General features: G+C 39.1%; 3 protein-coding genes across 9 annotated transcripts in view; all 3 read left to right on the top strand.

Moving 5' to 3' along the window:
- The first annotated feature begins 1,031 nt into the window (after nucleotides 1–1,031).
- Nucleotides 1,032–29,260, top strand: DYRK4 (dual specificity tyrosine phosphorylation regulated kinase 4). Of its 3 annotated transcripts, XM_068654077.1 has the most exons (15): nucleotides 1,032–1,233; nucleotides 1,540–1,635; nucleotides 4,451–4,534; nucleotides 5,886–6,035; nucleotides 10,282–10,417; nucleotides 12,117–12,280; nucleotides 12,634–12,770; nucleotides 15,901–16,041; nucleotides 17,869–18,007; nucleotides 20,321–20,402; nucleotides 21,980–22,152; nucleotides 23,305–23,365; nucleotides 23,906–24,035; nucleotides 28,155–28,309; nucleotides 28,764–29,260. In XM_068654077.1, the coding sequence occupies exons 2-15, from the start codon at nucleotides 1,615–1,617 to the stop codon at nucleotides 29,000–29,002; spliced, it is 1,812 nt and encodes a 603-aa protein (XP_068510178.1). In that variant the 5' UTR covers nucleotides 1,032–1,233; nucleotides 1,540–1,614; the 3' UTR covers nucleotides 29,003–29,260. The 3 variants fall into 3 exon arrangements, with proteins under 3 accessions (XP_068510178.1, XP_068510170.1, XP_068510161.1); XM_068654069.1 differs by lacking the exon at nucleotides 1,540–1,635 and having other exon boundaries at nucleotides 1,033–1,233; XM_068654060.1 differs by lacking the exons at nucleotides 1,032–1,233; nucleotides 1,540–1,635 and adding an exon at nucleotides 1,725–1,920.
- Nucleotides 29,261–36,999: 7,739 nt separating this feature from the next.
- On the top strand, nucleotides 37,000–52,699 carry LOC137841292 (putative DBH-like monooxygenase protein 2). 3 transcript variants are annotated; one of them, XM_068654034.1, is made up of 13 exons: nucleotides 37,000–37,314; nucleotides 39,726–39,872; nucleotides 40,819–40,980; nucleotides 41,488–41,571; nucleotides 42,765–42,932; nucleotides 43,900–44,002; nucleotides 44,335–44,501; nucleotides 46,181–46,272; nucleotides 48,615–48,711; nucleotides 48,905–48,964; nucleotides 49,821–49,951; nucleotides 50,201–50,315; nucleotides 51,038–52,699. In XM_068654034.1, the coding sequence occupies exons 1-13, from the start codon at nucleotides 37,030–37,032 to the stop codon at nucleotides 51,275–51,277; spliced, it is 1,851 nt and encodes a 616-aa protein (XP_068510135.1). In that variant the 5' UTR covers nucleotides 37,000–37,029; the 3' UTR covers nucleotides 51,278–52,699. The 3 variants fall into 3 exon arrangements, with proteins under 3 accessions (XP_068510135.1, XP_068510146.1, XP_068510152.1); XM_068654051.1 differs by lacking the exon at nucleotides 37,000–37,314 and adding an exon at nucleotides 37,571–37,742; XM_068654045.1 differs by lacking the exon at nucleotides 40,819–40,980.
- Nucleotides 52,700–56,220: 3,521 nt separating this feature from the next.
- LOC137841250 (C-type lectin domain family 5 member A-like) overlaps nucleotides 56,221–60,948 on the top strand; it is an 11,430-nt gene continuing 6,702 nt past the window's right edge. For 2 of the 3 annotated variants that reach the window (XM_068653988.1, XM_068653978.1), the window contains exons 1-2: nucleotides 56,221–56,428; nucleotides 58,386–58,454. In XM_068653988.1, coding sequence (XP_068510089.1) covers nucleotides 56,347–56,428; nucleotides 58,386–58,454 — 151 coding nt within the window. In that variant the 5' untranslated portion in view covers nucleotides 56,221–56,346. The remainder of the gene's footprint in view (nucleotides 56,429–58,385; nucleotides 58,455–60,948) is intronic. The other variant, XM_068653995.1, reaches the window with a different exon arrangement.

The raw sequence follows: 60,948 nt of genomic DNA, 5'->3' as shown, positions 1-60,948 counted from the left end.
GCACTGTTGGCATGACAGTCTGTGATGTTATTTGGCTAGACAATGAGAAGTTGTTTTTCTTGTATGTGAGGTGTAATTCTGGGGAGGATTTGTTGACTGGAGAGCTCCAATTTGGGGAGAATGGAGAAGTGGAAGTGATAGAAATTAGAGTGATTTGCCTTTTAGGATGGTGCACCACAACAATAGTATTATGCAAGGGCATTGCTTGGACCTCCATGACTGCAAAAGAATAGCTGCTTGTCCTTTGACAGCTCTGTGGAAAAACTCATCCAGAAGCATCAGCAAAGGTGGCTGTCTTCTAGAATAGCTTCTGTGGGTGAGCATGTATCTCTTCTTTGTAAAGCCTGATTTCTGAGTGAAAATAGAGCTATTCTGGGTTGTCGACAGATTTAGAACCGGCAGGGAACATGCCATTCCTTGACTGTATGAAGGAGGAGAGCACATGGTATTTTTCTGTCTTAGCTATTCCCATAAGATGTTGGGGAGATAGGATCACTTCCACCAGTGCTCCCCGTCAAATGCACTACACCCAAATGAGGTAAGGGAAAGACAGGATGGCAGCTAAGCTCTATCTCACTATTTATACCAAAATGAGAACCTCGTTATCTCACAGGTCAGAGAAGCTCTGTACTGATGCTAACAAGAACCCCAGACAAAGGTGCCACAGTTTGGTCTTCAGTAAATGAAACGTCATGACAATGAGAAATGAGTCCTTGAGGTATTAATCTATTTTCATTTTCCAAGCTGACAGTCTCAGTGACTAGATTTAACTCAATGTATAGCAAGGTCTCTGCGACAAGCTTTGAAAAAATATGATTTCAAGTGGTTTTTGGTTTCGCAAGCACACGATCTCAGTAAGAAAGAACAGACTGAGACAGCAAGGAGAACAGCCAATCCTGTTATATTTGTCTTTCTTATTACTGACTTGCCATGATAAATATGGAAAATTATATTTGGCTAGAAGGAGGTTGAGAAAGGGAACAGATGGCCACCAAAAGAATACTAGAGCAGCTAATAGTCACTGGCATATTTCCGGGATAAAAATTTAAATTTAAATCTGAAGCCAAGCAGAAGGGTTTTTTTCTGATCAGGGTACTGTGTATGAAATTGAGCCTGCTCTGCTCTAACTAGATGAAGGTGGGCTTCCTGAAATGTGTTTTGCAAATGGAATAAACAGCCTCTGTCCTGCAATTAATGGCTCTTGCAGTTATGCTGACAGAAATAGTTGACAAGGTAAGGAAAATGTTTATTTTCCTGCTGTATTTTGAGTGAGCAAATATGTATTTGCTATGGCTTTTGAATATGCTGCATGATTTAACATTATGTTGCATTCTGTGTATGTATTCTACAAGCTTAATTCGATTTTGATAGTGGGCAGGTGTCCATTTAATCAAGGAAACTATGGAGTCTATGTTTTATATAGTTATGTGTTTTATCATTTCTAAAATTCTAATACATTTCTGGTCAATTGAATACTGAAAAAAAAAAAGCTGACATTTTGGGTATTCTAAAAAAGCGTCACACTTTCTGATTTTGCAGAATGGTGGATGCTCAGTGCCTCCTGTGATTGCAAATTAATTACGTAGCGAATGGGGACACTGCTCTGTTTCTTGAATGACAATTGGAGTTAGCAAGGTAATAGCCAGTAATACATGATTTGAAGGGCTGGAATAGCAGGAGATTGTAGTTCGGGATTGCAGTGCACTACATGTATCTTAGTTGTAGGACAGGCCAAGTGCTATATGAGTACAACAGCCAGGAGTGAAGTGGAATGGAATAGTAACAGTTGCTGCAGTTTTTCTTTAGAGTGCATCTGCCAGATTAAACCATGCACAACAGCTCAGCTGTAGTTCCCATTACTAAATGTACAGGATTTCGCTAGAGCAGCAGCTGATGGGTCATTTGGATCAAGACTATCAAGTAAGTCACTGTGCGGACTTAAATCCATCTGCTCCCTTGTCAGGTACTGGCAGGACTGTTGTAGGCACAGATCAGTTTTTCCAGTGGTAAATGTATATCACAGAATCACAGAATTTTCTAGGTTGGAAGAGACCTCAAGATCATCGAGTCCAACCTCTGAAATGCTATCTATATGCTATCTAACTGTTTATTTTATGAGGGTTGGTCAGCTATTGATTTTAAGGTGTTTTGAGTAAATTTCCCAAAGAGTACTGAAGAGCTCTACATCCTTAATAAGAAGGTTTAGAAAAAGAGAGGCAAAGAGAATCACAATTTTCTGCAATTAAAAAAAGGCACAGCCATGGGCTAATGGACTGATTTTGCTTTTGCAGTATTAAAGGAGAACGATCTATCTCAAAATCGTGCTAATCTTTTCTGTAGTAAATAGAAATTAAATAGATTCGGAATTCTGGCAGCATCATGACCTGGAGTTCACTCACTTGCTTCCTTAGCTCTTGCTGAGTTTTAATGTCATTTTGTGAGTTGATTATGCTATGTTAGTAAATACAGTATATTTTGAAATTTATATTTAATAATATAGGCATCACTGCATAGCATTTTTAAATCACTGCTAAGAAATAAAATGCCATTTTAGAGTGAAGACTCTGCAGTCTGTACAGGTATGTGAAGTCAACTCTATCTTTATTTGCTTCTCAGTGATGACTTTCTCTTTAAAAGCCTAACATTGTATTGACTTGTAGTCAGAAAAGCACACAGCATTTAAGAAACTCTTTCTAAATGGAATGTAATGTTTTCATCAGGTCCATAAACTGAAAAATAAAACTATCTGGGAATAAAGTATGGATGAGGTGTGAGAAGAAATCTAATATGTCCTGAAATCAATAGTTAAATGTATTAAGTTCTGGGTCGATACATCTGGTATAGTTACGAGTGTGGATTCCAGACTCATCTTCTTAATAAATCTGGTTCTGCACTGAAGTGCACGATATGTAGTTTACATGCAAAGTGTTTGTATGTGAAAATGTTCTGGCAAATATTCATCTATTCAAATTCACACTGGAAAATAGTGATCACAAGGACATTTGGAGCACCAGGAGAAGTATATTGTGCTCTAGGTAATGCATATGTAGGATGCAGTAATCCAGTGTTTCTCTTTGGGACAATTATTGTGTTTTGTTGTTGGGAAGTTTTGAACTTACAGTGTATGATTCTTCAGACAGTGAGTCTAAAGGAAAGTGGCATGGAGTCCCTTTCACTGTGGCTAGGCTGCATCATGGCAGGTGATTTATGGCCCATACAAAACACTAGCAATACTCCTCTCATATGCAGACTTATTTTCATGTGGACTTACTGAAGCCCACTACAAAGGCCTTTAAATAACAATCCTCTGGCACTGATCCTGGAACTGGATAGAATAAATGTAATTGCAAAGAGCAGTGACTTCTCTTCATCAGGTGCTCTGCACATTTAAGACTGTGTGACAGGTACAGGCCATGGAAGCCCTGGCTACAAAACAGGTAAGGAAGAATACCATGCTTTGTTGAAGTATGTTTAATCTTCAGCTTACATCCATATGACAATTTTGGCTGCAAATTATTTTTTTTTTTGAGACACTAAACTAAAGTTCCCTCCCATGCCTCCAAGTTCCTCTGCTTTTAGAGAAAATACTGCTTTTCTACTACTTCAAGAATCCTATAGTGGAATTGTTGTGCCTACTTGGTTAAAGATTATTTTCTTGATTATGAATGGAATGAAGTTATGCCTTACAGAGCCCAGAGACAAGAAAGCATATTTGACCAAAGCTGGTGAGGTTCACTTGAGTCTATAGAGCAGAGCTCCAAGCTGCTATTGTGTTTCAATATCCAAATTATCTTACAGTTTCCTTCGATTCACTGCAGTCTCATATTGGACAGGAATGTACAGTGCAATGCAATTTATGTTTGTAAGAAAACTGCATAAAGCACCAGCAGAATCTTAAAAATGACAAGCTACTTAGCACTTTCCCCATGTTTCTTTTTCTATTATTGTAAAATTCTCTCTCCTTTGGAACCAATTGGATTTTTTTTCTTTATCTCAGTAAATTTAAACATTGATATGTGTTTTCTTTACCACAAGTTGAATTAGTATAATTCTGCTATTAACAATGGATGGGTTTACAATCTACCTTATGAGGCATTGTAAAGTTGTCCTTCCAAGCAGGCTCACTCACTATATACTTTCAAGCACATATTTTTAAGGACGGCAAAGGCCCCCCTTCCCCTCTGTTGACCACATGGGCACATCAAGCATGCTGAGAAGCACAATAGGCAAAGCAAGCTGTCTCTGCACCTGCCCACAAAACAGCTGTTCGACTGGGAGGGGAATTGCCAGAGAGTAGTGTGTTTTCAGCAGCTTTTGTGGTCCTCTCTCAAACACTATTTTGGCACAGATATTGCCACAGAGGAAAGAAAAAGAAAAAAAAAAAAAAAAAAGCATTTTTTCCCAGAGTAATTATTATTATTATTAAAAAAGCATCATCTCATGTTTACAGTCTTCTCATGTGGATACATTTTCTCAGCCTCAGCTGACTGTTCAAGAGAGTGATCATCCGGGATCTAACAGAGTCTTCCATCAGGTAGGTAGCTCTTCAGCTGACTTTAAAGAATACCTAAATGCTTGTTTCCTAAAAGATTCCACATAATAAATAAATCTGAGCATAGAAAAGTCCTGTATTCCCTGCCCTCTTCCATTTTCCCTGTAGCTGTATGACTTTGTCCCAAGTGCCTGAGAGTATTTTGTTTTCTGATAGCTGTTCAATAACATGTGAGGCATTTCTCCTGCCCACAGCCACTTTTGTCTCCTGAAGATGTAATGAAAAGTTCCCTGGAATCTCAGTTCTAAGGCTTTAAAGACTCTTCTATAGTATTGGAAAAAAATCTTACTTGTTCAAGATGGTTTGATAGAGAGCTTGCTTCTTTGCTTTTTGAGAAAAATATCAAACCTCTCTGTTGCTGTCAAAAGTTTGAAAAATATATGCTTTTCCCAGTACAAAAATTTCACAGGCTCATATGGGTTGTAGCCTTAACTCAATAGACCCAGTCATTTATTTTATAGGGCATAGATGATCAGATCTATGTTGCAGATCTATTTCAAATCTTTTTTTTTTTTTTTTTAATGTTTGCCAAAGAAAACAGTCTACCTTGAATTTTTTCTTTGTTGATAAGAGGGTGACTTCTCTCATTCTAGATATCCAAGATATTAGAGGTCCTAACATTCATAGAACCACATACTTAAAAGACTGATTCTAGAAAACGAGTGTTATAGACATATTTTACAATAAGAAAAGGGACAAGTCTAAAGGAAAGACTAATCATACTGGAACTTTCAAATGATTATAAACATCTAATTTTCAATACAGTTTGCACAAAACACGCCTTCTCATTAACAAATCAAATGTTAACAACGGTGCCTAGACAAAGAGAACTGTATAGAAAATGAGGGGGGAAGGAAATGCTGAGAAAACAGGACAGGGAAGACCCTCTCAGTGACTCCTTTTCAGTCCCAATTTCTCTTCTGCCACCTGGGACAGCTAATGAAGTTTTTTACCATTTACATTTCGTGTCTATCCTACATACACTTTATTTTCCCCACTCCTGCGGCCTGGAGCGGCTGTTCAGTTTCCCAGCCCAACCACCTTTTCCACCTGAGGCAGTCACTCCTCTGTTGCTGGGTGCAGGTGTTGCTGTGGGGAAACTCGAATGCCCCAGAAGGTGCCAGGCGGCCGGATTGCCTAGACAACCTCCTCCTGCGTGTTAGTGCAAGTGGGAGCTGCTGGAGAGTATCTGCCCTTTTTGCTTTCACCGTTAGGTGTCAGAAGTGAACCATACACACCATTTCAAGGCTTTAAATACTTCTGTTTTTCGAAGCTGTTACACAGAATTGCCTGCTAGGATGTTATGTAATATTTACTTATGCTTTCTATTTAGAAAGTCAGTCACAGTGCTATTTCTTTCCCACATCTGGAAGGCCAAGCAAAGCATGGTTTGGTTGCAGACTCTGCAAACCCTCCCCCTCTTGAAAGCAGCCTGTGTCAGATAACAAATACCAGCTTGCAGAATGTGCTCCCCCCTCTTCAGGTGAGTTATAAAGTTATTAAACATCTTGATTTTCATTAGCTAATCAGCTTCTCTCTAGTATTGATAAGAAAGTGTCAGTGGAAAAATGTCGTAAATGTATTTCTGGGGAAAAGAGATAAATAATTTAAAGCCTACATTTGCATCAGTTTCTGTTTTCAGTTACAGAAAAGAAAAAAAAAGAAAAAGGAAGAACTATAAATAGTCAAACAGATAAATTGCTTATCAGCATGATTGTGTAAAGCTCCTGTGATTTTAGTGGACACCTACACCTAACCTCACAGGAGCTGCCTGGGCTGTCTTCACTTTTGGTATTCCTTCTTCCATCTTCCCCCCGTCCTTGAACTGTTGTGCTCCTCATACCTGGCAGCTCTGCTTTTGTAGAAGTCAATATTGAAAAAGAAAGAAAAAAAAAAAAAAAAAGGAAAAAAAAAAAGGTTGGGGGGGGGGAGAAAAAAAAAGCAGCAAGGCTAGATGCAAATACTGGAAGATGATTTTAAAATAAAACTTTTCACTCACACTAACACGTTCTTAATCCAAAACTCACAAGCATCAAGATGCATGTATCCCATCAGGACTTTTTGCAGTGACGTGATGGACAAGGACTGCCCACGGTTTGGTCTCTATCACATCTACTGGGTTGTTCTTGTGCTGGCAGCCATGTGCTGGTTTTGGGATATGGCTTTTGTATCATTATGGCACCCAGACAGACTGATCTTCTGTGTCTCTATCCTGGTCCTCTTGTATGAGTTGTCAGGACTTTCTCAAAGGCTGAAGAATTATAAATATATTTATTTATATATAAAGAATAATAGCATAACTTAGGTTGGAAATGTCTTCTGGAAAACATCTAGCACAACCTCCCACTCCAACTAGATCAAGCTTGGAACTGGTTGTTCAGGGCCTTGCCCAGCTGTGTTCAGAGTATCTTCAAGGATAGATAGTCCACAGCTTTTTGGGGCAACCTCTTGCAATAGCAAACCACCAGTACAGTAAAAATGTTTTTCCTAATATCTAATGAACATTTCCCAAGTTGTGATTTGTATCCATTATCCATCTTGTCCTAAGACCACACACCCCTGAGAAGAGACTGGCTTTGCTTTCCCTATATCATCCTGGCAGGTAACTGTAGATAGCAATATAGCCAGTCCTGAAGCATCCTCTTCTGCAGACTGAACAAATGCATTTCCATCAGCCTCTCTTTGTACATCATGTGGTCCAAGCTCCTAAACATTTCCTGGCCTCTCCCCTGAATTCACCCCAGTTGGTTGATGTCTTTCTTGTACTGGGGATCCCCAGCCTAGACTCAGCACTCTGTGTTGTTATGAATGCTGAAGAGAGGGGGAGAATGACTTCCCTGCTGGCTATCCATTTGCTAATTCAACCCAGGATGTGTTTGGCCTCCTTTGCTGGAAGGGGCAGGGCATACTGCCGCCCCAAGTTCAGTTTGTTCCCAGGACCTTCGCTGCAAAACTCTATCCTTTCCGTTGTCTCCTAGCCTGTTCTATTACTAGGGAATATTCTGTTCTAGGTGCAGAACTTCACATTTCATAGAATCCCAGAATCACAGAATTTCTAGGTTGGAAGAGACCTCAAGATCATGGAGTCCAGCCTCTGGCCTAACACTAACAGTCCATTTGTCTTCATTCAACTTCAGGAGATGCCCATTAACCAATTTTTCCAGCCTGCTGGCCTTTCTTTGGATAGCATCCCTGATATGGCCTGCAGATTTCAGAGGGTGAACTCATCTATTGTCCACGTAATTGATGAACACATTAAGACTGCTAGCTTTAGTATCAGTCCCTGAGGGTGGCTGCTGGTAAGCAATTACCACTGATCACAGTCCTTGAAACCTGACCATCCATCCAATTCAGTTACAGACAGTTACACAGGCTTTGCTGAAGTCAAAGTATACAGCATCCATTGCTTTCCCCCCATTTACCAAGACAGTCACTTCATCAGAGAAGGAAATCAGGTTGTTCAGACACAAATTCTTCACAATTTATTCTGCCAAATCCATATTGGCTGTTTCAAACAAGCTTTTTGTGTTTTACTTGGTTGGAAATGGCTTCCAGGAGGAATTGCTCCATAGCAGTCCCTGGGGTGAGGTAAGGCTGATCAACCTGTAGTTTTCTGAATCCTTCTTCTTGCCCTTTTTGAAGATGTGTGATGTTTGACTTTTCCACATTATCAGGAACTGCCATGGCCTTCAAATATAATAGAGGGCAGCCTTTCAATGACGTTGAGCTCTTTTTGCACATTCTCAAGTCCATCCCATCTGGTCCTGTAGACTTAGGTACATCCAGCTACTTATGTAATTCTTAAATATCTTGAAATATCTTGATGTACTGCAGGTAGATGAGATTTTTCCACAAACTCTGCTCCTTGACTCAGGGACATAGCAGGCCTGAGGGCATAACTTACCAATGGAAAGCATCTAGTACTTTAGTCTCTTCCATGTCCTTAGTCACTTGGTCTCAAACACCACTGAGCAGTGCATTCATATTTCCTTTAGCCTTCCTTTTTGCTGATGGTGTACTTAGAGAAACATTCCTTGCTAATTGCAAATTCAACTGAGGTTTTGCTTTCCTAAACATCACTGTGTGCTTGTGTAGTGCCGCTTATATATGTTCCCAGATAACCCATCCTTGTTTACACTTTTTTTGTACTCCTTACTGTGTTTGTGCCTGATCAAATGCTCCATTTCCATCCATTCTGGCCTTCAACCATGCTTGCTTAACTTTCTGCATGTCAGAATGGACTGTTCTTGTACTTCAAAGAGATCTACTCTGAAGATTTATGAACCCTTCTGGTTTCCTTTGCCCTCCAGGGCAGTCTTCCATAGGATTATAAGAAGATCCATGAACAATTGAAAAGGTACTTTTCTGAACATCAAGGTTTGTAGTTCTGCTGTTTGTCTCACTCATGTCTCTCAGGATTTTGAACTCCACAATCATACGGTCACTGCAGCCAAACTACCCTTTCTTTGACCTTTATATAATCAGTCAGTTGAAATGAGCAATACTGCTTGAGAACAGCAGGTCCAGCAGAGCATCTCAGATCATCTACATTAAATCCACAGTCCATAAATCTCCTGGATAGCTATTGCTATCTCAACAAATGTTTAGGTGAGTGAACTTGCCCATGAGTATCAGAGCCTTTTAAGTTATGAAAACTCTTCCTTGATGTACCTAATTAAAAGCCCTGCTAAGCATGGTTAGCAAAGCTATTTGCAAAGGTAATCTTGCCCTGCTTTATCAGTTGGATTCTGTTTCTTCTCAGCAGTCCTTGTTCCTCATCCTGTGTACATAGAAGACAAATCACTCCCTGTAGCTTCAGCCAGGTATTTATGCACTGAATGTATCCTCTCTAGCTGAGTCTTTTCCGTTCATTGAAGGGATTGAGAACATAGGTTGGGACCCCACACCTTCTATTCTTATCCCAGAGCACACTATTTTCTGTCTTTATCTGTCTTCCTTTTATATCCAACCCTCCATCATGTCCTTCTGACTTGATTCTGTAGGCTGTCCTGTTCTGGAAGGCCTGTGAACTGCATGTGCTGGAATCTTGAAGACCTGATGATATAGATAGCATCTTTATATCATTTCTTACACCACTTGTTCCTTCTAGTGCTTCCACACCCCTACGAGCCCATTCATTCCTCATTCCTACCAATCTGGATATTTGTATTGCAATCGTGTAGGTGTGCAGACCCACACTGCTGTCTCTGCAATGCTGCAGGCTGCACAAGCAGTCTGATGGATTCTAGCACAACTCTACTCAATGTGTCCATACAGAAATCAGAGATAGAAAATGCCTATTTGACTATCTTTGCTGCATTTCATACCAGGAAGACCGTACTCAGATCTATCCTAGCTCATAAAAGATAGGCAGCGTAATCAAGCCATGGTGGTTTCTAGCATTTATACAATGTAAGTACCCATATATTGAATGAACATGGAAAATGAACTTTATTCTTTTATTTAGAAATGTATCCTTCTGTGGTCCAACAGTGCTACAGGCAGAATTTTGGGGTATTCGGTGAGTTCTTGTTTCCAAGCATACGTGTTCTATCTCAGCACAAAATTGACAAAGATCACTCAAGAAATCCAGCTCTTGTAGTCCTGTCTTTAGGAATGTAGTAGGTTGGGGTTTTGTTGTTGCTGTTTTGTTTTTGTTTTTTTCACAATTGTAGAAAAAATGAAAATATTTGAAAATAAATTTACTTTTTTTTTTCTTTGCTTGTCAGGAAAATGGAATTATAAGTAAGTTTCCACAATTTAACCTTCTAAATAGTCGTTCTGAAAATGATACCAGAGCTCAGAGAAAATCATCAGAACTGGAAAACACCAGCACCAGTGTCAAGCTGCCTATGACTGCTTCAGGTAGACTATAAGAAAGCATGCTAAAAAGACTAGAGTGACAGGTTGTGTGTATAGATAGTGAGTGTATGCAACCAGGATACTCACTGATGAGAGGTTCTTTGCTAAATGTTCCATGAAATATTTAATAAACAATTTGAAGGGCAGGAATATGGATGGGCTTGTTGATTCCTAACAATTCTACTTGCAATGTGAGAATGCAATAAATGGAATATGAAAATGAATAGACTAACACAAATACATAAATGAGAAATTTATATATTATAAAACTGAACTTACATTTGTCAAAGATTTATGACAGATCATGAAGCAGTATTCTATTATGGTGATAAAACACTTTTCCCACTTGCTTGTAACTGTGTCACATTTTATTTATGTGGGCTAAATTGCATTTTGGGATTCCTCAGATGTAGAAGGTTTCTGGATGAGTAGACCTATTTTTACGAACAGTGCTTGGAAAAAAAAATGTAGTGGCCTCTTGTCTTCAAATGATTTAGCATCACTGCATTAATGGATGGAAATCTGCTAGTGTTTAACAAAACACCCATGTGCATGCCTAGAGAACACATTGATTTACAATCTCTGTTTACTTGTCTAGATTTAAATGATATAAAAGGGGGTGTAGGTAGAAATTTTTCTGTACAGGTAGAATCAGGATTAGTAGAACAGCAGATTTGGGTCCCACTTAATTCCCAACCTCATGCATTTGAACTTGATATTTTTTGTTAGAAAAACAAGTACTTAAAAGCTTTGGTTAACTAAAGCTTACTGCCATTTCATAAATATGTCAATCCAATCAATAAAAAGCATACAGTTCTTCATGTAATCTGTGAAGCTTACTGAAACAGATAGACAACAGATGGGATTTCCAAAAACATCTGAGTATGTGACTTTGCTCAAAATCAAATGATTTTTACCTCAGCTCTCAAAATCTTGCTGAGAGATGATGAATGTTTTGTTGAACATAGAACAGTAGGTCAGAAAAGAGAGAAAAAGAAACATAATTTTGTACAAAATGTCAACATAGAATCATAGAAATTATGGTTGGAAGGAACCTCTAGCAGCCATCTACTCAACCTCATTTTCAAACAGATATGCTTTACTCTAAAATGTTCCACTGTTAAAGCAATTTGCCATTGACAATGTATTTAGCCACAGCTTGAGTACTGTATTCAGCTCTGGGGCCACCAGTATAAGAAGGACATGGACCAATAGCAAGTCATGAGCAGGTCCAGAGGAGGGCCACAAGGATGATCAAGGGGCTGGAGCACCTGTCCCATGAGGGAGTTGTGATTGTTCAGCATGGAGAAGAGAATGCTCTGGGGAGACCTTATAGCAGCTTTCCAATACCTACGGGAATACTGGAGAGGAACTCTTCATCAAGGGCTGTAGTGATAGAACTAGGAATAATGGTTTTAAACGGATAGAGGGTAGGTTTAGGTTAGACATTAGAAATAAGTTATTTATTCAGAGGGTGGTGAGGCACTGGCATAGGTTGCCCAGGGAAGTTTTGGATGCCCCACCCCTGGAAGTGTTCAACGCCAGGCTGGACAGGGCTTTGAGCAATTTGATCTGGTGGGAGGTGCCCCTGCCCATGGCAGGGGTTTGGAATTGTGTGATTTTTAAGGTCCTTTCCAGCCCAAACTATTTTGTGATTTTGCGATTCTGATTTTTGTTCTTATTTTCTTGTTTTCTAATTTAGAAGCCTTGAAAAATTTTAGAAACCAGTTAACAGTCTATGAACAAAAAGAAATTTTCAATTATCCAGAGCTATGGTTTCTTGGGCTGGAAGCTAAAAAGATCGAAGGTTTACCTGAAGCCCAGAATAATAGTTGTTATGATGATGAGAATGGTTCTTACCTGAAGGTAAGTGGAAACATTATGGTATTCACTTTCAGATCAATAAGTTTGTAGTGACTGTCGACTCTTAAGGGATCAATGTGAGATAAATGTTGTTTCCTGAAGGTAAATATTCCCATAGCAAAAACATCAGTAATAATCATGGTAAAGCTTAGAAGAGAATCCTAAAGAGATAACCGCTTTTCCTCAGGCTTGATGCAAGGTGGGTGGATTAATGAACCATGCACTTGTTATTTTTCTCTCTTACAGTTGCTTAATGTAGACATCACTTGCAACAAATCCAGCCTCTTTCATGAACTACTTTAAAACATGATCTTTGCCTTGCTGTTTGAATCTGAACTATTTGTTTTCTTTTGAAGGTTTTACATGACCATATTGCATATCGATATGAAGTGTTGGAGGTCATTGGAAAAGGGTCATTTGGGCAGGTGGCTAAATGCCTGGATCATAAAACCAATGAATTAGTGGCACTGAAAATAATAAGGAATAAGAAAAGGTGAGACATCCATTGAATTTAAACCAATACAATCAGCTCTTTATTATATAGGCAGTGACAAACTGAGATAATGTGAACAAAGCAAAACCAAGCCTCCAGTACCATAGGTTTTCATTAAACACACTCAGAACAGAGTGAAGAAAGGTTAAGTCAGGGTCTCAGAACTAGCCTGAACCCAGTGGAGACACAGTCTATGAAAGCAGCCACAGTTTTTCCATACTTACAGAGAGGTCTCTTATCTGTGGCACAGTTAATACACAGCACAGGTAACCAGCCCAGTACAACTGTTTGCTGAGAGCCTACTTTCCTACAAGACCTCAAAACACCAAGAATAGTCTGGGGGGCTCCAGTCGCTCATTTTAGTGTGGAAAATTCTGTGCTATGTTCCTAAGAAACATCTTCTCATTTATGTGACAGATTATAGTTTTGTCAGTTGAGTTTAGTGCTAACTGAAGTCAAAGGAGCAGATGAGAAACAGAATCATAGAATCATTCAGGTTGGAAAAGACCTCTAAGATCATCAAGTCCAATGGTTAGCCTAGCACTGCCAAATCTACCACTAAACCATGTAACTAAGCACCACATCTACGTGTATTTCGAATACCTCTATGGCTGGTAACTCAACTAGTTCACTGGGCAACCTGTTCCAATGTCGCACAACCTTTTCAGTGCAGATTTTTTTTCTAATATCCAACTTAAATCTCCCCTAGCACAACTTGAGGCCATTTCCTCTTGTCCTATCACTTGTTGCTTGGGAGGAGAGACTGACCCCTACCTTGCTACAATCTCCTTACAGGTAGTTGTAGAGAGAGAGAAGGTCTCCCCTGAGCCTCCTTTTCCCTAGGCTGAATAACTCCAGTTCTCTCAGCCACTCCTCCTAAGGCTTGTTCTCTAGATCCTTCACCAGCTTTGTTGTCCTACTTTGGATACACTCCAGCACCTTAATGTCCTTCCTGTAGTGAGGGGCCCAAAACTAAACACAGTAATTCAGGTGCAGTCTCACCAGTGCTGAGCACAGAGGGACAATCCCTTCCTCAGCCATGCTGGCCACGCTGTTTCTGATAGAAGCCAGGATGGCATTGGTCTTCTGGGCTACCTGGGCACAATGCTGGCTCATGTTCAGCCTCCTGTCAGCCAGCACCCTCGATCCTTTTCTGCTGGGCAGTCTTCTAGCCACTCTTCCTCCAGCCTGTAGCACTGCTTGGGGTAGTTGTACCCCAAGTGCAGGACCCATCATGTGGCCTTGTTGAACTTCATACAGCTGTCTCAGTGCATCAGTCCAGTCTATCCAGATCCCTCTGTAGAGCCTTCATACCCTCAGGCAGATCAATACTCATGCCCAACTTGTTGTCATCTGCAAACTTACTGAGGGTGCACTCGATCCCCTCATCCAGATCATTGATAAAGATATTGAAGAGAACTGGCCCCAGTGCTGAGCCCTGGGGGACACCACTAATGACCAGCCTCCAGCTGGATTTAACTCCATTCATCACGACTCTTTGGGCCTTGCCACCCAGACAGATTTTTACCCAGCAAAGCCTATGCCCATCCAAGCCATGAGCAGTCAGTTTCTCCAGAAGAAAGCTGTGAGCAAGTGTCAAAAGCTTTGCTAAACTCTAGGTAGAAAACATCCACAGCAATTTCCTCATCCACTTAGCACATCACCTTGTCATAGAAGGAGATCAGGTTCATCAAGCAGAACCTGCCTTTCATAAACCCATGCTAACTGGGCCTGATCACCTGTTAGTCTTGTGTGTGCTGCATGCTGGCACTCAAGATGATCTGCTCTATGAGCTTCACCAGCACCTAACAGGCCTGTATTTCCCTGAGTCCTCTTTCCAGCCCATCTTGTAGATGGGCATCACATTTGCTAGCCACCAGTCTGCTGAGACCTCCTCTGAAAGACAGGACTGCTGATAAATGATGGAAAGTGGCTTGGTGAGCACTTCTGCCAACTCCTTCATTACCCATGGGTAGATGCCATTTGGCCCCATAGAACTGGGTACATCTAAGTGGTGTTGCAGGTCACTAACCATTTCCTCTTGGATTATGAGGGCTTTATTCTGCTCCCCATCCCTATGTACCACTTCAGGGGATTGGATACCCAGAGAAAAAATGGTCCTACTACTAAAGACTGAGGCAAAGAAGCCATTAAGTACCTCAACCTTTTCCTCATCTTTTGTTACTGTTTCCCCCTACGTCCAGTAAAGGATGGAGATTCCCCTTAGTCCTCCTTTTTTTGTTTATGTTTTTAAAAACATTTTTTATTTTCCTTTATGGCAGAAGGCAGATTGAGCTTAGGTTGAGGTTTAGCCCTTCTAATTTTCTTCCTGCACAACCTCACAACATCATGATAGTCTTCCTGAGTGGCTTGCCCCTTCTTCCAAATGTCATAAACACTCTTTCTCTTCCTGAGCTCTAGCCAAAGGTTTCTGTTCAGCCATGCTGTCTTTCTTCCTCGTGGGCTTGTCCTCTGGTACATGGGGACAGTCTGTTCCTGTGCCTTTAGGATTTCTCTCTTGGAGAGTGTCCAGCCTTCCTGGACTCCTTTGCCCTTCAAGACTGCCTCACAAGGGACTCCACCAACCAGTCTCCTAAAGAGTTTACCCTCTCGAAGTCCAAGCTGGCAGTTCTTCTAACCTCCTCCTTGCTTTTCCAAGAACCAAAAAGTCCATTAAATTATGCTGTTGACTCCAGGAAGAGCTGTATTCAGAGCTTCAACTGTTAAGTTTTTTTCCCTCAGTGAACACCGAGTGTAAAGACGTTCTTCAAAACTGACAGTCTCACTGTGCTATGTGTGAAATATTGCTCTGTTTGAGTAAATGTAAACATTCCTATGGATTTTGAAAGCATCAGGTTTTTACTCTGGATGTTTATTTGAAACTGTTTTTCTTTATTTATTTTTTTCAGACAATTCAAAATATCTGCTCTTAAGTGCTATCTAAGACTGGTATATTTAGACTAGGAAACAACAGTGAATCAAATTTAAAGTAATTAACAGTGAATGGTGAATTTTTAATTGTCTCACACATTGAGTTTATAGTAAAATTGTGGTGTTTGCAGTGTTTGTATTGCAATAAACTTAGATTGAGTTAATGATTCATCCATTTGGATGCCATATGATATTGCAGATTTCACAGCCAGGCTATGGTGGAAGTTAAGATCCTTGATGCTCTTCTGAAGAAGGACAAAGATGATACTCACAATATTATCCACATGAAGGAATACTTCTACTTTCGCAATCACTTCTGTATTTCATTTGAACTGCTGGGGTAAAGTGTATTTTCCTTTACATAAATCTTAAGGGGCATTGTAGATCTTGTGCCTTACAAGCTTCCATTTTAATGCCTTCTTCGGAAGAATTTGTATCTCTCAATGTTCCAAGAAAGGAATACTGTCTAAATTCAAACTGCATAGCTGAGTCTTTGATCAGCAAAGATGAAATGAAAAAGGCCCCCTCAGACCTTATATAGACAATGACATGATCTATTCCTTATCTTCTGTGCTATGTATTGAAGTGTTTTTCTCTGAGATACCTATAAGTAAAATTGTGAGTTCAGAACTGGTAAACTTCAGGGTGTAGAAGCATGAATTATGTTAAATTATTATAAAATATTGCTTTATGTGAATGTATGCTGCAGGACACACCTCAGGTGGAATTTTGGATAAACTTTAAGGAAGTCAGACCATTTTATTCACCATCCTCCTTATAATCAGGGCATCAAATTATAATTATGTTTACCTATAATTTCCCATTTCTTCAAGTAACAGCCCAGTTGCTGCATGTATCATAGCACTTGCTGAATTTTCATCATCATATGGAAGTCTTGATCTCAAATACACCTAAATTAATTGTAATTAATTGCTGCTTGTAAGTCTGTCAGTCAGACACACAGGAAAAGAGTTGACTACTTGTCTCCAGGGAAGACATAGATGAGTCTTTTCAGAAAGCTGCTATGGAAAATTCACAGGAAAACATTCATGGTATAGTCAACATATGCAGCTTTTTACAGAAGAGTAGCAGACTCTGGCTGTCATAAAAAATATTTGCCTGATAAATTCTTGAATGCTTCTAAAATGCAACGAAAAACCCTTAATTTGTGAACTTTGTGCTCCATCAAGTCCTGGTAACTTTATTTACTTCCAAAGGAATGAGCCTTGTCTGAACTAGTAGACATGCAAGTGGGGAAGGCAGAAAGCTACAGTTGGTGTATGCCCTTGACGTGGCATGGGAGCTGGGGTCTCCCAGGGCTGTGGAGGCTCCTGAAAGGATTCTGTGAGCATCAGAGGCTCCCCATGTCCATCATGACAGGGCCTGGTGCCTACCTGGTGCAGTAGGTACCAGAAACACCAGAAACAGTCCAGGCATTGGGTACCTTTCTGGGGATGGGCCAAAGCTGTTCTGGGCCATGGGTCCATAGGCTGGGCCTTGGGGAGCTGGAGCCCGGCCCTGTTGTTGGCCTCACTGGGGCAGTGGTCGGCAGCTATGGTGCTGACATGGGGTCCCAGGCTTGGTGCTTGTGGCACCCTCAAGCTCTCAGGGCACTGTTCACATGAGCAAACGCTAGTCACATCATTTAATGCAGTACTGGAAGGCACTAAGATACGATGATGACAAGAGGGATTTAAGAACCTAACAAGACCTGAATTTATGGGTTATTTATCTAGAATAATTTAATACTAATTTAAGGCTTTTTAGACAAAATGGATTTATACAAGGTGCCAAAACAAAGATAAATGAGAGAGAAAAGAGACAATGTTTTTTTTCCTTTCAATTCCTAAATGATTGTTTTATTTGGTGTAAATCAGCACAGTTGCATAACAGCATGGAGTTTAGTAAGCAAGCATGTCTATGGACATTATGTCCTCATTAGATCTGAAGATTCAAGGAGATGTTTATGCATATTATATGCAGAACATCATTCTCAAGGAGGAAATTACTTAGGTCATTTTATTCTTCATGAGTCTCCTCCCTCAGGTAGGAAGACAGACAAAATACTTTCTTAATGCACTCGAAATTATTTATGCTGTTAAAAATAAGTTCTCTAATCTTTTTTTCTGCTTTCTGCCTTCTTCTTCCAACCCCACAATCCTCACAGAATAAATTTGTATGAGTTGATCAAAAAGAACAATTTCCAAGGTTTCAGTCTGTCTTTAATTCGACACTTCACTCAGTGTGTGCTGAGATGTTTACAAGTGCTCTACCAGGAAAGAATCATTCACTGTGATCTGAAACCTGTAAGTACTGTCATTTCCTAATGTGTTATTCTGCACAGAATCTTATTTTTTTATTGATTGAGAGGAACACTCAGTAGAATCATTAACATTTAGTAGGATATTTGTCCAGAAGCTAAAATTTCTGTCAGATGTTATTAGTACTAGGGTTAAGTGATTCTTTCTGTTGATTCAGTTTCTTTACTACAGTTTATACCTGGTTTTGTGGCTGCCAAAATATGTGCAAAAATGGATCAAATGCAGGTAATGGCTTTTTGCTTAGAGACAGAAAAAGGTATTTGTGAAATTAAATAATTCAATATGAGGAGCATTATAATATAAGTTACTCTCAAAGTAACCTGTTTCCGGTTAATCCTGTTGCATATTTAATTTCATCTGTGTAACTATAAAATTAAGTATTCTAGTAAGTAACAAAACAATTCTATAATACACTATTCAGGATGCTTACGTATTTCTGGAGGAATATCTGCGATCCAATTCTTGCTGTTATATCTGCTAAGCATTCAAGCTAGATGAAACATTTCCATTCTCCTTAAGCCCCGGTCTTAACTCTCTCTCTCTCTCTTTTTTTTTTCTTTTTAATTCTTAAGAATTTTTTATTCTGTTCTTAAGAAAATTCTTTAGTATTTTTAATCTTTTAATTTCAGGTAAACCATTCTCTTGATTTTTTTTTCCGATCATCAAATGAACCAATAAATAAATAAATCATCTCTCAAGTGAAAATGCTTAGGATGGAATTTTGCTCTCACTATGCGTAATGTAATCTAACTCAGAACTCCAAAAAGTCAAGTACTGTCTTTACCCGCTGTCGTGCCAACATCTTTAGCAGACCACTTTACAGTGAGAAGTGAGGCTTGCAAGATAGTCAAAATATTGTAATCTGAAACAATTGCCCTAACAGGAAATCTCTTCCCAGGCAGCCACTGCCATGAAATAAGGTTACCAATATCAATGAGTATAGTCTGCATTTAAATAGAGTGACATTAGTGAATACTTAATGGTTTAACTGAAAGAGAATTTTGTTCTCATTCTTTAAGTATGGTTTCATGACTTGAATTTTTGTTACCTGAAGCTCACATGTATTATTACATCTGCCTCCTATGGTATTTCTCAATGTAAGTTAGGGCACAGAATTGCTGTGGACTTCATGCTAGGTAAGTAATGGCCCCAGAACCTGGTTTTGCCATTAATCAGTTTCTTTGCATTGTAAGGGATTCAGTATTAGAGAATGAATGCTACCATGAGCATGGAAGCATAGCTAGCTGCAGAGAGAGGTTACATCCCATAACAGGACCAAGACCATCTGGGTTGGGGAAGTGAGTCCTTGTCTTGACTTTCATCAGTATCAGCATCTTCCTCCTATCTCCTATTTTTATGAATCTAATAGCACAAGAAACTATTTTGTCACTAGTTGACAACAATCTGGGAACTGTTCAGTCCGTCAAAACTTTGACGCAAAATAGGTATAAAACTTGTTGATAAACGTAGCTATCTCTCTGCTGAGAAGTGGAAAAGACCGTATGATCAGAAAGAAAATCAAAGGAAATTCTTGATCTCAAGAGATTTTTAACAAGGGTAGAATTCAACTATCCAGCAGAGAGCTAATAGGCTATGTTTCCTCATTGATGCAGATATTCCTGAGCTAGTTGTATAGGAATCACTTTTCAAGTTAGAACTGTAGGCACACAGTACTACTCTATCAGCACCCAGCTAATATGTCGGTAGGACTGTAACATTGTAATTCATTGCTACTTTGATATCTCCGCACCACACTATTGTGAGGTGGAAAGAGATAGGCTCACAGAGTCTGGTGAAGGTTGAAAGAAATAGAGGGAAGATATGTGAATTACAACTTGTTCATGGGGCAAAGGCTTTCTGTGTTTACAAAAATAATGGTTCTGGTTAGATCATCATGTGACCAGATACAGTTTGCCTTTTACTAAGTTAATAACAATGGGTTTGCAGGGGCTCATTCTGCTCACACAGCAAGTAGTCTCTCTGGCTGGTGCCTTGATAGCACCACACACTGTGCAGTGCAGTGGCTTGGAATGTATGTCAAGGACCAGTGTGCCTGCCTAGCTAACCTTCAAACTGTCCGTTTACAAATCTCCCCTCTGCTTTTGCACACATTCCTGAATGTGGTTGCCTACTCATGTTAGCAAATGCGTTCTCAGGGAAGATGAAATTTTAAGCTTTTGTTATGCAGATAAATGTAGACCTGATATATGTTGTTTCTTTACCCAAGTGTTCACTAACCTAATGGGGTGTTAACCTTTTTTTTTTTTTTTTTTTTCCCTGTGATTTTTCCCCCTTTAGGAGAACATATTATTATACCACAAAGGCCAAGGTTCAGTTAAAGTTATTGATTTTGGATCAAGCTGCTATGAACACCAAAGAGGTTTGCAGAAAAGTCAAGTTGATGTAATTTTCTTAATAAGTTTTCTTAATTTTTAATAATGTGGGAAAAGCTAATTCTTTGATTGATCTAATATGGTGGCCTATGTCCCTAATCAAAATCTGACAAGCTGTTCAGCCATTGGTGGTGGAACATATACTTGTAGGAAATAAATAAGCTATTACCATGTTTCTTCTTTGTCCCAAGCCTAATCAACCCTCTACTGCTGTTGAACTTAGAATTGCCTTTGCAAAAATGGTTAGCTGAAATGGGCCTATCCAGATAATCCCAGTTACATGATTTAACAAATAGTTTGTAGGATCAGGATAGGTCCAGAGATCCTTTCCCAGTGGAATGGTTAAAAAATGGGCACTTTTTGGATGAATACAATGAGGTAGGAAACAGAAAAGAAAAACAGAAAGAAATCTAGACTACATTTTAAAACCAAAACTAGTCTTGAATTACTCCTTTATTTTCCTATGAAAGTTTGATATATAAACTGAACCAAACATTTTCATTTATATTTTGGGATTCAGCCCGTTAGATTTGCATCACAGTTTTGTAGGAGCAGGTCATCATTTTAGGTTTTCCCATATTTGAGTAAAATATAATCTGAAGACACAGCCTAAAATATTTGCAGATAGTAACAAACTGAAACATAAACATCAGTAGAAAGAAAGAAGGATTATGACTGAGACTCTGTCAGCTGAAGCAAGACTCAGTGCAACCCTCAATTTGGTACAGTATTAAAGAGTATAAAACAAAAAAATCAGTTATTTATTTGTGATAAAATTACAGAAAAACAGCCAACAATTATACAGTTGGCCAAATGCACAGATTACCACCATGGTGCTCTTTATCTGTGCAGATTTGGTGAAATCGCATGCTGTGCAGAACTAACTTTTCAGGGCACTTTCCTTCCAGAAAGATATCAAATATATGGGAATATAAAGAACTGCAAAAATATAAATAAAGTGACAATCAGGTTGATAAGAATAAGGAAATAACAGTGCTTGTATACTGTAATAGTTTTCATTTGTTTGAACTGACAAGAGGCAAAAGGATAAATCTACTCATTAGGAGTCCAAACTTGGAATGTGATTTTTGATAGTTGCTGTGAGGCTATAGCTCAGACAATAATGCATGAACAGGGGAATAAGAAGGCAACAGGAGATATTCCCTAGATATCAGTAGAAAAAAGTATTTCCTATAGTGTAAGATAGTGATAATGAAGAACTGTTGATTCATTCAAAGGGAAGACCTGCAAGTATGAAAGTGAACAGAGTAAGCTGAATCACAGCATTAGAAGAAGAGTTTCTTTCAGTAAAACCTATTGAAGTATGATTTCAAATAAAATAGTGCTAAACATATTGCTCATTGATTTTAGAATGGGATAAGGGAAGGTTTTCAGAGCCTGTGTGAGCAGTCCATTAATGGGAGCTAGTAGTTAGAGTAGATATATGGTGCTTGAACATAGATATCAATTTTACTGTGGAATCTGGAATCCACATTTCTGTCTCAATTACAATATTTTGCTTCTTGTCAATTTTTTTTTTTTTTTTAACATTTTTTTGTTGCAGTGTACACGTATGTTCAGAGCCGGTTTTATCGCTCACCTGAAGTGATTCTTGGTCATCCTTATGCCATGGCTGTTGATATGTGGAGCTTAGGCTGTATCATGGCTGAACTTTACACAGGCTACCCACTGTTTCCAGGGGAAAATGAGGTTGACCAACTTGCTTGCATCATGGAGGTAACTTCTGGGATTGTATTTTGAATTACATACTCACTTGATAAACTGTGCTGCCAGCAACAAAAAGAAATTTCAAGAAATGAAGAAGTATAATTGATGAAGATACAGCCTTTTAGAGAGAGGTTTATTGCAGCCACAAGACACTTTGAAAGGATAGGTTCTAACGAGAAATTGTTATTTCTATTTCTTGTGCTAAACGCTTCTTTGTACATTCACTGTCTTGCTTCTGAAGGAAACACATTTTAATCTGCTCAGAATTTGTACAGAGAAGCTACCACAGAAGAAGTATATCTAGGGGGAAGGAAAAGCAATACAAATTATATAACAGGCTCCTCTTCTCTCAGAGATCACAGAACTGACAGTCAAGTGAAATCTGTCAAGGTCTTTAGTCCAAGCTCCTTCTGAGAGTGAGATTTTTGCTGATCAGTCAGCTGGGGCTTTGTCTAGCAAATCTTGAAAACCTCAAAGTCTGGAGTTTCTACCACCTGTCTGCATGAGCTGTTAAAATGCTGCTCTATTCTCCTGGTGAAAAAGTTTTTCTTCATCGTCACCCTGAACTTCTCAAGCCACAGTTTGTGGATGTTGCCCCTTCTTATACTGGCTGCCTACCAAAGAGTTTGACTCTGTCATCTTTGTAACTGTTTCAGGAATGTAGTGTGATACACGTATATCCTACCTCAGATCATCTACCAAATGTTAGAGTAGGTGCAAAGCTGACCCATGAAAGCGGCTGCATACCAACCACTACACTGCAATCTGATGTTGAACTCAGCCCCAAACTCTCATCCTTCTAGTGCCATGTTAGTTTGTACAAGATTTTTCAACAGCAGCATCTCTCTCTTTGGCTTCCTACGATGTATTTTATTAACAGAAATGCTAGTTCTTAGAGCCCTCTGTGGATGAAGATCCTGATGTCAACTTTTATGAGAAGACATTTTCTATGTGCAGACAACTTTAAGGGAATCCATTAATTCCTTCCAAAATAAAATATATAAAAGCAAATGGCTTTTAGACATTTCATAGTCAGTTGCTACATTCAGCTTCTTTTCAAATGGTGTTAGGTGAAATATCACATCTCTCCTGATGGCTGTTGTGTATGTTTATGAAATGAGCAGTAACTCCATGTATTTTTTATTTTTTTTTGTATTGAAGGTTTTGGGTCTTCCACCAGCTGATTTTATCCAGGCTGCATCAAGGAAGCGAACATTCTTTGGTAACTGATTCTGTTTGTTTTTCCTTGCTGGACTCCTCTGCTCGTTAATCACTGATAGAGCACTGGTAGAAAGTAGGGTTAGAAGAACTTAAGCTGCTTCTTAGCTGACAACACTTCCTTCAGAAAGAGGTATTGAGGTAAAGCAAATTGATAACATTAGGCCTACAAATGAATGTGTTCCTCTGTTCTTCATCTTTTACGGGCCTCATATTGCCAAGCTGAGAGAGAAGAAATTGGGAAATCCATTCCATTGTTACGTCTTAAAAGATGTTATTTCAGAAAGGAACACAGGCTTGGGGAAACTAGTTTAGACTAAGTTAACTTCTCTGGATATCATGTGGTTTAGGAAAAAATTAACACTTAGTGTAAGATGCCATCTCTAGGATGTAACCAGTATTGTTTGCCACAATGCTGACAGATAATCAGTTGAACAGGACAAAACTGGAATTAGCGGTATGGATGCGTACTGTTTTTGCAACTCTTAAAGTTTTGGTCAAGATTTTTAATGTGATTTTTTTTATCACGTTTTTATTTTTTAAGATTCCAAAGGTTTTCCTAAATCCATAACCAACAGCAAGGGAAAAAAGAGATGCCCAGACTCAAAGGATTTAAGCACAGTGTTGAAAACTCATGATGCTGGTTTCTTGGACTTTCTGAAAGGATGTCTAATGTGAGTTCATAGTTCTGATTTACATGCAGCAGACTGGTTTTGAACTTGCTTTCAATGTCTTGTGCCTTTAAAATCTTTGTATCTGTTTTTGGCTTTTGTGTGTGTGTTTTTGTTTGTTTATTTTGCCCTTCATGGTATTATTAGGGTAGCTATTACAGATACTCACAGCTTATTGCAGTGAAAAATAATTGCACAAAAAGACTCAGTGTAAGGGACTAGTTCAAGCTACGTTTAAAAAAAAATGTCATGTCTAAAAACATCTCTCCTTCCTCTGATGTTGCAGACTAAACTTTAAAAGCAACATTTTTCGTCTCTTTAGACCTTTTGTATTTCATCCTTTCTGTTTTATCTAAAATAAAGGTTCGTTCTTCTATGGAGATAGGCTGAGGGTGTTGGGGTCATTCAGCTTGGAGAAGAAAAGACTCTGGGGAGACTTTATAGCAGTCTTCCAGCACATAAATGGGACCTACAGGAAAGCTGGGAATGGACTTTTTATCAGGAAGTACATTGATAGGACAAGGAATAGTGGTTTTAAACTAAAAAGTTAGTTTTTGATTAGATATTTGGAATAAATTCTTTCCTATGAGGGTGATGAGGCACTGCAACAAGTTGCCCAGAGAAGCTGTGGATGCCCCATCCATGAAAGGGTTCAAGGCCAGATTGGATGGAGCTTTGGACAACCTGGTCTTATGAAAGGTGTCCCTGACCATGGCAGGTGGGTTGGAACTGGATGGTCTTGAGGTCCCTTCCAACCCAACCCATTTTATGGCTGTGATTCTATGATTCTGATTAACACAAATAATGATAATGCACTGTCCCAAGGCAGTGCATATTTGCAAATCAAAGTTTGGTTTTGTACTTAAATCAGCCTCCTACTCTGGTGGGAATAAAGTCTTCCAAAATTTCCTCCAGTGGGAGATATATTGGGAGCTAACTTAGCTGACCTGAATTTCTTGATCATATTTTCTGTGCTAGGTCTTGGAAATGGCAATCAGATGGTATGTTATGGTATATGTATGAAAATAGTTCTGCTTCTTTGAATATCTGCTTGCAACGATCTCACTGTCAGTATGTATGTTCCGAGGGTGAGATTAGACTCTTTTTGGTTATAATATGCTATAGAAATTCCCCGTTGCACAGGATAAAAGGGCAAAGTATATTCAAGCATGTCTCCATTCCAGAATCAATAGTATTGTTTGCTTGTTCACTTCTTTCTTGACTGTGGTAGTTAGTGTGGAGAATTGCTTAGCATATTTACTGGAGTGTTACCTTGTATTCTGCATGCTGATTTTTTTTTCATTACCATAGTTATACTTACTTCTCGTTGACGGCAACACAATGTACGTTTCAAGAATGATCTGATCTGAAGTATCAGATAGACCATATTTTTTCCATTCTTAAGATTGAAATAAAGTTTTATAAATCAGTCAATCTCAGAATGCAAGAAGAGCCTAATATGTCTCAGGTCCTGTCATTTCTAAGATAATATGTTGACTTCACTCCAGTCAATAATTTTGTTACTGTAGGGCAAGTAGTATACAAATGTTTTCTTAAAGGAAATTGATGACTGGCACAATTTTCTAAAATGCTAGACACAAATAACATGGAAATGTTTACGGTCTTCACAGAAGGTAGGAATCAGACAGATTCTCTATGCCATGAACTTTTTACATAGTACCACAGAATAATTTAGGTAGGAAGAGACCTCTGGAAGTCCCTGGAAGTAGCAGGAAGAGACCTCTGGAAGTCCCTGGAAGTAGCAGGGCAAGTCCAAGCAGGGCAAACTTGGATCAGATTGCTCAGAACCTCATCCTGTTAGGTTCTGAGTATCTCCAGAGAGGAAGAATCCACAGACTGTGGCAACCTGTTCCAAATACAAAGCACTCTCATGTTGAGAGCATTAATGGCAAGGTGTCTTTGTGTTTGTGTGGGGGAAGGGAGAAATATTTCAGTGTCAGCAGCATATCATCTGTCTTCACAAAGTCATTGGGACTTTTTTTATAAAAGAATTATTGTTGGGAAGGCAAGCTATTTCATGGCTCAAGTACGATCATGGCTTTTCCAAAGAGGTCAGGTTACAAAGCATTTTACATGGTGAGACTCCATGGTATGAGGTGTCATTTTACTAATAGTTAAAATGAAATCTGTTGGGAGGTGGTTACTAATGAAGTTTTACTCATCCACTGAATGAGAAAACTGAGCATAGAGGAACAAACTTGTGTCTGGTTGCCTTAAATATTTACCTCTTATTATAGGTAGAGTAAGCTTTTGTTCTAATTTTTACTGAACTGTAATGGCAGCAGAAGCTGGTTCCACGCCTTTTGCAGTGCTACCTCTGCCTTATGCAAGGCTAGTATTTTGTGCCTTGTTTAACATTGTAAAATTCTTTCTAGCAGTTATGGGTTATTTTCCTAGAGAAATCCAACCTAGTTTGCAGTTACCTCTTCTCGTGTGTCTTGCACAAGAAGATTGCTTTTAATGTTCTCTGTTTGCTAAAGCTGTATGAATCATTGAATCATTTTGGTTTGCTGGTTGAATCATAAAATTTAGAAACAATTTCAGTGAAGCAAAGACACCTGTAAGCAAGTAATTTCAGGTCACAAAAAACATTTATGCTGCAGTTTTTGTTGTTATTGTTGTTTGTTCGTTTGTTTTAATTTTCATAGGTTTGAAATGAAAGCTCATTTGGTGACAGAAAGAATTGATCTATTTGGTGTTTTGAAGTTGTCAATCTGTGTTTTTCCAAAGCAGCTTTGTACATTTGCCATGACCTCACAGATATTTTTGTTCAACATATATATACCCATTTTGCAGATGAAAACTTGAGACTGAAAAAGAATTCAGTCAGCTCTTGTGATGGCAAGAGCATCTTTTTTTTTTTCTACTTCATTTCTGTACAGTTCTAAACAGCATTGATATTGGGCAAATCAGAATGAAACACCCTGCAACTAATGTAGAGATTTGTGACATAAATATTAGGATTGTTATGAATGCAGTGTGAATGGAAATGTATGGTTGCTTAAGCACTGGAGTAAACAGCACAATGAGGGCCCAAAGAATTGTGCATATTGATAACAAATGATACCGTTCCCAGGACACTGGTCTCCCTTGTAAAGCTGGGAAGTGCAGTGTTTGTGTTACAGCCAGGACAGTCAGGAAGCCTGCATTCTGGTGATACCACAGCACAGGTGACCAGCAGTGAAAAATCTGAAAGGTTGCAGAATATCACCCACACCATTAACTTTCCTGTTAGTCAAAAGCAAACAAAACAGATACACATTACAAATCTACAAGTGAAAACAGACGATGAGTAGTTACCTTGCACAACATTCCAACACTTATGGAGATCAAAGTTGGAAAGGTTCTTATGTGGAGGACAACGCCTAAACGCCAGGTGACTTCTAAAGGATACGAAAGGTCTGTCCAAGGACTATTTCACTGTCACTAGTCAAGAACAACCCCAGAGGTGTGGTGAAGACTCGGTAGATGTCATCTCTTGTCATCTGTGTGACACACAAGTGATCTCGGCCAGAACACTTGGTATTTGTGAATGTGTAGATGTGAAAACTGCGTGAATTAAACCTGTGAGAGAATGAATGTGAGAAGGTAAAATAAAATTAGGAATTTTGTAAAAATATCACCTTCCATTTCCATAATAAGATCTCTCATGAATTTGTTAAACTAATTCTCCATATTAGTTTCAGATGCAGCTAAATTAAGGAAGATTTATCTTTTAATGAATTACCCTATGTCTGATTTGTGTTCGCATTCTTGGAGCTTGCATTGACAGAATGTGAAAACTTTGAAACAAATATTCAGTTGGGTCCCTACCCTAATAACACTATAAACTGCACATTTGTGTATTTAAAAATATCTAGATGCTACAGATCAAAGCAAAGATGAGATCAGCAAAGCACATAGTGCTGAAGTAAGTAAAAAGTTTTTAGCAAGTAGAAAGATGGAGAAGATCAAGTAAGATTTTTCTTTATTTTCCATTAAAATTCTTTTGTTTCAAAAAATGGCCTCATGGCATGGCTTTCAAATACTGAACCTCTTGGCTTAAACTAACTTTCAGTTATAGCTACTGTTGAATAACTTTTTGCCTACTGTGGATTTAAGGTGGGAACCTGCTCAGCGCATGACTCCAGATGAAGCAATGAAACATGCATGGATCCAGGAACCAAAAATATGCAGAGCAAAACAGAAAATGCAGGTTTCAAGGAAGCTGAGTGATGGCTCTTTCTCTACACCAGGAAAGAAAAAAGAGAATATCCGTAAGCATGTCTACCTGGAAAACTAACTGCATTTATATTGGTGTTTGGTATTTCTTTATATTTCATAGCATCTGACCGATGTAAGGTGAGGTGATAGTACACACTATGCAGATTATGAACAGTCTCTGGAATCTAGTGAATAGAGCAACTATTTCTTACCTCTACAGAAATAGATCTGCCCATTACTTATTTTTGTAGTGGCTCCCAGCAAGAAGACAGGTAGCACTAAAGGTTCACAGAGAAAGCTTTTCCCTGTTCACAGCAAAATAGTTATGGTATCTGACACCATACCATAGTGCACTTCACTTTCAGAGCAAAGAATGCAGCAGTGGTTGTTGTGAGATCACAACAGAAATTTTCAACTGATTTTTTCCGAGTTTGTAGTGATCGTGTGTTTAGCTGCTGCTGATAATCCACAGTCTCACCCTATCATTTTATTTATTTATTATTACAGAAAATATCTGGAAAGATACAGCTGACAATGTGAAAAGTGAACTGGGTGAAAGACTGACTCTCACTGTGCCCTCCACAGGAACAACAGAAAATGATGTACAGAATCCCACAATGAAACATGCTATTCCAGAGAAACTTTTGGATACTGAAATAGAAAAGCCAATCAAAAACGATCAAGCAGAACACAGTGGTGAAACAGCTCTTCCAAAAAATTCTTTCTTTTTCCCACCAATTAAGTAATGCAGAGTACAAGTAATGATTGGTTCAGTTGCATACCTGGTGTATTTTGTAGGTACTTGTACTCAGGAATATAAGCTGTATCTGTCTGAACATGGACTGTGCATATTGTAGGTTTATTTAATGTTCATTTTACTTTGAAATAGTCCAGGAAAAAAAAAAAAAAAGAATTTGAACAACATTCATTTTCCTCACCTCCATCCTTGCTATGTTCAGAGATACTTTACAACTAGCAGCAATAAAATGGAGACTGTAGAGACAGAGTGGCTTGTTCGTGATGTTATAACAGATTTCTGAATTTTAGGTTTTCCTGAAGCTAAAAGAACAAATGTATTGACTAAAGGATCTGAATCCTTTCACTTACAGCATAAATAAGGAATAATTCACAGATAGGCTTGCTGGATTTACTTCTGTATAAAACATAGAAATCAAACACAGCATCTCCACTTTCCTCCTTCTCTAGCTCATCTTTTTTTTTTGTGTGAAGCACTAGATGGAAGCCATTGTCGCACTTTCTTAGCAGACTTAGGAACGTAAATTATGTTCTTTTGCTCTTCCACAATTACAGAGGGTGGTATTTCATGCCCATTTCTTCAGGGACTTCACTCAATACTCATATCAACAAGAAAAAGGAATTAAAGCAAGCTGTTTAGATTCATGGGAATTGTTCTCCATAGGAACTTAATAGTCCGGGAAAAAAAAACAAACAAACAAAAAAAAAAAAACAGAAACAAACAAAACCCACAAGATTTCTAGGAACCCTGTGATTTCTATGCTCAATTTAAACATTAATCTCTGTGGCACACACCTCGTTATGACTCATTTACCTTACTGTGGCTTATGGATAGTACTGCAAAATATGAAAGCACATAGTGAGGAAATTGTCATACAAAATGCAGCTGCTGCTGTAACAGTGCAAAATAGTAGTCCCAAGAGAGCTAGGTGATTGTCGGTGTTAAGAGTTACCATAACAGCAAACTCCCGCAGGCCCTATGTGCAAAAGAAAAACCCAGAGAACAGGAAAGTGCTCCCTACACAGTTCTAATACAACAATGAATAAACAAGGCGTCTGATAGGGTGCAGAGGCGACTGCATTACAAGAGTCCTACTGTAGGTGTGCTGCCAAATATAAAGTTAATGGAAACAGTCATCTCAGAGAAAATGGGCTGCACAATACAAAGTGACCATTCATGTGGGTTTCAGGCAAGTCCTGGGACTCAGGACTGCACAGCTGGAAGATAAGTGACCCAACAGGGCAACAGCCCATTATTGGGTGTAATTGAGTGATTAAGCGTCTTGGTATTCTGGCAGTAAAATGTCATTCTGCTGTGATTCAGATGTTACTGACAAGCAGGCCAACTTGCAGTGCCAGAATTGTCTGTATCTCTGGCTTCAGAGAGACTCCTGTTCAGCTGAACTCTCCTGAAGACTATAAAAAGCTTCTGTTCTTCCATGGAAGGATATGCCAGAAAAAGTGAATTCTCTTGTGCACTGCATTTATTTCTGTGATTACACAATACCTAAAGAGGGTGAGTATCAAGTGGGAGGTACACAGAGTCCTTACCATGTTTCACGGAGAAGGAATCCCGGCCCTGATGGGAATGGAGCTAGACTCATCAGCAGTGTTAGGGAATATTCAGATAGGTTTTTGCAGATGTTTGGAAAATATTTTGGATATTTCTTGAAAGTAACACAGAAGATGAGAAGCAAAAGGTTTCCATTTAAGTGCAAGGGTTCTTTGTGGACTAAGAACAGCAAGAGTACTTATCCTGATAGCATGTAACATAAAAGGTCAGATTCTTATCTCCTTGGAAAAAGAAATTGTACAGTTTCTATTCAGTTGCTGTTCCTTCTCCAGCTTTGTTGTGGTATGTTCACTTGATGACTGTTTAGGCTGCTCCAAGTTAAAATATCTGTTTTCTCACAATTTTGCACTTGTGTATTTGTCTGCTGTACCTTAGAGACAAGGTTTTGGGGTCGTTTATACCAACCTTTTTTTGATAGTATTGTTTAGTGATAATGAAGCCCCAAACTCAGTCTAATGTACGGGTTCATGTTCTGGAGCTGCAGTTTCTTCCATTAATTCACAATTAATACATTTCAATAGCTTTTTGTAGTAAGCAGCATCATATTGCTTCTCTTGGCATATGTTTGTGTTTTTTCAAGACATCCGGAGCATATAGAAACAAAGCCACCAGAGACTGAAATTCAGTGTGATTATCCTATTCACAGTAGGCAGCTAGATGGCATTTTACTGTAGCTAACTGGCTCTTCTGTATTTTGTCTTCCCTTCTTTGCTGACCTGCTGTTATTTTTTAATTCTTTCAGCCTCCACAGTGATTTCCACTGTCCAAGTATTTCTTAATAAGGCCTCTTTTAGATAACTGTTGGATTATTTATTTATTTATTTATTTTTCAGATATGACAGAAATAGATAGAAATGCCTTGGTAGAAAGATCTAGTCCCAGATATAGGTAGCATCCAGTTCTTTGAGCTGTAAAGGGAAAGTCAAAATACTGAGAACATTCCTCTGACTCCTGCTCTGTTTGAGCTACCTGCAGACTGATACCACTGAGTTTAAGAGAAGTTGCAGGAACCAGCACTGTTGCAGAAGTTGGTATTTACAGGATGCAGGACACAAATCTGTAGGAAATCAAGCTGTGAAAATATAGGTGCTCGTTGAACAAGTGAGGTGTATTCCTTCTCTCCCTGAAACCTCATTTAGAAAACGTCTGTGAAAACTAATGATAATACATGCACCTTGGCTCTGCTGCTTTTCTGGAATTTAATGCATTTTGGGAAAAAAAAAAAAAAAAAAAAAAAAAACATTGCCCCTCCTAGGAGGCTAAGTGTAATTGCTGTAAGTCAAACAGTCACTGCCAGAGCCAAGATCAGACAAGACCAAACCGTGCGGATCCTCACTTCCGTGCGCTTCTCTTACTCGTGTGGGATCCTGAAGTTGGTTCCTTTATTCAGGGTTGATAGAGTTGTCATCGGTGGCAATGCTGGAACACTGCAGCCCCAGCTGGAGTAACGCAGAAGTGCAGCTGTTCACGAGGTGATGCCTGTCTGCTCGTTTGGGGTCGTTCGCTAATGTTCTGATGCCATCTAGCGTTACAAAAGGCTGCGTGTATTCTGTTTCGACTGCATTGCTAATGGCTCTTTAATGCCCAATAAAAAAGTAATAAGCTCATCAAGAACAAATCTCATAGAACAAAGGGTGACAGTGATAAGATCTCTCTTTAGATCTAGAATGTTGTAGCCTAACCTGGGCACAGAGCCACACCTCAACTCAAATAACAAGAAAAAACATATTATTTTATATACAGGTAGGGCTGAGCTATGTGGAACATTACCTCAAAGTAAGGGAAAAAAAAAAAAGAAAAAAAAAAGGCTTAAGTTTAGTAATTGTTTTACTGAATCAATGCAGCCAGGACAGGATATGCAGGAACAGCAATTTGATTTCCTGACTGTGCACACCATGCTAAGACCTACTGACATTACCTTTGGAGATGACCAGAGGGGACAAGATGGCTACCAACAATGTGAAGCAATCGCTTTTCCTGAGCATCTCAGCAGTAACACAATACCTACTTTACAAGCTGTAGTAAGTTTATCCACACTCAGAGAACTGAGCCACTGCCTGTCAGTCAGGATCTTCCTTATTCTTCCACACCCACTACCCATCCCAGCTCTGTTTCCCCACAGGTCATGGGACTAGAGGAACCCTGCACAACCTCTGCAGCTGCAAAAGCCATCCAGAGAAAAAAAAAGTCTACTACACATAGTCCTAATGTTCTCTAAAGGAAACCTAATAGTGGATCCTCAATGATGGCTTGCTTAATTGTATTGTAAATTAAGCAACCTATCTGTCTTCCCATAGTTATGTTCTCTCCTCTATACCATTGGGAAAAATCAAGAACCTGAGTGTAGGGTGGGACGTGTCAGGCATTTTCCTCTACAAACAACCAGAGGAGAGGTCAACTGCAATCTGTGTACTGGCAGGGGAGAGGGAAGACTCAGCAGTTGGGTCAAGGGGAAAGCTTGAGGGAGAAATCATTGGGTGGGAACAACAGCAAGGTGACCCCTCACCCTGTCTCCCTGAGAAGCAGCAGTCCAATTCTTCCAGAGCCAAGGACAGGAGAAGAATGGCAGGTCCCTTTTCTGAGGCATTTAGTGCTCAGCTCGTTTATCACCTAGGTCATCGTATATCTTATTTGTCCCAAGAATGAGTCACTGGAAAAGTCTGAACCCAAGGAGAACAGCCCAAGATGTTTTGTTTGCTTGCTTGCTTTTAATACTGTTACTTTTGGTGCTCCCATTACTGAATTCTTTCTCAGACTCCATCTTGACACCTCTTAGTTGTCAAGATGTTACTAATTTCTAGATGTTACTAAACATGTTACTAATTTTTGGCTGTCCACCCACGTGGGAAGCCTGTACTAGTAAACTATTGTGTGAATTTTCCACCTGGGTCTGCCCAGAGTCATGGATTGCCAGTCTCTGATGACTGTAGTGTGTGACTGTTTGGGGGTTCATGCTGGAAGGGACAGGAAACAAAGTGGCAGGGGCTGAAATGGCTCTAGGGAGAGATGAGAAAATGTACTTAAAAGCTGGGAGGGATTGGGATGAGATGAGGTGGTCCTAAGTTCTGGAGGCCACATTCATCTGCGTTGATGAAAGACAAACAGAAGAAGCAACTGAGTCTTTGTTCTGCTGAGAAACATTTTATACATATGTATACATAGGAATCAATCAACTACCACTACAGTAGATGTGTCTACCTCCAAATGGGGAAAGGTCTCCCTCCCCACCTCTCCCATCAGAAGCTTTGGGGAATGGAGCAACATACACAGCTTAGCATGAGGCTTGGGCAGAGACACTGGAAATAAAGCAGCCACTCAGGAACATGGGGATTTCACTGACCCAAGATGTCAAGGCAATCATGAGGAACCTGAGAGGAACCATTGGGAAAAAGCCCTTTCCTCTAAGGACCTGCCCATTGCAGTCAATATTCTTATTGTACACTGAGTTTGATGTATATCAAATAGAAAATGCAGTGCAACATCACTTACTTCCTCCTCTTTCTGTGTGTCTCCATCTGCCACATAAGACAGATCCTCAGAAGTACTGTTGTGCCCTGTGGTTCTGACCCTCCTCATTCTTTTCACACTTGGCTCCTGCATGAGCACTTAGTTTTTCTAAAGGAAGGGTTATCTTCTTTCCTCTGTCATTTTATAATCATCTTTGGCATGTGGCTCACTGCTAATCTGTGGTATCTTACTGTTCCTGAATCTCTCTCCCATGCCCCTTAGTAGTGGTGTGCAAACACCACATCCTGTTTCATCAAAGAAACCATGCAATTCTAATCCTTGTCACACAGCTAAGCCACCCCTCTTTGTAATCCTGGGATAACCATGTCTTCCAGCAGTGTATCAGTTCCATTCCCTAATACCTTACTCCTCTCAGTGTAAAAAAGGGATTTTCTGCTTAGAAGAATAGAGAACTAGCAATGATGAAAATTTCTCACACCAGCAGGTCTGCAGAGCATCCTCATTGTAGCTGTGTATATTCCCTTCCCTTTTTCCCTCCCTCTACTTCATTAACTCTTGTCTTGGGTTCTCCCCACATGAGGGCTGAAGTCCCTCAGTTTTGACACCCTGTGATATCCTAGCCTTTTGTCCTACTATATTATCACAGCCCTCAGTCCTGGCTGGTGTCCCTAGAACAGTGTGCTGGGCCTCTCTGGAGCAGAGAAGCTTTAAAATGTTGGCATTGTACTACATAATTCATAAAAGAAACCGCAAATGTACTTGCTGCCTACAGCAAGACTGTCAACAATGTAAGTGGGGATCCAAGAAATCTGTATGCAATGTGATCTGTTTAAACCCTATCCCTGAAGATCAGATTAGATATCTCTCCTTCTCTGTTACTCATTTGTCCTACAAGCACTTGTCTCAGCAGAATAATACAAACGGGCTTTTCTAGGCTTTCTTAGCACATAAGTCAGAATGAACTACAACCTTCAAAATCCATAGACCCGGGCTATGTTTTGTAGTGCATTATGCAACTAGACAAATTGTAAATGAGATTCACAAGGCAATTCCTGGCAGAACTTGTTGGAAGCCTGCTGAGGCATTTGTTTTTCTTATCAGTACTCTGAATCCTCCTGGAAACCATGTTAAGATAGATGAAAGACAGGGAGGTGAATGGAGATAGCCAACATGGCTTCACAAAGGGCTGGTCAGGTTTGACTGATTTGGTGGCCTTCTAAGACAAAATGACAAGATTGGTGGACAAGAGCAATGGCTGTCATCTACATTAACTTGTGTGAAGTTTTTGATATGGTCCCACTGAACACCCTTGACTGTAAATTGGAGAGAAAAGGATTTGATGGATGGACTATTCAGCGGATAAAGAATTGGCTGGAGGGTTATACTCAAGGAGCTGCAGTCAATGGTTCAATATGCAGGTGAAGACCTCTGAGAAGTGGTATTCCTCAGGTGTCTGTACTAGGACCGGTACTGTTTAATGTCTCCATCAGTGACATGGACAGTGGGATTTAGTGCATTTTAGCAAGTTTTCAGATGACACCAAGCTGAACGCTGCAGATGATACTCCAAAGGGAAGGGATGCCATCCAGAGGGACCTTGATAGGCTTGAAAAGTGGGCCCATGTGAATCTCATGAAGTTCAACAAGGCCAAATACAATGTCCTGCACCTGGGTCAGGGCAATCCCAATCATCAGTACAGACTGGGTGATGAATGGGTAGAAGTCCTGTAGAGAAGGACTTGGGAGTTCTGGTGGGTGAAAAACTCTGTGTGAGCCAACAATGTGCTCTTGCAGTCCTGAAGACCAATTTATCCTAGGTTGCATCAAAATAAACATTCTCAGCAGGCTGAGGGATGTGATTCTCCCCTTCTAGTCTACTCTCATGAGACCCCACCTGGAGTACTGCATTCAGCTCTGGGTGTCCCAGCACAAGAAGGACATGGACCTGTTGGACCGAGTCAAGAGGAGGGCCACGAGGATGATAAAAGGGCTGGAGCACCTCTCCTGTGAAGAGAGGCTGAGAGAATTTGGGTTGTTTAACCTAGAGAAGAGAAGTCTCTGGGGATACCTTAATGTGGCCTTCCAGTACTTAAAAGGGGCCTCACAAGAAAGGTAGGGAGGGACTCTCTACCAAAGGAGTGTAGTGATAGGACAAGTGACCAGTAATGTCTTTAAACTGGAGTAGATTTAGATTAAATATAAGGAAGAAATTCCTCACTATGAGGGTGACGAGGAACTGGGACAGGTTGCCCAGAGAAGTTGTGTAAGTCTTCACCCTGGAAGTGTTCAGTTTAGATGGGGCTTTGAGGAGCCTGATCCAGTGGAAGATGTCTCTACTAATGGCAGGGGGGCTAGAACTGGATGATCTTTAAGGGACCTTAGTTTGCTTTTAACCCATACAATTTTATGATTCTATGATAGGGCCTTTTGTCCATATAGCCCCAGTCCAGACTGCTACTGCAGGATAGCTTCTTTATATAGCTTCACCATAGCTGATAAACCAGGAGCTAAAGCTTCACCAGCCTTTTCCCCACAAACTTTCGAATAATTATTGCACCAGGCAATAAGGTAGCACAGTCAGGGTTCATTTCAGCATTTGCAAGGAAAGACACATAGTCAGAAGAGTCCTTTTTCCTTCGTGAAAAGAGGCATCGTTCACCTATTCTAAGGAGTACTGGGTAAAACAAAAAAATTTTTTTTTTTTTTTTTGGCTGTGTGGTACAAACCAGCTCTTTAAAATGTTGTAATATGTACATGGAATGGACTAGTATAGTTTCACAGAGGCAGGGTGCCAAGACTATTATGTAAGATGTTGATCTTTCTTAAATGTTAAATTGGATATAAAACAGCCAGTTTCCACTTCCTCTTTCTGGCAACAGGCCAGCCTCATGTAATTCCATATAAGATGGGCCCCTCACAGCAGAATAGCTGCTCAGGGTATCAACAGAACACAGAAATTGCAGCAGTCCTGTGGATAATGTCTGTTCTCTTCTCAAGAATAAGGGGCATGTTCTTCCTCTTGTTCCTCACATGGTTTTGTTCTGGTCAGCCTGCACCTCCACTCTTACGTTTCTCTGTCTACCTGGATCCTTTAAACATGGTATACCTTCGTTGGGACCATGATGAACAGGAGATGATGACTTTTGAGCTGCAGGTTCACACAACAGGCTGGGTGGCATTTGGATTCAGCCCTCATGGAGAGTTGCCTGGATCTGACATTGTGATTGGAGGTGTCTTCTCTAATGGCAGCATCTACTTCTCTGTAAGTTGAAAAGCCTTCTGAAAAGTCTTCTTCTGCAGCCCTCTTTGCCAAGGGCCATGTTATCAGTGTGTTGTCTTGAGAGCATATGGGCTTAACCATCTAAAGCTATCTGGGACCATTTTAGATGCTATAGTAGCCTCTGCCTGAAAGAGTCCAAAAGGTCCCAGGTCTTCTGCAGGTCCTGTATCATGGCTGCTATCCCCATGCAGCTACCTCACATACACTATGATATCCTAGATGGCACTAGATGTTGTTGTTAGGCAAATAAACTGACCCCATCTGTGAGTCAAAACCACAGCTATAACCAATTAGATTTGATCAAAGCAGTCACCTACCATGAAACTAGAAAAGGCTGCTGGGAGAGTTACTTCAGACAGGATTCTGATGTGAAATTCCTCTGTTTTTTCTCACTTTCATCCTCTTCAAAGGTTAAATAAAATACAAGAAAATTATAGTTTGCCTACTACAGATGTTGAGCGGATGGGGAGAACAGCTTTTCACATCTCTCTGCCATTTATGCATTCAGCTGTCTTGATTTTGTGTAGGAGCTCATAGCCTATCAGAATTGTGGTCTAGCTTTGCAAAGTGGAAGAGACCTCCTTGGAGCCTAGCTTTGACCTGAGTACTGTGAATGGGAGTCCTCCTACCAAAGTAAAGTTGTTAGAGAGGCAGTCATCTAGATTGAACTAGCTTTCTGAGTTTCTTCTGGAGTAAGTGGAGAGATGTGTTCACCTCCACAGGTGGCTTCTTCCTGGCAGTGTTGAATGCTCTAGTAGGAATAGGATGGAACACCCTTGGGGCTTGATGATTTTTTCCATTGACTGTAAAGGCAATAACTAAGATTAGATGCCTGATGTTAAGACAGCTGAACTGCAGATGAAGAAAATACCCATTAGGGTGCTAAACACAAAAATGGTGTGTTTGTTTGTTTGAAAGAGAAATAGTTTAGTATTATCCAGACACAGGAAAAGAAGAAGGTACACTGATTAAATATTTGCAATTCAAAGTGGTTTTAGTTTGCTCAGACATTTTATTTTACCTATTCACATAACAGCAAAATGTGTTTTGCATGAAATGTGTCTACATTTTCTAAAGTCAGTGAACTTTGGAGGAGGTGAGGTAGCTAGCTTCACTTATAGTCTAGTTGTTTGCAAAACTGCTCTTGTAATACTGAGTTTTAAATCTTCTTTTGATTGTGATGCAATGAATTATGGGGGTAAATGAAACTACAGGAGGGAAATAATATGGACAACTTAGAAGAAACTGTTGCTTGTACTTTATTTAAGAGTAATTACAATAATAATAATAATTTAGGGTAAAATGAAAGCATTTAACAACTCCTAAAAGGTACATCCTAAAATAAGAAATTGAAGTATTCAGTTTCAAAATTATTAATATTAAACTTTCCATAATATTCAGATTAAATATTTAACATTTTCATAGTTTCTCTGCCTTGGTAGCTGGAGTTCTTCACTTAAATTAGAAAATCACTTCAGTCCCACAGACATCCTAGTTTTTATCAGCTTTACTACATATAAGAAAATATGTCCCAATGACTTAAATCTGGAGACATTATAGTAAGCAAGCACATTACTGAACACAAAAATCTACATGTGTTGTAGGATGTGTGTCATTTCTCCTGAACCCATGAAACAGACTATGGAAAAATTTGCTAGTTAACATAAATGGCATTTATGTGGAGCTTTCTGTTTGTGTTCTTCCCTTAATCCTTTTTCTTGCATCCTTGGTTTTTGTTTTAATCCTCTTTTTTACTTCAACCATGCCAAACTCATTATCTGAATAATGACCAATGGGTGGGAAAACTACCAAAAAAAATGTTGGATTTCTGTTTATTGTTGCTACAGCTGTTCACTGCTTTTCTCTTTTTTTATGATATATTTAATTTTACATATTTTTTCAAAGTACTTAACTTGCAAAATACTTATCTTTAAATTGTGATCTTAGAAGCTTTGGTATGCCCCAAATATTTCATATCTAAACTACCCCTGTTTTTCATCAGGGCTTGCTTTACCTCACAGTTCCTGTGTAACTTAGCCAAATGTGCTAGAATACCCTGGTATGCAGGAGGAGATACCCTCTGTCAGGGAGTGGGGAAGATCCTCTAGGACCCATCCTATCCAGGCCATCCTCTGGGCAATGGGACACCAGGGGCTTCTCTTCCCTTGAGAAGCTGGATGTAGCAGGACTGGATGGGAGTTATCTTTGATTTATTTTTGGAAATCGGCGGTGAAAATGGGGGAGGTTTTTTGGTGAAAGAAATACTTAGATTATTCAGGTACCACCAACAGTAATTAGAAACATGACTTCCTGGAGTGTAGGAAGTTTTTTTCTCCTCTCTATGGCTTCTTTTTCTCTCCTCTCTATGGCTTCTACCACTCTTCCTTTTCCAGGATTTTCATGTGGTAGATGATGCAACCCTTGAGGAAGATGATAGCCAGGACTACCAACTGCTGTCAGTGACAGAGAATGAAACCTCCACCACCATGCTGTTCAAGCGCCACCTCCGGACATGTGACTCAAATGACCTGGATATCACAGTAAGGAAGGGGACTGGTCAAACAACAAACCAAACCAAACTGCTCTCATGTCCCACTGTAGTCCAAGTTTCTCTGGATAAGATCTGAGAATAACAAGATTTTCTCACAACAGTAAAGTTACAGGAATATGAAGAAAAATATGGTATCATATGGCCACATTTATAATGCCCATTTCACCCATTGATGTGTTTTATATTTTCTTACAATGTTTTCCATCAAATAATTGTGATGATGTAAGTCTCAGTGTTTTCTTAAGCTTGAATACAGGTTTAGTCTACACAAAAATGTTTGTCCAGAGGTAAGTGTATATTCAACATTTTTCCAGAGTTCAAATACACGCTCAAAAAAATAGTTACATTCCTTTGAAGTGACAGACCTTCCTAATTACCTTCACTAATTGGAAGAAATATAATCCCATTCTAAATGGTAAGAATGTTCAGACTTCCAAAGCTACTGCTGTTCTTGCATGGTGGGGCAGATCCAGGCAGGAATGTATGGTCAGTGTTAGCTGCTAATGGAGAATCATGGTACTACAGTCTTGTTAGCATTTTTTAAGTCTTGTAGCAATTCTTAGTAAAAGTTTCTGAAGCCAGCACCTTTTATTTGTAAGGAAAAAAAAGTGTGTGTGTATATATATAGATACATATACACACACAAATATAGAAATATATGTATATATTGTTTTTGGGCCTGGACAAGGCAAATTTTATGTGTTATAATGATTAGTTTCTGTTGTGTGTTCTGATATATTGCCTGATTGCCCATGTGTAACGTACATACCAAACATTCACGTTTATAATACAGGTGACTTTTAACTGCAGATGGTTAGTATTGTATTGGATTTTAATATGTGTGCAGCAGTATAATGCAGATGGTGTGGGTGAATTACATGTTTATCGTTGATGGGAATGAATTAAGATTTTCCAATGAAACACTCTTATTACAGATGGACACAGCACGTCTCATTACTGCATTTGGCACTGATGACACAGTACAACTCTTTAAGGGCCAAAAATTTTCTAAGTCTCTTTTCTTGATGAGATACAGAAGTCCATCCAACTTAACTGACCCTAAAATATTCTTCACCTATGACCTGAGGCTGGACAACGTAAGTATTGGACAAAAAAGTTAGCTCCCAGGCTCAATGTCTAAGCTGTGCTTGCTCAGAGTTGTGGATAGGTGAACTGGAATGCTGGAGCAGGCTACCTGGGATGTGTTAGGGGAGGAGGACAGACTTATTCAGAAAAGAAATGATATATGTATGTGCTGTGCTTGAGACTCTAGACATACAGGAATTAAAAATTGTTGATTGAACAGGTTAGTTGTTAAGACTTGGTGGTGCTGACCACTGTATTTTCTCTTCACCAGAATGGAGTCTTATCTTCTTGAACCTTCATTCAAGAATCATTTCACTGATTGCTACCAGAACCCCATTAGTCTCTTGCTAACTGCATCACCTTTCTCTCCATCCTGACTGGAGGAACAGGGTCCAGTTCTGTTTTTTTTTTTTTTGTTCTTTTTGCACAGCCTTCTTTTGGCTTCTCCACTTTCCTGCACATGTTATTGTGTTGCCAGAGGAATCTTCAGGTGACTTATGTGTCTGCTTCTTTTACAGTTTGCTGTTCCCGTTGAAGAAACCAAATATGCCTGTACCTTTCTTCCACTGCCCAGGGTTAAGCAGAAACACCACATCTACAAGGTAAACTGGGGAAAAAACAGGACAGAACAGACTTGTTCCTTCAATTATGCCTGCAAGTCTGTCCCTTACAGCATTTTTAGCATAAATCTGGGAGCATTCCACGTGTCCTTCACTGCCATTGGGATGAGCCAGTTAATTTGTCTGGATTGCGTAAAAATATTCTCTGCCTCATTTCTAACCTTGAAATTATCTTTGTCTTTATGTACATCACGCCTGAAGAAATCTTCCTACAAGTCTGATTCTCTCAGTGTAATGAACTCAGGCCAAGTTACCTATCAGTATCTTTGAGAGCAAAGGGAGCCTGCAGAATTTTCTGTATTTGAAATGAATTCAAGGACTTTTCCTTCTGTTCTTGGAAATTTCTAAGCATATCTATACAAAAGGCAAAATTAACACTTGAAGCAGTTTCAAGATTGAATATGAAAAGAAAAGAAAAGATCATGAATTTACCAAACCTAGATTAATTCTCAAATTAAGATAATTTTTCTTTAATGTCACGCAACCCTTCTTAATCTTGTAGGTTTTGAAGGTTTAAAAAAGAGATGTTCCAATGAATTTATGTAGAATTTCAGAATGAAGAAGTTACATGGACTGGAAAAGTGAGAATTTAAAGGACAAAAAGACAAGCCGACAAAACAAACTCATGAGTTTTAGTCAGTTCTGGTGGTAACATCAGGATTTTGAGGCCTGATCTCACTGGTACTAATAAAACTTCAATGATTCATAAACAGATCCAGGTTATTTGCAGGTTTATTTTAAACTATCTTGATTATAGTTGTGTTGGCACAACTGAGGGGTCAGCAAGTTACAGTGAACCTAGATTAAGCATCCAAGGTCAAGGTTCTTTATCTTGCTATTCAGACAGTAAAGTGGTTCATGAGGTAAACTAGTTATATTTCCAGTCTGGAATCCCACTGCCCAAAATAGTAGGGCAAATAGACATCCCTATAATTCTGATTAAAGAAACATGCTTTAGAGGAAAATGCAATTAAATTCTGAAAAACATGGACTCTGCTGGATGCATATGAAAATTAGTAGATAAACCATCATCCAGTTTGCCATTCATCTTGTGAATCTGATTTTCTGTTCACCCAAGCTGTGGTTAGCTGTTCTTCCTTGTTGCTTGAGAAATAAATATTTTAGGAATGAAAATAACTTTTTTTTTTTTTTCTGTCTCTTTATCTTGCTTACAGTTTGAGCCTGTAATAACTCCCCACAACATAACTTTAGTTCATCATATTCTGGTTTACGCCTGTGGCAATGCCAGCGTGTTACCAAGTGGCATAGATGACTGCTATGGAGCCAATCCAGATTTTGCCCTGTGCTCTCAGGTGGTTGTGGGCTGGGCTGTTGGAGGAGAGGTAAGTCTGTGGGGCCCATTCTCTTCCTTATTTCTTGTGAATAGTGGTAACCCTTTTTGTCATCTTATCCAGTAACACCTCACTGTCCTGCAGAGCCAGTCAAATTGAAGGTCTCTCATTTTATTCTCACTCAAGTCATCTGTGGCATCAGTTGAAGATGTTGATTTCTACATAGCTGTTGATACATGGAGTGTATGTGCATGTTATTATCATACAGGCATTGAACAGTTATTATATGTCAAATAGTAAGGCTTTAATTCTGACCTTTTAATAATGTTGACATGAATGTAACAAAACTCTCCTTGGCTAATCTTGCATAAGAGAAAGGAGTGTAACTACTCGCTGCCTTCATTCCTACTGGCTCCACTTGTTTTTCAGCATAATAAAATTAAAAGTTCAGTGAAATTGGTGCAATGGGTGAATGGTTTAGTTAATACTCAGGGTTACACAAATTATAGCATCTATATTGTGATGGTTACTTCACTTCTCAGAGCAAAATGTATTCTGTGGTTCTATGGTATGGATGTACATGGGGAGGAAAAGATGTAGGAGATGAATTTTAGACAAAACACATTCATTTTATTTAGATTTAGAATTATGCAGTGCCAATGCTGATGTGAAATTCAATGCAAGAATTTATACTTTATATAAATATCCTATAGAATACAGTAACAAATAAAAATGAAACCAAGCAAAAGAATAATGGAAAAATAAATTTTGAAAAGTCTTCCTTATTGCAGTTCAGAAGAAAAAAATAATTAGAACAGGAACAATTTTTGACAACATTTTGGTTTTTAATAAAGTCTAAAAAAAATTCAATATTCACAGATGCAAGAAAATCAAAACTTTATTTTTCTAAGTTTCCATATTTTGACTCTGTCCAAAAACAGAAAAAAAAATAAAAAATAAAAAGGGAGAGAAGAGTTAAAATTACTCATTACTTCATGTAACTTTATTTCTCCACAAGTCTTATCAATTTCCAGATGATGCTGCATATTCCATCGGAACACCTTGGGACCCTCAGTATGTCCGACTGGAAATCCATTACAGCAATTTTGACTTGGTATCAGGTGGGTAATGTTGGGTAGTTGCCTGACAAAGAACAGCAGCAGGATGGTAGTCTCAGACCTCACCTACATACCAATTAAGAACCAGTTACTGAGTGAAATTCTTCCGTGTATTGATCAGTACAACTTTCAGACAGTAAGAGGAAACTGAGAGGTGCTGAGAGTCAAGTAGTGACTATCTGGGTATTGAGGGGACTGGGGATGTGGACCTGGGAGCTGAGAAAGGTGAGGATTCAGACATGCACAGAATGAATGGAAAACTATGGAAATGGGTCATGTAAACCAGAGATGTTTCTAGAGTCATTGCTGAAGGAGTGGTTATTTTTATTTTAAAGGTTTGATCGACAGCTCAGGGGTACGAATCTACTATACACCAGAGGTACGAAAGTATGATGTGGGGATACTGCAAACAGGCATCTTCACCTTCCCTGTGCATTTCATTCCTCCTGGAGCAGAATCCTACAGATCTTATGGCCTTTGCAATTCAAGCCAGTTTGATGAAGTGAGTGTGGGGGAAAGGCATGAAATCCTTCTTGATTTTTTTGATCTTTCTCACTTTGGTCTTTCATCTTGCTCTAGACATGTCCAAAAGCTATTTGGTGCAGGGTGCCATCTTTCCTTTCATTTCTGATTGTTGCAAAAAGAATAACTTTTCTAGCAAAACTGCTCAGAAGAGACCCAGGGTTTGGCCCAAGAGCATTGGCAGAGCTGTACAAGCATGTCAAAATCATGGCTCAAGTAACCATTCACATCATCTAGGTGAATGGTGTGTGTGTGTAAACAAAGAATGTAAAGCTCCCCAAGACCCAAAACATAAAGCTTCCCAAGACCCCAAGGGAGGGTTCCACTACATGTGAGAATTTTGTCCTACCACAGGCATGTGGTACTGGTGCAGGAAGGCGCGTGCTGGGCTGGGAGGATGTGGTGCAATCTCTCAGGTCAAGAAGATACCTCTAGGGCAGAGAGCTCACATCCCTCTAAAAACTGCCATGGGGTTGCTTACAACAGTCAATTCCAGTGGACTGTGGGATCCAGGGGATTTACCACCTCCAGGACTACTAGATACCCCTTTCACTGCTCCTAATCCCAGTTGAGGCTGGGGGCAAACGCCAAAAACACAGACATCCTCCACTCCACCCCACCCACCCAAACACACATGACCAGAGAGTGGTGTCAGCTGGCCACCAACAGATCAACATAGACAGGAATACAGTACCTTTATGGGCACCCCATGGGTGAGCACAGACATGGGGGTACCCTTGTGAGCACACAAATGACCCAGTCCTGTTCCTGCTATCTGGCAAATCAAGGTTAAAATTCACTAGAGAAACACGTACATACTCTCATGCAGCTTTCACCAGTACTCGTACTACTGGGTCACTCCAATTTCTGGTTCACACTGTAAGTCCTTCCAGCATCTGTGTCCAGACCTAGGCCCCTTTTATGCAGTGTCTTGCAGGGACCTCGGGTCTTACATATGTGTAGTACAGAAGGCACACTCACACAGAAAATAATTAGCAATAGAGTGTAACAAGTTAGTATATACAGACTGCGGAGGTCAAGTACCAGGCTTGGCCAGCCTAGTACACTGACCTTAACTCTACTTAAGTAAATTTGGACTCTTTCCTTCCTCTCCCTGTTGTCCTACATTTGTTACTATTTCCCTACCTTTGAAAATTTCCCATAAATTTTACTTTTAATTGAGTGATTTTACATTTTTACAATTTTAAAAGTTTTACCATTTTAACTGAACATCCTATAAGAGGTTTGCTCCTTCATATGAGCCCTGAGGTAACCTTGGTTTTCTTATTCTCACCAATTATTACGATTCTCTTTGAAACTTTTCTGGTTTACACTTTGGTCATTCTCTTAATAGCCCATTGATTGTTCAGTCTTATATATAAATGTTACTTACAGTACCCAGCCTGAGAAATCACAGACTCAGACACCTATTTTAAAGTACCTAAAGTGAAATTTTCAGAAAGGCTCGCCAGAACTTTTCTACAGTAACAACCTACATGAGGAAACAAGCTAAACCTTGTTGTTTGTTTGTTTGTTTTGTTTTGTTTTTAAATGCTACGTTTAGAGAGGTTCAGTCAAGCCTTTGACTTGATGGGCAGGCTTGAACGTGTATTGCAAAGCTCTGACTGGGAGGCATGACCCACTTTTTTTGGACTGCAGATGAATGGGACACCAGTTCCAGATCTGCACGTCTTTGCCTACTTGCTTCACACTCATCTGGCTGGCAGAGGAGTGAAAGTTGCCCAGTACAGGTAAGAGACATGTTCTTGCCCCTGCCATGGGCTCAGTCACTGACTCTTGGGTCAGAGCAGACAAGAATCCTGCTCCTGGGGTCATTTCCATTCTGAAGGTGCAGGAGACTCCATAGAGTCTGAACTGTAGTGCCAACAACTAGCTCTGAAAACAAGTTCAGTGAAGAATGAAAGAGTAGGACTGCATGTCCTGTCAAACAAAATAGCCCCAGGCACTGAGTTCAAGCACTGCACTGCTGCTCTTCTACACTGGTCAGCTGCAACAAGGTGCTCTGATATGTCTGGACCTGCTTGCCAGACTCACCCCAAGGCTATATAGTTGCGTTTCTGTGGCTTGCATGTACCAGTTCCCGTGGACTGTATAGGCAAAATTCTAGTGGGTTTGGTTTCCTTTGCCACCCTCCCACTCTAAAGATTTCATCTCCCCTATGCACTGTCTGATCACACCACAAGCCATGAGGCGTGAACTCTCACTTTAGGCTATGAAAATAGCAAATCATGGTCTGCAGCATATTGTTTCAACACTACTTCTACCAATATAAATTTATAAATAAATAAATAAACTGAAGGGGGAGGGAAGAAAAAAGTTGTGCTTTAGGCCAAAAAGGCGTAACAGAGGTCCAAGTGCTTGGTAGCATAGGTATGAATGCTTTCTCTTCCTTAGGTTTCTAATTTCAGAACAACCCAGTATGACCATCATGTTTCAGACTTTACAGGTAGTCAGGCACTTAGACCTTTCTATTTAGCCTGAGAACAATCCATGACCCTATGCTGCTTAGCCATATGGGTGTAGCTCAAGACATTCCAGCAACATTATAATATTAGAGTGCTCACTGTGACAGCTTCAAGGTGAAGTTCTCTGACTGTCTATACAGCATCACTGATGCATCTGGGATGTGATGTGGGTCCCATTGGAATGCTAAGAAGTTTTGGCATTGCTTGGTCTTTACGTGGCTGTGCTCTCACACTAAATTCCCAGACCTCTCTGTCTAGAGAGTTCATAGGATCATAGAACAATTTGGGTTGGAAGAGACCCTAAAGATCATCCAGTTCCTATGCCCCTGCCATGGGCAGAAACACCTCCCACTAGACCAGGTTGCTCAAAACCCCATCCAACCTGACCGTAAACACTTCCAGGAACTGGACATCATCAACCTCTCTGGGCAACCTGTTCCAGTGCCTCACCACTCTCATAGTGAATAATTTCTTCCTTATATATAATCTAAATCTAACTTCTTTTAGTTTAAAACCATTACTCCTTACCCTATTTGTTCAGTTCACTTAGGATGAACATATATATGAGAAAAGACTCTTACAGATTTTACCATGTTAGAACCATGCCCTGAAGTCACCTCAAGCACAAGTTCCAAACCAGAAAGTCAAGTGTTGAAACAATTTCTGAACAGATCTGATTCGGTCACAGTGAGCTGTGGGGGGTGATTATTCTTTTCTGGGATTTCCCCTGTAGGATGACTATGTTGTTCTCAATTATTTGTCTAATTAGTGGAGCCTTCAGCCTGTTTGGAAGTTGGTCTTGGTAAATTATAGCAGATTGTGATTATCCTTGATAACAATTTAGGGACTTTCTGTGGTTGTCCCTGGCTGAAAGTTTCTCTCTGAAAGGTAGCTTTTTTTCTGGAGTCTTTGACTCAGGGCTTTGGTAGCACAGGTCTCTCTCCTTTTTAGGTGTTTAGTTTCAAAATATCCTTATGTGCCAAAGCACCCATAGCAAGTAAAAGTGAGGAAGGTAAAGCTATGTTGTTCCAAATTATAGCAGTAGTTTGGGGCTCCTTCTCTTTATGCGAGTCACATGATACACATAAACTGTGCGTTATGTGACAAAGCATCTTCTTTCTTATCATTTTGGAAGTACTCAGCAAGAGCTAACGACTTGTAATGTTGATGGATTAACAATGCTCAAGTTGAGCAAAGGCCACCTAAGGAGATGTATCATAAACCAGTTTAGAGATAACAAATAAAAATTAAAATAGCAGTATAGAAATATCAAATTAACTTTAATTTATTTTTGATGCACCTGCAAGGGAGGGTCTACAGAGCTTGCCAGCTCTAGTGTGCTAGGGTCAGAGAATCTTTCTTTTGGTGGAGTTCTTAATTCTGGGATCCCAGAAAATTTTAGGAAAAAAAATATAAAATTGAATTGTGTGTTTGGGACCATCATTAAAAATGTGTTGTGTAAGTTATGTAAAAAAAGAGATCAAGCATGATGTCTGGATGGGATTTTCCTTGGCTGCATTTATTTCATCCGGGAACCCCGGGAATCAGTTATTTCACACTTCCCTCTGCAAACATTATAACCATCTCCCCTTGTACATCTTTGCCAGGAATGAAAAACAGCTGGGGATCATCTGTGAGGACAACAAGTATGACTTCACCTTGCAGGAGATTCGGGACATGAAGGAAATCCTTGTAATCAAACCAGTATGTTCATTCCTCTTCTGGAATGTAGCTGTGGGGGAGCAAGCTGGGGAGGTGGCATGCATCAGAGATGCTAGAATATGTTGACATATTCTGTCCTTCATTTCACTTCAGGCTTTGACCTCTTTCCTGCATGTGATTGTTGTCTGTGGTCTGTCTGTACAGCTCTGATGGAATGACCTACTCTGTTCTCTAGGGGGATGAGATCCTGGTCGAATGTAACTTTCAGACACTGGATCGGTCAGGGATTACTTTTGTAAGTTTCTTTTTCTACCTACCATTTTTCCATTGTTTTTAAAACTAGTTTAGCCCCATTAACATCCTTTGGGCAAATCTAATATGGCACTGTCAAATGCTTTTAGTGCTAGACACAACATCAGACATACAAAGGCATGCCTTGCAAGGTTGTGCTGTGGCTGGAGAGTAGCTCACCATTAAGACCCTCCTACTCTAGGCTTATGAGTGGATCCCAAAGATGTCTTGCACCTAATACCATACAAGCTAGCCCTCATCCAAAAAGTCATATGCAAGTAGAGAAACTTGCAGCCAAGTTGTTTTTCAATCACTGAACAACTTTATTTAGTGGACAGTTTGGGTCAAATACAGAAAGTGAACTAATCTGGCAGCTGGATCTTATTTAGACTTCTCAAAATATAAAGTAATTCTTTTTAACTCTTCTTGTTCAGATCTCAACCACTAGTTTAATTATACATGTACACTTCTGCAGAACACTGCACATAAGCAATTATTGACATACTCTAGCTTCATAACTGACTTATTTCAGAGCACATACAATGTAGAGATCAAATATTATAGATATATCAGATATTTCCCGTAATGTTTCAGAAGAACTTTGCAAAGTTTCAGACTTTAAGATTGAAAGACAAATACGGTAGTCTTCTTGAAAAGACAAAATAAGTACGTTTAAGTTATAAAATTACAGAGCAGCCTATTTATTGAACTGCTGGGAGGATTCTTTGGTTTTAACTGACAGACAATCAGATTCTTCTTTTTTCACCACACACAATCTGCATGATAAGTGCTTTCCTGAGGAGAAGCTGTCTCCCCTTTGAATCTCAGCAGGCCTCTGAGTCATCCTTATGTCTTTGCAGGCTGGGCCAAGCACCATGAATGAGATGTGTCTCTCATTCCTCTTCTACTACCCTCGTAACAACATCTCCAGCTGTATGGGCTACCCTGACATTTTGTATGTTGCGCATGTACTCAAGCAGGAGGCCTCAGAGTGAGTCCTGAGTCAGCATGTTTCTGGAGGTAGCAGAGCAAAATGTAGCTATCAAGAATGGTAAATAGAAAAGAGAATGTAAATGAAATGGTCTTAGGGAAGATATACCCACATATCTGGATCTGTCAAGTTGAATTCCCTTGTTGCAGGAATTTATCAACTCCATCACCTTAAAAATCTCTTCTTTTTCCCCTTCCTCCTCACTGCTTGTCTTCTCTACTTCCCCATTTTCCCTTACTCCCTCCTCAGTGCAGTGGAAGGAATGATGGCCATGGACTTTGTTGACTGGAACAACGAAACTGTCAAAACTGCAGAGAAAGCAGCCAAGGAGGCAGATCAAATAGTTGTGATTAAAACCATTAATGTAAGTCCCCCTTCTGCACTATTTCTGGTTGGTGTCACCTCTGAGATTCTGAGAGTTAAGCACAGCTGAAATACAGAGCCAACACACACCACCGTGAGAAATACCAGCTAATCATAGCTTATCTACAGCTTATCTATTGGAACTGAAAGAGAGTACTTGAATTATGAAAGCCCGTCTCTTAGGTTGCAACTGCAAGCAACTGTCCAAGAGATGTTTAATAATCATTTACCATTGTTCTGAAAGAGTTAAATGTTCTTCAGTGGAAAAAACAAACAAACAAACAAACAAACACTTTTGCATCTCAGTAATATACCAGTGCTTAACAGGTAATGCTACAGAAGGGTATTTTTGATGCAATAAACAATAAAGTAATGCTGAAGATCCCTCAAGCAACATGGGAGTTAGGATGATCCAGAAAGCTCAATCTCATGGGACATGGTTTCCTAGCCTTACTTCTCTAACTACATGTCAGCCTGATTTTACAGATAAATTGGGGGAAAAAATCTCTTAAACTGAGAAAGGATGTAAAATCCATCTTCTCCTCTCTCAGAGGGCTTCTCTTCTGTTCATGACTTTTTCTGAGATGACTAGTTACTCATCCAGACAAGAAATTTGACTAAAACATATCCAAAACTTACAGTGCTATCTGAATTTTTGTGGCTCCCAACTTATTTAAAAAGAGAAACTATAATTTTATTTTGCCTCTTTCCTTCCATCCCCAGGAAATCCAGAAAAATGAGAGCGGTCTCATCAGAGACATTCATATTCCAGAGCGGGCTGTCTGTCACAATGTTTCTGTGCAACAGACACTGTCAGATCTGAGAGCTACTGCAAACCTTCGTTTGACCGCAGTACACAATTTTGAATCCTCAACCACCAAAGAATTTGTTTCACTTCCTCTTCTTTTTCTCACACAGCTGTTGTTTGCTTGGATTATTTTTTCCTCTGAGTATAGGAAGTGAGGGGCAGAATACTAGAACAAATCATTGGCCTGATGAAGAAGTCACTGTAATTACCATGTGATATCAGAGTATTCCAGCCCCAATGTGAACACGAGAAGATACTTAAATAATAGCATATTCTCTCCCTTTGGAAGAAATAGGTTCTGTGTGTATTGGCATTTATTTTATTTTCATGAAAAATACTTTCTATTGTAGTTTGTTCTAAATCAAAAAACAAACAAACAAAAACAATGTACTATAATGCAGTAAAGACAGGAATATGATGTCATTTATTGAATAGCTGGTGATTAATTATGAAATCCAGAGCTTTCATAGATGGGTTATGATCTATATTTGCTCACAGATATTTCAGTAATTGTTATCTAATCTCTAGTTATATACTCACAACCTGCACTTAGGTCAGTATAGAAAACTAGGCTCCTTAGTTATTAAAACATTTTAATTAATAATCCAAGTAATATATTTGAATGTAAAGCCAGTAGTGCCATATCCAGCATTAAAGTATGTATTCCTATGACTGTACACCAGGGAATTTATCTACTGATTGCCAGGTAATAATGAGGCAATGGCTGGGCTATTTATGGCTGGGCTATAATGAGGCAATTTATTGACTAATAGACCTGAAACATCATCAAAATGTGAAGATATAGAACAACTCAAGAATCCCATGCCTTGACATTAAATATATGCAAGTGTAATGGCTAATCTATCATGCTGAAGTTTTCCTGTTTTCCTTTCTAACTGTACATAGATATTTTCTTGCAGTGTGACACCTAAGGAACTGTGACTCTGAAATTAAATTTAGAACCTCTCCAACTTTAACCCTGTCATGATATTCTACAAAGCAGGCTAGGAATCCTCAAAGAAATATCATGAAAATATTCTTCACAAACCAAAATATGTTCATATAAAACATTATTAAAAAAAATAAATAAAAAATAAAAAATAAAAGTTGATGTATTACTGGGAAAAGTGAAAAGCAGATATTCTCATTTCTAGTTTTTTCCTAAACATTCTTTTATCAGTAGAAATATTTTGTTTAAAAGAAGAGCTTTCTATATATAATGTTTAAGTGGAAAGGAGGTGAAGCTGATTTCTGAACCTGATGAAGTAAAGGTTGTTTTGTTTTTGCTGCATAGTATGTCCTGGGACAGACCATCATCCAGAACACAGACCTTTTATTAACAACTCAAATGTTCTGCTATGGAAGACAAAAACATCATTTTAAACCAAAGGGACACCTGCTGCAATGTGGTATCTGTAGCATATCAACACAGAACTTGGAGTTCTGCTGGAAGTTTTTACAGGCAAAAATTTTCCATAATGATGTCAAATAGCATGATGTGAAGTGTAGCAGAAGAATGATATATTTTCCAAATCCTTCTAAACCATCTTTTTCTGTTAACAATAATTTCCCTTTTTACATGCAATGATATTTCTTCTTGTAAGGCAGAATTTCAAAAGCACCTTTCCTGTGAGTAATTTCCCACAGTTTATAGTTCCTAAAAAAAAAAATTTAAAAATAAAAAAATAAAAACATTTTACAGTAAAAAGAGAGAAATGAAACAGAAAACAATACAGCCATATTTTTTTTTACTTTATTCAAGGTTTGCCTTTTCTTGTATGTTTCTTAAAAAGGTTACAAGACATTATGAATTAATGAGAAAATGAGCATCTGAAGAATGAGACACATCAAACTAAAGGATATAGGTCAAATGTGTTGGGTTGCTTTGCATGACTTCTTACTCATCTACTCATTTGTACATTAGCACTAGTCATTCAACATGAAGTCACGTACATGAATGACTTCACAGTAAGCAGGCTAACTTTTTAAGTGCAGCAATAGATGAATGAATCTGAAAGATTTCATGGCCAAACAGTAAGCTTCTCAGTTTCAGTAGGCTAAGCTCCTCAGTTCCAGTAGACTGAAGGTGTATGCTGAGATGCCCTAGAGAAGACTGCAACAGCTTTATAGCATGCATAGGAACCCAAAATCATGTAAAATGGCCTGACCACATTTTGACTTCTGTAAACTGTATTTCAAGATGCCGTTGCATCTGCAGTATGTTCAGACAGATTTATGCTGCTGAGAACACAACTGGCGGTAGAGGAGAACAACATCAAGAATAAATTTGAAATGTTTTTCAGTTTTCTGGTTCCAAGTTCCATTGGTCCCTGAACTGTATCCACATTTCCTGAAGCCATTTTTCTGTACTGATAGGTCAAGTTAACAGATGACATTCAAACAGTACAAGCTCTTCAGCTGCAAGTAAAATAGAGGTCCTTCAAAGGAAAAATAAATAAATAAATGAAATTATAACAATGCAAACAGGGAATACAGCAGATCACGTCAGATAGTGTGGTCAGTTAATCCCAACTAGTACCTGAGCACACACCAGATCCTTGCTCACTCCTCTCATCAGCGGGATGGAGAATAGGAAAGGTTAAAGTGAGAAAAACTTGTGGACCAAGATAAAAACAGTTAAACAAGTGAAGAAAAACAAACCAAACCAAACCAAAACAACAACAACAACAAAGTGATGCAAAGGTAATCACTCTCCATCTTCCACCAGCAGACTGATGCCTGATGAGTCCCCAAGCCATAGTTACTTTGGAAAAACTTCCCCCTCCATTTTTTATTGCTGAGCACAGCATCAGAAGGCATGGAATATCTCTTTGGTCAGTTTGGGTCAGTTGTTCCAGGTGTGTCCCCTCCCAGTTTCTCGCCCACCCCCAGACTCCTCACTTGTAGGGCACTTGTAGAGAAGGCCTTCAGGCTGTGCAAGCACTGTTCAGACATGGCTAACACATTGGTGTGTCACCAATTTGTGTCTTAGCCACAAATCTGAAGCACAGAATCACACAGTTTGCTACAAAGAGCATTAGCTCCATCCCAGCCAAACCAATCTGAACAGGAAGAACAGGCCAGACCACAAGATATCAAAAGAACACATACCTCCTCTGTGTGGTTTAGTAACTTTTCTAGAGTTTAACATAATTCACAAGCTGACAACCCATCATGAAAACAAATCTCTTTCTTTGGTCCATTCTCTTTGTATCATGTCTTTCACAGTCCTCTTCATGGTTTCTCTTTTATAGCCATGGGAAGAACAAGACTACCAGAAGAAATCTTTTCATGGTATATATTCATATGTGATTACTTATAAGACCCTCTTCTTATACTGGTACAACCTGCCATCAGGTTCTCTCTTCCTCATGTTCAAAAGTAGAGTTCAAGTTGACAACAGAAATAATCATGATTAATATTTCTTTTTTATGAGAGAATGCATACTGTGGTTGATGTAATCTCTGATGTGTACACTGTTAGGGGAAGGATCATGGATTTGTTACTGTCAGTTGACCAGGTTTGCTCAGACAGTTCTGGTGAAATACTTGTCATCACCAGGAGCAGCTATCATTAGCCAGTTTGATTCCTTGACTCTTCAGAGATCTCTACCCGTGGTAGCTCTCTGGTGGCGTCACTTTTTGGCTATGAGTATGGTATGTATTTCACTCTACAAGTCAGGTATACACAGACATTCCATGTCAACATTTCCTCTGGCACAAATTTCAGAATTACAGATTTGGTCACCACATTGACTCTTCCACATTTCAAGTTTCATACTGGAAGTCTCCAACAAATTCTCTCCCTACACTCCCTAAAGCAGAGTTTTTTCTTATTTTGGCAATAATTCATATGGCAGGTAAAAACACTTTTTGACTTTAAAAGCAAGCAACAGAGTGGCAGTGTGTAATTCCTTCTTCATTGGGCTGATGAATATTTAATAGCTAGTAATAATCTTACCTAAAACTGAAGCATGGGCAGAAAAAAAAATGATTTGCTTTGAAGGCAAGCTCATGAGGAGAATCCCGGATTGCAAAAGATTCCGAGAGAATCATCCGGACATCCAGAGTCGTATCCCAAATAAAATATATTAGTGAGATCACTGTGTTCTTCTTAGTAACATTATCTTAATTCTCACAATTCTCACTTAGAAAATAATAATAATAACATCCCTCCCCTTCAGATTCCTATGGGAATATATCATATTTCTTCTCACTCACAGTGTAGCTAAATCATGGCGAAGCCAAAAGTACAGAGCTATCCATCCCTTGTACTTTAATGAGGGCAGGAGGTTTCTCCTGGCAGATCAATTTGCCTTCAGGGCATGATAGTAAATTTGGTATTTTCAGTTGCTAATTGCTGCTATGAACATTCCCTTTAAAAGTGATTCACAGCACAGTCCACATAATTGCCATCTCCTGTTCTAAAAAAGTATCAGTCATATGGGGATTAAAAGCTTGGAAAGTCTGGGGATTGTTGTGTTTAGGCTAAACTTTTCTAGTTGCTGTCTTTTCAAATTAACCACCGTTGGCCCTTCCTGAAACATGCTGGAGCCATCCCACTTTAGGAATCCCAATTTGCCTTCAGAAGTTACCCACAGAGGGGATGAACTTGTTTGTGAGCTGCATAAAACCCACATTCCTCAGGACACAGGAATTCAGATGTTTCTGGATTTAAAAAGCTGTAGCCACAAGACAAAACCCTGAAGTGTGGCAGGCTCCTCTTTCAGCAGTATCAAGTACATTTCTCTACAGATCAGGAACAAATATATCATAATTACAAATGTCTGCTTTTGAGAGCACTCCCTCCTGAACAACTCAGGGTTGTTCCCTATGATGTGCTGCAGGTCCACACTCAGAGCTTTACTCTGCTTCTCAGACCTCACTTCTGAATCTGTTCTGTTTTTCTCCTTCCCATTTCATCTAACAAAGTCTGCCTTTTCAAAATACAAGGGGAACTTAGAATTAGAATTTGAAAATGCTAAGAGTGCCATAACCCCTTCTAGACAAAGGTCATCATATCAAGGCTTGCAACCTTACCCTTAACATGCTGCTATAAAAAGACCAGTTAAAATCAAACTTCTCCTATCACTATTGGCTTCTGTATGACCGAAGAAAGAAAGAACTTCCTCTTGAGGAAGTAGAGGAGGGTAGTTACAAGCCCATTACAGCAGAGAACAACTTTTCAACAGCAACAAAGGAAAAAAAAAGACGTGGGAATAAGAATGTCAGAAAATCTCATCTATGCTGACTTGAACTTGACTGAATCAAACAGGTCTAGGCTACAGAAGGACATCAACGTCCAAGGTAGGTCAATCTGGCTGCACTGAGCTTTGTTTTATTCAACCTCCCTCACTTTCATTTTGAAAGAGGGTAGCACCAAAGCCCCAAAGGGGGTGATGGAAATATAGAGGGCAAAGCTGTGGAAAATTTACAGGTGGGGTCAATTTTTAGTTTATTTTTTTTTAACCTGAATAAAGGGAATTGTTATAAGGTCTACTTCTCATTTTTTTGTTATAAGGTCTACTTTTCATTTGTCAAGGTGCAAATATGAAGGGGAGTTTCTTGTGTGGTATTAAGAGGTCCAATTTAAGAAATTACTCCACAGCTGAATGTTACTCGATCCCGACCGAGGTCTGTTCTTATGTAGCATGCTCTGATTCTTACAGCAAACTGATCAGAGGGTTGAGTTCCTAATGTTTCCACTGTTTGAAGCAGTCTCATGCATAGTACAATGCTTCTTGCTGAGCATAGCAAGCATTGTTTTTTTTTTTTTTTTTTTTTTTTTTGTTTTGTTTTGTTTTGTTTTGTTTTGTTTTGTTTTTCCTTCCTGGTCTTGCCAGTACATGCTGCTTATTTAATAAAATAAGCATAAAATATTTCATGAACAGATTTGGTTTGATTTAGTACAATGATCTTGCAAAATTCTTACCTAAATCTTATCTTAGCAGTAAGAATTATTATGTAAATTTTTGCACTGTTTTTGCTACATCTGCATAATATTACATCCTAAAATTATAGACATTTTAGACTTCATCTCCATATTCCTTCCTTCCTTCCTTCCTTCCTTCCTTCCTTCCTTCCTTCCTTCCTTCCTTCCTTCCTTCCTTTCTTTTCTTTCTTTTTTCCTCTTTCTCTGTTTGACATTACTATCTCTTGGACAGGAATAGTAATACCTATTTCTTGCCATCCTGCACCTGAATTTTGCATAAATTGTGATCCCTTGGCATCTATTTTTAGGTGGCTGGAGTGTCTAATGCTCCAAGAAACAGTGTTCCCATCACCTCTTTCAAATGATTAACTCACAGCTAGATTGACATACAACCACAATAGAAGACACTTGATTGAAAGTTCCATTTTACTTACAATTTAATGCATGTTCTCCCACTTACAGCTTTTACACAGTTTAAATAGCATTTTTATATTTCTTTCTGGAAATCCCCTATGAACTATTTTCCTGTAAATGTTCATTTAATTTATGCACTGTATCTCCCAGTAAGTATAAATATCTTACACAAAGAAGCTTAGAAAATGTCTTCTCTATTCTTTTCCCTCTGGTTTGCTATTTTTGCTATGACAGCAGATTTTCTGGGATCAAATGCATTAATCTCAAAGGAATGAAATTAATTCTATAAGCAGAAGAATGCACTTACAATCATAGAAGATATTAATTCTGTATGGTGATATAAACAGTGGAGCTCAGTGCTGCATGTCAGGATGATTTTGAATATTTTATAAAATTTCAACATCATATTTGTTCTTTTCTACCTTATTTTTACACGTTCCTTCCCCACCTGCCTTCTTCCATTTATTATCTGCAGATGTTGGAGTAGTTCTCAGCTTTTCCTCACCATCTCGTTATTAAATAACCCCTTCCAATTCTGTACGAACTGTAGCTTTCAGGTCTGGTTCCTCATTGTAACCACTCTCACCACTCATGTTTGTATGTAAATTGGGTGAGACAGTCAGAGACCTTAGACCTTTTTTTCCACTTCTGTTTAGATTTAAAGCGTGTGTTCATGTTTCCTCTGTTACTGTCCACACTGAACTGATGATAAAACAGATCTTTTTTCTGCTTATAAAAAGTCCTTTATTGTTTGAATGCAATGGGCAAACATATTACTGTGTCACAGTTAAACACTGTCACATGAATTGCATCAGTTGCTGCCATGTGTTTATCATTTCTCATAATTGCAGTTATTTTTATTACATTTAATTTTTTTCTCTTCTTTTTCTGTTCCCCATTATTTTTGCCTGCTTTTAGATTCTACATACGCAGAACTGAATGTGCAATCCCTAGACACAAGTGTTATAGCTAGCTGTGCATCATCTGGTGAGTTTTCAGCTGTCTGTTAAACTGATATGAATTTAAACAATGTGAAGAGGGTAGTCCATTCCTTGTTTTCAAGAAATGAAGTGATATAAAACCACATGGAGACAGGAACATACACTTGACTGCTTTATGTAGCCAAAGTATGGAGCAGCTGATGTGTTGTATTCTATGAAACTAAACATTTGTTGGATTCACTGGCATAGGAACACAAGATTTATGGGCAGTATCAAGAAATCACATTGCCCAACCTCTATCTGCAATGGCAGTCAAAAGTGTACAACTACTGACAAGTAAGAGGGTAGGCATATATGCTATCTTCCTGTAATAACTTTCCCAAGCATCCAGCTACTCAAGGACTTCCTGAGGCAGACTTGTTTCTATTTGCTTACCATTGGTGGATTTCTCTTTTATGAACTTGCCCAATCTCCCCTTGATTCCATACAAAGCCCTGATTTCTATAACATCCTTTGACAAGGAGATCCACAGTTCTTTTAGATATGCAATGATGAACCAGCTGCTTTTGTCTATCCTGAGCTGGCCTACTATTACTGTATTACTATAGTAAGCAGCTAAACCCAATCCAAGGTCTCCATGATATTCAGGATTTTATAGTGGGTACCATATTATAGTACCCATTAGGTTCCCTGGTACAGTCTCAGAACAAAAGAAAACACTTTACACTGAGGGTGGTCAAACAGTGGAACAGGTTTCCCAGAGAGAGATTGTGGAGTCTCCATCTGTGGTGATAGTCAAAACCTGACCTCACAGTCCTGAGCAAGCTGCTCTACTTGAACCTGCTTGAGCAAGGGAGTTAAAGTAGGTGATCTGAAAAGGTCATTTCCAACTTAAATGATTCTGTTATTGTGTGATCAGCTGAAGTTCACAGATCTACTCTATTTATTTATTTATTTATTTATTTATTTATTTGTGGGTTTGGCTCACATTAGATGTGTTGCCTTCTAATTCCTGGGTGCAAAGATAGTTTTAAGAGAGGGATTACAAAACTGCATTAGTAATCCAGCTGTCTCACACCTAGCTTGTCTTGGGATTTTTTACTGCACCCATTTGTGTATTTGGGCCATATTAAAGAAACTCTTCACACAAAACTGTCCTGAAATGGGAGATCCACCCAGTTATTATTCAGTCAACCCTGATGAAAAGGATTAATTTAGCTTCTCTGCTATAGCCTTGTCGTCTGAATACTTCATGAATACCATACAATCCACTGGCCTACAAAGCTCCAAAAAGTTACCTTCTCTCATTGTGCTTAAAGACAGGTTGAGTGGCAATTATGATGGTTTTTGCTTCTCAAGTTCCTAGCTGTCTAATTATTTTTATATATGATTTTTATCTTCCCACCATTTATGATACTTTCTATTTCTTTAATTTGGTGTTTAGAGCTTTGTAAATTTGATGTTTACAGCTTTGTAAAGTTTACCATCTGTTTCTAATAGCCTTGTCTGCTTCCTTTTATCTGTTCCCAGATCATTCTTAGTAAGTGGCTTATATTGTCCACATGCTGCCAGGATGTTATCCTTTAATAATATATGCTCTGCCTGTATAAATTTTATTATCTTCTTGCAGTACTTTTCAACTTCCTTTTTATAAGTGCCCTCTCCTCTATGTAGTTCTCCTCTTTTATCCATTAACACTCTATTTTCCCTTTTGTAGTCTAGTACTATGCTGTCCCTTTTCCTTCTATGCACTTTCCCATATACATACTGGGGTGCTCTTCGGTTAACAAACTGCAAGTGTTGAGAACCACCTGGGAAGTATTAGCACATTCTGTCTGCATTCAGTAGGCAGATCTAGAAGACCACAGATCTCATGTAAGTTTTGTAACATCTTCCAGATATGTACAGTTATCTGATATTTGAGGCCATCTTGGATGACACAAATATCAGATTCTTTGGTGATTGGGTGTCTTAGTCTAGGGCTGGACATTTTAGATCTTCTCATCTTATTTCTTAGGCTTCTAGTATATAGAATCATAGAATCACTTGAGCTGGAAAAGAATTCTAAGATAATCAAGTCTAGCTGTGACTCGGGTTTAAATTTCACTGAAGTGCCTATGAGTATAAGGACTGATCTACATGCTGAGCCAGAGCTCAAGGGATTCCTAAAAGGAAAAACAAACAAATAAAACCAGCTGTCAGCTTTAAAAAAAGTCCGCATGAAAGATCAACCACAACAAAAAGATCATGGGATATAGCAGAAAATGAACTACCAAGTTTACAACTCACCCGCTTTGCCCAGCAGGAACAATTAGAAACAGAGGTGATTTACAGTGAGGTACAGCCAAATCTGCCTGGGCACACGCCCGTTCCAATAGCTCCCATAGTAGTAATTGACCAATTTATCCACTTCTGGCATCCAAAACTGCTTCTGCATCTTCAGTTTGGCCTCTGAATTTACCTGGATCCATTTCACTCCGGGGTTGCTGATTCTCTTTCAAAGACCGTTTTAAAAGCAGTTTAGTTTAATACTGTATTAA

Source organism: Anas acuta, chromosome 1 (genome assembly GCF_963932015.1).
Source record: "Anas acuta chromosome 1, bAnaAcu1.1, whole genome shotgun sequence".
Classification (NCBI taxonomy): domain Eukaryota; kingdom Metazoa; phylum Chordata; class Aves; order Anseriformes; family Anatidae; genus Anas; species Anas acuta.
This window is presented reverse-complemented; position numbering and strand designations above follow the sequence as displayed.

Bases quoted from the DNA above. Each gene is read 5' to 3' on its own strand.
- LOC137841292 (XM_068654034.1), top strand. From the start codon at position 37,030: ATGTCTGTTCTCTTCTCAAGAATAAGGGGCATGTTCTTCCTCTTGTTC. The intron at 44,003-44,334 runs GTGGGTAATGTT...TTTATTTTAAAG, and splicing joins CAATTTTGACTTGGTATCAG to GTTTGATCGACAGCTCAGGG. The intron at 46,273-48,614 runs GTAAGAGACATG...CATCTTTGCCAG, and splicing joins GTGAAAGTTGCCCAGTACAG to GAATGAAAAACAGCTGGGGA.
- DYRK4 (XM_068654060.1), top strand. From the start codon at position 1,864: ATGTACAGGATTTCGCTAGAGCAGCAGCTGATGGGTCATTTGGATCAA. The intron at 16,042-17,868 runs GTAAAGTGTATT...CAATCCTCACAG, and splicing joins ATTTCATTTGAACTGCTGGG to AATAAATTTGTATGAGTTGA. The intron at 28,310-28,763 runs GTAAGCATGTCT...TTATTATTACAG, and splicing joins AAAGAAAAAAGAGAATATCC to AAAATATCTGGAAAGATACA.